This window comes from Lipotes vexillifer, unplaced genomic scaffold (assembly GCF_000442215.2).
Source record: "Lipotes vexillifer unplaced genomic scaffold, Lipotes_vexillifer_v1.1 scaffold178, whole genome shotgun sequence".
Lineage (NCBI taxonomy): Eukaryota > Metazoa > Chordata > Mammalia > Artiodactyla > Lipotidae > Lipotes > Lipotes vexillifer.
The window spans coordinates 4929378-4997340 of NW_006775603.1; the positions used below are offsets into that span (position 1 = coordinate 4929378).

Here is a 67963-nt window from a genome sequence, read left to right on the forward strand (position 1 = left end):
CTTCCGATGCGGTAAGAATGCTGAGAGAGAGGTGAGGGTTGGGAGGTAACAGGGAGATGACAGTTTTGATATTACCTGAGCTGAAAGGGTAGATGGGATAACAGGCAATTTAGGAGACTGAGAAATGTGAAATAGTTAAGCAAACAAGAAAGCAAGTTGCCTAGGAAAACACACTGGGATTTCAGGGCCATGCTGAGAGCCCAGCTGAAGCTGGTGATCATAAATTTCTGGTGGTACTGATATGTGCTGTCTTGTGAATTTTTCCCACAGTTGTTCTGCTGTACATATAAATATATGGAAAAAGTAAAGAGTTGGATTACACTGGCAGGGTTTTGGCCAGATAGAAAAGACAGAGCAACAAGGGTTTGTGGCATTGACAAAATTGTTCTTAAAATTATCGACCATGGAAAATAAACTGAATAGGAAGAAAATTAAACCTAGAGGGAAGGATATAGATATGGGGATTGGTCCTTTATTGGAGAGTCCAAAGAGGTCAAGGGATTACCAAGGTGGGAATAGTTGCAAAAGCAAGCCAGAAAGGTGAGAGATAGGGCTGCAATTGCTTAACGTCTAAGTCATTGATTTGGAATATCAGTGATTTTGTTGATTAAAAAATCCAGAGTGTGACCATGGGAAGAGGTAGCTGAGGTGGAGTAGAAAAGTCCATCGAGATGAGGGGGGTAAGGAAATGAAGAGCCAGAGTACTGAAAGAACACTGTGGATATTGAAGCCATCTACAGTGATGGCAGGAATTGGAACAGAGAGAAGACTTTGAGTCTGGTGCCACGGTGTTTGATGAGCAACGGAGAGTGGTCAAGTGATAGATGACACTGACAAAGAAAATGAGCTGGTCATAGAGGGCAAATGGCATAAAGCCTCAAAGGAGTAGGGTTTCTGTGAGACAGTGGGTGGATACAGTAATGATCTGGGAGATATAATGAGGAGCAGAAAGACTTCAAATCTGGCCTCTAGAGAGTAAAGTTTATAAGGTTTGGAAGAATCAAACCCACGGCTCTGCTGGGCTTCTAGGGAGCATCAGAGCTGCAATAAGTCAGGTGGAGACAATGCTTGAAGAAGAGTAGTTTGTGTCGATGATAGAGCAGCAGTTTCAGGGCTGCGTGATTGGAGAGGTGGAAGGTGGGGATGGAACGGAGGGCAAATAATTTACCACCAATAGTCTGTTTAGTGTCCTCATCTTTCCTGAAGGAGTCTCTCACATTGAAGAACTAAGTTGAAGCTATTTCTATTAAACATTTACTGTTGCTGAAATAAGAATGTATTGCTCTCTAAAAACTAGTTAGCTCATATGAAACATACAGCAAGTCCGGACTTCAGTTTCCTTATTATAAAATGAACATAATTATTATCCCACAGATTTGCAATGGAATTTAATTTTGTATATATGCACACACACATACAATATCATTAAAAATAACTGACACTTTGCAGAAATAATGCATACAATGGAATAGAAAATGAATAGAAAAAATCAGGGCAAGAAAAAGGATAGTAAGATGAGGGCAAGGATGAAGTTAATTACTGGAAATCTTAGGTTCTTACTCAAATGCTGGAGTTTAGCCACAAAATTCCTTGATTTCCTAGAACTAGATATGATGAATGCAAAATTCAGTGTCCATGAATGGTGCAGATGAGCTGCAAAAGTGTTAAATAGTGCCTGGCAGGCTCCATTCCACTTACATTATTACTACCAGAGAAGCCGGGTCCACCACCTAGCCCAGATCAGTCTATACTGTACTTTAGTGCTATTTGTTTTGTGAGAGTTGTATATTAAAGGTGTGTTGATGGCCATTAAAAAAAAAAATTCCGTGTCCATGAGATTTAAATATTCTGGTCGATTAGTTCAAGTACATCTTTTCCTAGCACTGGGGATTAAAATATCTCTCACAGGATCTCATTAAGCAGAATCCTCATGTAGTTAGAATTTTAAACAATATCCCAACAATCAATGCCATAACAGTAAAACTTTTGTATATTGTGTTACCATTATATGAGAATTTATGCCTAGAAATCAAGTTGCTGCCACCAGATAAAGAGACATACCTTGGGGCTTCCCTGGTGGCGCAGTGGTTGAGAGTCCGCCTGATGATGCAGGGGACGCGGCTTTGTGCCCCGGTCCGGGAGGATCCCAACTGCCGCGGAGCGGCTGGGCCTGTGAGCCATGGCCGCTGGGCCTGCGCGTCCGGAGCCTGTGCTTTGCAACGGGAGAGGCCGCAGCGGTGAGAGGCCCGTGTACCGCAAAATGGAAAATAAAAAAAAGAGAGAGAAATACCTTGTTTATGGAACTCAAGCCTTTGGAGTAGCTTTCTTCAATTGTGAGCAAATGATTTTTAGCTTTTTTATAAAAATAACTCTTTAACTTTGAGAAGAAAAATACATGTAAAAGAATTAGTGGGTGTGGATTCAGGGAGAAAGAAGCCCACAGCACAGAAGTTAAACAATTCCTCATATGGGATTTAAATTTTTTAAAAAACTCGTTGTTATTTAAAACTAGGTTGTATCCTTCCCAAATCCCATTACATATATAATCTCATTTAGTCCTCTAGTGAATGCCTGCAGGGATCACATGAATATTGCCTACAGCTGATTCTCTATCTCTCTGCTCTCCTGCACACCTATCACTTCAACCTGAATTGTCTGCTGTTGTTGACTGTTTGCCAGAGCAGAAAATTATACCATGCCAGGAGAGCAGACTGGCTTATGATATTAGATCTCCTTTTCCAGTACCTTTTTTTTTTTTTTTTCGGTACGTAGGCCTCTCACTGTTGTGGCTTCTCCCGTTGCGGAGCACAGGCTCCGGACGCGCAGGCTCAGCGGCCATGGCTCATGGGCCCAGCCGCTCCGCGGCATGTGGGATCTTCCCGAACCGGGTCACGAACCCGCGTCCCCTGCATCAGCAGGCGGACTCTCAACCACTGCACCACCAGGGAAGCCCGCCAGTACCATTTTCTTGATCAGGTTCCTTTGACGCTCAGTTCAGCACCCACCCATCTGCCTCTTTCTGATGTGGTAACAGACCAGCTTCTGAAGTAAGAGAGCAGGGAAACTGTATGATACACTGGTGTGTCTGTGTGTGTGCTTGCTCATTGTTGTGTGTGTACATTGTAGCACGCTGTCTAGCACAGAGGAAGGAGGAGCTCAATATAGTAAATAAGTGAATTTTAATTTTTAAAGAAGTAGAAGTGGTTGCGGGTTCAGCTCTTCCGCGAGCCCGGGGCGTGGGCTTCAGGCATGGGGTTAGCAGGCCTGGCTTGGCTGCATAGGCTCTTCGCCGCCTACAAGCCCCCGGGGCTAAAGTGGAAGCAGCTGCGTGATACTGTGGAGCTGCAGCTTTTGAAAGGTCTCAGTGCTGGGAAGCGTCCTGCCTCTGAACATCGTGTTCGCTTCCTGCTGGGCCCCATGGAAGGCAGTGAAGAGAAGCTGACCCTCACAGCCACCAGTGTGTCCACCCTCATCGACCATCCGCAGGTACGTGGACCAACATTCACCAGCCTGAAGATTGGCATGGGGCACCGACTGGATGCCCAGGCACCTGGGGTGCTTGTGCTCGGCGTGGGACGTGGACGAAGGCTCCTCACCGACATGTACAATGCTCACCTCACCAAGGATTACACAGTACACGGCCTCCTGGGCAAAGCCACAGACGACTTCTGTGAGGACGGGCAGCTGGTGGAGAAAACGACGTATGTGGTTAAGAATCCGCCTGCCAATGCAGGGAACACGGGTTCAAGCCCTGGTCCGGGAAAATCCCACATGCCGCGGAGCAACTAAGCCCGTGCGCCACAACTACTGAGCCTGTGCTCTAGAGTCCACGAGCCACAACTACTGCAGGCCGCGTGCCTAGAGCCCGTGCTCCGCAACAAAGAGAAGCCACCGCAATGAGAAGCCCATGCACCACAACGAAGAGTAGCCCCTGCTCACCGCACCTAGAGGAAGCCCACGCACAGCAACGAAGACCCAACGCAGCCAAAAATTAATTAATTAATTAATTTTAAAAAAGAAATCAAAATGGTTAAAGATATTTTATTCCTGGTTTAAGAAAAGGCCTGCATAAATATCTTTTCTGCTTTCTAATTACACATAAAATTATTGTATATAAAAATCTACTGGTTTTCATCCAAATTATGCTCTCTTATGGCTACCTAGGAAATCTTAAAGGCATATATATTGGGTTGGCCAAAAAAGTTCATTCAGGTTTTTCTGTAAGATGTTATAAAAACCCGAACAAACTTTTTGGCTGACCCAATAGAAGCATCACCAAAATTGAATTTATAGAAATGCTGACCTAGATTTTTATTAGGAAAAAACTTGTCTGAGAATCAGAAGATTTTGGTTCTAATGAAAATTTATCTCACTTAATATTTCTGAATCTGTCTCCTTATCTATAAAATGGAACTTACAATATATTGCTTACTTTTATCAATAGAGTTGTTAAAATCAAAGCACAAAAAATAATTTGCAAGCTCTGATATGAAACATAAATAAAAGATATTAGGAGGAAAAGCAGTGCTAATAATGCATTTTCAAAAGCACTTGTCTTTAGGATGTTAAAAGTTACTTCACTAGCAGAAAAAGATGAAACATAAATTCATTGTAATGAACAACATAAAATGGAATGAAGAAATCAAGAAAATATAAACAGACCTAAAATACTAGAAATTGTTTCAATTATATCTATCTACCTACCTACTTAGGACTTACATTCATGCAACAAATATCTATGCAGCTATTATCTGAAACTCCAGTGATTTGTAGTTTGTAGTTTGCCTGTCATACCTACAAACAAAAGTTTTATATAGACATTGTTAAAGAAACATATTACAACAGTGTGGCTGCCTGGGGTCCAAATCTTAATCTTCGTAAAACCATAAAATGCCTTTGTTCAATGCATTGCATTAGTTATTCGGTCCCGTAGTTTGTGGTTAGTAACAAGATAAATATAAATCATTCTTAGACTCCTGCACTTACAGCTTTTGGATCACATTGTGATGCTTAGAGTTAGCATCATATAACATTTCTTCAGTGTTATGAGTTCCCAGTTATACTTCATTATGAAGGTTTAGACATTAAAACCTTCCATTCTTAAACTTAGGTTTTAAAAAATTCCTTTATGATATCTAAATATCAAAATGCTATCTGTATGTTAACTAAGATTTAGTCTGGAAAATATATTAAACAGCTTCCATATATATGGAAGCTAAAAAAGGGTGCACATGAACTTATCTACAAACCAGAAATAGAGTTACAGATGTAGAAAACAAACTTATGACTACCAGAGGGCAAGGGAGGGAGGGATAAATTGGGAGATTGGGATTGACATATACACACTACTATATATAAAATAGATGAGTAATAAAGACCTACTGTATAGCACAGGGAACTCTACAATACTCTGTTATGGCCTATAGGGAAAAAGAATCTAAAAAACAGTGGATGTATGTATATGTATAACTGATTCACTTTGCTGTACACCTGAAACTAATACAACATTTTAAATCAACTATACTCCAACAGAAATTAAATTAGAAAAAGAAAAAAATAAAATAAAAATCATATATAGTTAAGCTGTACAACAGGATGATTTGATGTACAAATACATAGTGAAATGATTACTACAGTCAAGTTAATTAACATATCATCTCCTTACATAGTTACCATTTTTGTGTGAGATGAGTTCACCTAAAATCTACTCTCTTAGCATATTTCCAGTGTTCAATACAGTATTATTAAATTTAGTCATCATGCCTGTACATTAATGTCTAGACTTATTCATCCAACATAACTGCAACTTTGTACCCTTTGACCAACATCTTCCCACTTCCCCCACCTCTTCCCCTCCCTGCTAGACCCTGGCAACCACCATTTGACTCTCTGCTTCTATGAGTTCAACATTTTTTTTTTTTACATTCCATATATAAGTGAGATTATACAGTATTTGCTTTTCTCTGTCTGGCTTATTTCACTTAGCATAATGTCCTCCAGGTTTATACATGTTTTCACAAAAGGCAGGATTTCCTTCTTTCTCATAGCTGAATAATATGCCATTGTATTTATATACCACATCTTCTTTATCCATTCACCCATCAATGGACACTTGGGTTTTTTCTATATCTTGCCTAGTGTGAATAATGCTGCAATGAACATAGGAATACAGATATCTCTTCAAGATCATGATTTCATTTCCTTTGGTTATATACCCAGAAGCGAGATCGCTGGGTCATGTGGCAGTTCTTGTTTTAATTTTTTGAGCAGTCTCTATACTGTTTTCCATAATGATTGTACCAATTTACATTTCCACCGACAGTATACAAGGATTCCCTTTTCTTTACATCCTTGCCAGCATTTGCTATCTCTTGTCTTTTTGATACTAGACATCCTAACAGAAGTGAGGTGATATCTCATTGTAGTTTTGAATTGCATTTCCTGATGATTAGAGATGTTGAGCACCTTTTCATATATCTCTTGGCCATTTGTGTGTTTTCCTTTGAGAAGTGTCTATCTAGGTCTGTTGCTCATTTTTTAATCAAGTTATTTGTCTTCTTGCTATTGAGTTGTTTGAGTTCTTTACATATTTTGGATATTGACCCCTTAACAAATGTATGGTTTGCAGATATTTTCTCACAATCCATACGTTGTTTCTTCACTCTGTTGTTTCCTTGGTTGTGAGGAAGCTTTTAAATTTGATGCAATCCCGTTTGTCTATTATTGTTGCCTGTAGTTTTGAGGTCATATATACAAAAAATAAAAACATTGCCCAGATGAATGTCAAGAAGTTTTTTCCGGGCTTCCCTGGTGGCGCAGTGGTTGGGAGTCCGCCTGCCAATGCGGGGGACGCGGGTTCGTGCCCCGGTCCGGGAGGATCCCACGTGCCGCGGAGCGGCTGGGCCCGTGAGCCATGGACGCTGAGCCTGCGCGTCCGGAGCCTGTGCTCCGCAACGGGAGAGGGCACAGCAGTGAGAGGCCCGCGTAGCGCAAGGAAAAAAAAAAAAAAGAAGTTTTTTCCCTGTGTTTTCTTCTAATAGTTTTATAGTTTCAGGTCTTACATTTAAGTTTCTAACTACATATGGAGTGAGACAAGGGTCCAGTTTCAATCTTCTGCATGTGGAAAACTAGTTCTCTCACAGCACTTATTGCAAAGTCTGTCCTTTCCCCATTGTAAGTTCTTGACACCTTTGTTGAAAATCAGTTGACCATAAGTGAGTAGATTTCTTTCTGGGCTCTCTATTCTGTTTCACTGGTCTATATGTCTGATTTTATGCCAGTATCATGCTGTTTTTATTACTATAGCTTTGTAGAATATTTTGAAACCAGGAAGTGTGATGCCTTCAACTTTGTTCTTCTTGCTCAAGATTACTTTGGCTAGTTGTGGTCTTTGTGGTTCATAAGAATTTTAGAATTTTTTTCTATTTCTGTGGAAAACATCATTGGAATTTTAATAGGATTTGAATTGAATCTAGATTGCTTTGGGTAGTATGGATATTTTCACAATATTAATTCTTTCAATACATGAACACAAGATATCTTTCCATTTATTTGTATCTTCAATTTCTTTCATCAGTATTTTATAGTTTTCAGTGTACAAATATTTCCTATCCTTGATTAAATTTATTCCTAGGTAATTTTTTTAATGCTATTATAAGTGCGATTATTTTCTTAATTTCTCTTTCTGATATTAGTGTATAGAAATGCAACTGATTTATATATGCTGATTTTGTATCCTGCAACTTTACTGAATTTTTTACTAGTTCTAACAGTTTTTATGGATGCTTTAGAGTTTTCTAATATAATATCATGTCATCTGCAAATAGTGACATTTTTACTTTTTCCTTTCTAATTTGAATGCCTTTTATTTCTTGTTCTTGCCTAATTGTTCTAAGACTTCCACCACTATATTGAATAGAAAAAGTGGCAAGACTGCGCATCCTTGTTTTATTCCTGATCTTAGAGGAAAAGCTTTTAGCTTTTCACCATTGAGTATGATGTTAGCGTTGGGCTTGTCATACATGACCTTTATTATGTTGATGTACATTCCTTTTATACCTAATTTGTTGAGTTTTTTTTTTTAACCATCTTTATTGGAGTATAATTGCTTTACCTTTTAGTGTTAGCTTCTGCTGTATAACAATCAGCTGCATGTATACATATATCCCCATATCCCCTCTGTCTTGTGTCTCCTTCCCACCCTCCCTGTCCCACCCCTCTAGGTGGTCACAAAGCACCGAGCTGATCTCCCTGCGCTATGCACCTGCTTCCCACTAGCTATCTATTCTACATTTGGTAGTATATATGTCCATGCCACTCTCTCACTTCATCCCAGATTACCCTTCCCCCTCCCTGTGCCCTCAAGTTCATTCTCGACATCTGCATATTTATTCCTGTCCTGCCCCTAGGTTCATCAGAACCTTTTTTTTTGTTTTGATTCCATATATATGTGTTAGCATGCGGTATTTGTTTTTCTCTTTCTGACTTACTTCAATCTGTATGACAGACTCTAGGTCCATCCACCTCACTACTAATAACTCAATTTCATTTCTTTTTATGGCTGAGTAATATTCCATTGTATATATGTGCCACATCTTCTTTATCCATTCATCTGTTGGTGGACACTTAGGTTGCTTCCATGTCCTGGCTATTGTAAATAGTGCTGCAATGAACATTGTGGTACATGACTCTTTGTGAATTATGGTTTTCTCAGGGTATATGTCCAGTAGTGGGATTGCTGGGTCATATGGTAATTCTATTTTTAGTTTTTTAAGGAACTTCCATACTGTTCTCCATAGTGGCTGTATCAGTTTACATTCACATCAAGAGTGCAAGGGTTCCCTTTTCTCCACACCCTCTCTGGCATTTATTCTTTGTAGACTTTTCGATGATGGCCATTCTGACTGGTGTGAGGTGATACCTCACTGTAGTTTTGACTTGCATTTCTCTAATGATTAGTGATGTTGAGGATCCTTTCACATGTTTGTTGGCCATCTGTATATCTTCTTTGCAGAGATGTCTATTTAGATTCCTGCCATTATTTGGATTGGGTTGTTTGTTTTTTTGATATTGAGCTACATGAGCTACTTGTATATTTTGGAGATTAATCCTTTGTCAGTTGATTCATTTGCAAATATTTTTTCCCATTTTGAGTATTGTCTTTTCAACTTGTTTATAGTTTCCTTTGCTATGCAAAAGCTTTTAAGTTTCATTAAGTCCCATTTGTTTACTTTTGTTTTTATTTCCATTTCCCTAGGAGGTAGGTCAAAAAGGATCTTGCTGTGATTTATGTCATAGAGTGTTCTGCCTATGTCTTCCTCTAAGAGTATTATGGTGTCTGGCCTTACATTTAGGTCTTTAATCCATTGTGACTTTATTTTTGTGTACGGTGTTAGGAAGTGTTCTAATGTCATTCTTTTACATGTAGCTGTCCAGTTTTCCCAGCACCACATATTGAAGAGCCTGTCTTTTCTCCATTGTATATTCTTGCCTTCTTTATCAAAAATAAGGTGACCATATGTGTGTGGGTTTATCTCTGGGCTTTCTATTTTGTTCCATTGATCTATATTTCTGTTTTTGTGCCAGTACCATACTGTCTTGATTACTGTAGCTTTGTAGTATAGTCTAAAGTTCAGGTGCTTGATTCCTCCATCTCCATTTTTCTTTTTGAAGATTACTTTGGCTATTTGGGGTCTTTTGTGTTTCCATACAAATTGTGAAATTTTTTGTTCTAGTTCTGTGATAAATGCCATTGGTAGTTTGACAGGGATTGCATTGAATCTGTAGATTGCTTTGGGTAGTATAGTCATTTTCACAGTGTTGATTCTTCCAATCCAAGAACATGGTGTATCTCTCCATCTACTTGTATCATCTTTAATTTCTCTCATCAGTGCCTTATAGTTTTCTGCATACAGGTCTTTTGTCTCCTTAGGTAGGTTTATTCCTAGATATTTTATTATTTTTGTTGCAGTGGTAAATGGGAGTGTTTCCTTAATTTCTCTTTCAGATTTTTCATCATTAGTGTATAAAAATGCAAGAGATTTCTGTGCATTAATTTTGTATCCTGCTACTTTACCAAATTCATTGATTAGTTCTAGTAGTTTTCTGGTACCATCTTTAGGATTCTCTATGTATAGTATCATGTCACCTGCAAACAGTGACAGTTTTACTTCTTCTTTGCCAATTTGAATTCTTTTTATTTCTTTTTCTTCTCTGATTGCTGTGGCTGAAACTTCCAAAACTATGTTAAATAATAGTGGTGAGAGTGGGCAACCTTGTCTTGTTCCTGATCTTAGAGGAAATGCTTTCACGTTTTCCACCATTGAGAATGATGTTGGCTGTGGGTTTGTCATATATGGCCTTTATTATGTTCAGGTAAGTTCCCTCTGTGTCTACTTTCTGGAGAGTTTTTATCATAAATAAAAATTTTGTTGTTGAATTTTGTCAAAAGCTTTCTCTGCATCTATTGCAATGTTCATATGGTTTTTATTCTTCAATTTGTTAATATGGTGTATCACATTGATTGATTTGCATAAATTGAAGAATCCTTGCATTCTGGGATAAACCGCACTTGATCATGGTGTATGATCCTTTTAATGTGCTGTTGGATTCTGTTTCCTAGTATTTTTATTTATTTATTTTTTGGCTGTGTGGGTCTTCGTTTCTGTGCATGGGCTTTCTCTAGTTGCGGTGAGCGGGGGCCACTCTTCATTGCGGTGCGGGGCCTCTCACTGTTGCAGCCTCTCTTGTTGAGGAGCAAAAGCTCCAGATGAGCAGGCTCAGTAGTTGTGGCTCACAGGCCTAGTTGCTCCACAGCATGTGGGATCTTCCCAGACCAGGGTTCGAATCCATGTCCCCTGTATTTGCAGGCAGACTCTCAACCACTGCGCCACCAGGGAAGCTCTGTTTCCTAGTATTTTGTTGAGGATCTTTGCATCTATATTCATCAGTGATATTGGTATGTAGTTTTCTTTTTTTATGACATCTTTTTCTGGTTTTGGTATCAGGGTGACAGTGGCCTCATAGAATGAGTTTGGGAGTGTTCCTCCTTCTGCTATATACTGAAAGACTGTGAGAAGTATAGGTGTTAGCTCTTCTCTAAGTGTTTGAGAGAATTTGCCTGTGAAGCCATCGGTCCTGGTTTTTTGTTTGTTGGAAGATTTTAAATCACAGTTTCAATTTCAGTGCTTGTGATTGGTCTGGTTATATTTTCTATTTCTTCCTGGTTCTGTCTCGGAAGGTTGTGCTTTTCTAAGAATTTGTGCATTTCTTCCAGTTTGTCCATTTTATTGGCATATAGTTGCTTGTAGTAATCTCTCATGATCCTTTTTATTTCTGCAGGGTCAGTTGATACTTCTCCTTTTTCATTTCTAATTCTATTAACTTGAGTCTTCTCCCTTTTTTCCTTGATGAGTCTGGCAAATGGTTTATCAATTTTGTTTATCTTCTCAAAGAACCAGCTTTTAGTTTTCTTGATCTTTGCTATTGTTTCCTTCAATTTTTTTTCATTTATTTCTGTTCTGATCTTTATGATTTCTTTCCTTCTGCTAACTTTGGGGAGTCTTTTGTTCTTTCTCAGATTGCTTTAGGTGTAAGGTTAGGTTGTTTATTTGTGATTTTTCTTGTTTCTTGAGGTAGGATTTTATTGTTATAAACTTCCCTCTTAGTACAGCTTTTGTTGTATCCCATAGGTTTTGGGCCATCGTCTTTTCATTGTCATTTGTTTCTAGATGTTTTTTGATTTCCTTTTTGATTTCTTCAGTGATCTCTGGTTATTTAATAGAATATTGTTTAGCCTCCATGTTTTTGTGTTTTTTACAGTTTTTTTTCCTCTAACTGATATATCTAGTCTCATAGCATTGTGGTCGGAAAAGATACTTGATATGATTTCAGTTTTCTTAAATTTACCAACACTTGATTTGTGACCCAAGATATGATCTATCCTGGAGAATGTTCCATAAGCACTTGAGAAGAAAGTGTATTCTGTTGTTTTTGGATGGAATGTCCTATAAATATCAATTAAGTCCATCTTGTTTAATGTATCATTTAAAGCTTGTGTTTCCTTATTTATTATCATTTTGGATGATCTGTCCATTGGTGAAAGTGGGTTGTTAAAGTCCCCTACTATGATTATGTTACTGTCGATTTCCCCTTTTATGGCTGTTAGTATTTGCCTTATGTATTGAGGTGCTCCTATGTTGGGTGTATAAATATTTTCAATTGTTATATCTTCTTCTTGGATTGATCCCTTGATCATTATGTAGTGTCCTTCTTTGTCTCTTGTAATAATCTTTATTTTAAAGTCTATTTTGTCTGATATGATAATTGCTACTCCAGCTTTCTTTTGATTTCCATTTGCCTTGAGTATCTTTTTCTATCCCCTCACTTACAGTCTGTATATGTCTCTAGGTCTGAAGTGGGTTTCTTGTAGACAGCATATATATGGGTCTCGTTTTTGTATCCATTCAGCCAGTCTATGTCTTTTGGTTGGAGCATTTAAACCATTTACATATAAGGTAATTATCGATATATATGTTCCTATTACCATTTTCTTAATTGTTTTGGGGGGTTTTTTGTTTCTTTTTTTTCAGTACGTGGGCCTCTTACTATTGTGGCCTCTCCTGTTGTGGAGCACAGGCTCCGGACGCGCAGGCTTAGTGGCCACGGCTCATGGGCCCAGCCGGTCCGCAGCATGTGGGATCTTCCTGGACCGGGGCACAAACCCATGTCCCCTGCATCTGCAGGCAGACTCTCAACCACTGCACCACCAGGGAAGCCCTGGGTTTGTTTTTGTAGGTCTTTTCCTTCTCTTGTGTTTCCTGCCTAGAGAAGTTCCTTTAGAATTTGTTGTAAAGCTGGTTTGGTGGTGCTGAATTCTCTTAGCTTTGGCCTGTCTGTAAAGGTTTTAATTTCTCTGTGAAATCTAAATGAGATCCTTGTTGGGTAGAGTAGTCTTTGTTGTAGGTTTTCCCTTTGATCACTTTAAATATGTTCTGCCACTCCCTTCTGGCTTGCAGAGTTTCTGCTGAAAGATCAGCTGTTAATCTTATGGGGATTCCCTAGTATATTATGTGTTGCTTTTCCCTTGCTGCTTTTAATATTTTTCTTTGTATTTAATTTTTGATAGTTTGATTAATATGTTTCTTGGGGTGTTTCTCCTTGGATTTATCCTGTATTTGACTCTTTGTGCTTTCTGGACTTGATTGACTATTTCCTTACTCATATTAGGGAAGTTTTCAACTATAATCTCTTCAAATATTTTCTCAGTCCCTTTCTTTTTCTCTTCTTCTTCTGGGACCCCTGTAATTCGAATGTTGGTGCGTTTGATGTTGTCCTAGAGGTCTCTGAGACTGTCCTGAATTCTTTTCATTCTTTTTTCTTTATTCTGTTCTGTGGCAGTGAATTCTACCATTCTGTCTTCCAGGTCACTTAACCATTCTTCTGCCTCAGTTATTCTGCTATTGATTCCTTCTAGAGAATTTTTAATTTCATTTATTTTGTTGTTCATCATTGTTTGTTTGCTCTTTAGGTCCTCTTGGTCTCTGTTAATCATTTCTTGTATTTTCTCCATTCTATTTCCAAGATTTTGGATCATCTTTACTATCGTTACTCTGAATTCTTTTTCAGGCAGACTGTCTATTTCCTCTTCATTTGTTTGGTCTGGTGGGTTTTTACCTTGCTCCTTCATCTGCTGTGTATTTCTCTGTCTTCTCATTTTGCCTAACTTACTGTGTTTGGGGTCTCCTTTTCACAGGCTGCCGGTTCGTAGTTCCCGTTGTTTTTGATGTCTTCCTCCAGTAGGTAAGGTTGCTTCAGTGGGTGTGTAGGCTTCCTGGTGGAGGAGACTGGTGCCTTTGTTCTGATGGATGAGGCTGGATCTTTCTGGTGGACAGGACCATGGCTGGTGGTGTGTTTTGGGGTGTCTGTGAACTTAGTATGATTTTAGGCAGACTCTCTGCTAATGTGTGGGGTTGTGTTCCTCTCTTTTAGTTGTTTGGCATGGGGTGTCCAGCAGTGGAGTTTGCTGGTCATTCATTGGAGCTGGGTCTTAGTGTTGAGATGGAGATCTCTGGGAGAGCTCTTGCAGATTGATATTACATGGGGCTGGGAGGTCTCTGGTGGTCCAGTGTCCTGAACACGGCTCTCCCACCTCAGAGGCTCAGGACTGACACCCGGCCAGAGTACCAAGCCCTGCCAGCCACACGGCCAGGTACGTGGGGAGTTTCTTTCTGTTTGGGAAGTCTGGGGTCTTCTGCCAGAATTCAGTAGGTGTTCTGTAGGAGTTTTTCCACATGTAGATGTATTTTTTCATGCATTTTTGGGGAGGAAGGTGATCTCTACTTCTTACTTCTCAGCCATCTTGAAGGTCCTCTGTCTTGCTAAGAGTTTTTTATCATGAAAGGCTGTTGAATTTTGTCAAATGATTTTCCTGTATCTATTGAGATGATCATATGATTTTTAATCCTTCATTCTTTTAATGTGGTACAGTACATTTATTGATTTCTGTATGTTGATCCATCCTTGCATTCCTGGAGCAAATCCCATTTGATCATGGTGTATAATTCTTTTACTGTGCTGTTAGTTTGCTAGTACATTATTGAAGACTTTTGCATCTATGCTCATGAGGGATATTGGCCTGTAATTTCGTTTTCTTGTAGTGGCCTTGTCTGGTTTTGGTATCAGACTAAGTCTGGTCTTGTAAAATGATATTGGAAGTGCTCTCTTCAGTTTTTTGGATGAGTTTGAGAAGGGTTGGTATTAATTTTTCTTTAAATGTTTGGTAGAATTCACCAGTGATGCCATCAGGTCCTGGGATTTTATTTTTGGTGAGATTTTTGAATACTGATTCAAACTCCTTACTCATCATTGGTCTATTTAGATCTATTTCTTCATGATTCAGTCTTTGTAGGTCTTATGTTTCTAGGAATTTATCCATTTCTTCTATTTGTTGGCATATAATTATTCATAATAGTCTCTTATGATCCTCTGTATTTCTGTGGTGTTGGCTGTAATGTCTCCTCTTTCATTTATAATTTTATTTGTTTGAGTCTTTTTCTTTCTCTGTTAGTCCAACTGAATTTTGTCAACTTTGTTTATCTTTTCAAAAAACCAACTCTTAGTTTCATTAATCTTTTCTATTGTTTTTCTAGGCTCATTTTATTTCTTTCTACTCTGATCTTTATTATTTCCTTCCTTCTGTTAACTTTGGGTTTAGTTTATTCTTCTTCTAGTTTGATGAGGTGTAAAGTTAGTTTGTTTATTTAAGATCGTCTTTTTTCTTAAGGTAGGCACTTATTGCTATGAACTTCCCTCTTAGACCTGCTTTTGGTGCATCCCATGAATTTTGGTATATTGTATTTCCATTTTCATTTGTCTCAAGATATTTTTGATTTCCCTTTTGATTTCTTTTTTGACCTATTGGTTGTTTAGAGTGGGTTTTTAATTTCCATATATCTATGAATTTTCCAATTTTCTTCCTATTACTGATGTCTAGTTTCATACCATTGTGCTCAGAAAAGATGCTTGATATGACTTCGGTCTTCCTAAGTTTGTTAAGACTTGTTTTGCCGCCTGACATGTTCTATCCTGGTGAATGTTCCATGTGCACTTGAAAAGAATGTGTACTCTGCTGCTGTTGGACTGTTCTGAATATGTTTGTTAGGTCCTTTGATTTATATTGCTGTCTATGGCCATACCACACTGAACACGCCCAATCATATCTGATCTATATTTTGTACAAGTCTCCTGTTTCCTCACTGATTTTCATACAAATGTTTTTGTAATTTTTATGAAACACAAGCACCAGAGTAAAAATCACCAGAGTATTTGATATTTAGCTCAATCAGTTATAATCTGTTAATAAGGCCAATGATGTTACTAAGAAATAACTATTTAATTAATGTATTAATCATGTTACATAAATTATCACATTTAGTGTTTACCAAAACACTTAAAGATACATACTGTTATTATCTCCAATTTTCAGGTGAGGAAACTGAGGCTGGAGAACTTAAGATGTTTATCCAGTGTCACTTAACTACTAAATGTGTAGCAATATATTCAAACCCACCTCTCTTTGAGTCCAAAATCTGAGTTCTAAATAATTAGCCTAATAACTCTATTGCTCCACACAAGGATTTTCCCCTCTGTTTCATAACCAAATTAACTCCTAACTAACAATTTAATATATTATGCACCCCTGATTACAACTTTAGATCTGGAAAGGGAAGGAAAATATGTTGCTGAAATTAAAATGATTACTACTATTTTTAAAATTAATTTTTATTGGAGTAGAGTTGCTTTACAATGTTGTGTTAGTTTCTGCTGTACAGCAAAGTGAATTAGTTATATGTATACATATATATACTCTTTTTTAGATTTCCTTCCCATTTAGGTGACCACAGACCATTGAGTAGCGTTCCCTATACTAAATAGTAGTTTCTCATTAGTTATCTATTTTATACATAGTAGTGTATTTATGTCAATCCCAATCTCCCAATTCATCCCACTACCCCTCCCCCCCTTGGTATCCATATGTTTGTGCTCAACGTCTGTGTCTGTATTTCTGCTTTGCAAATAAGTTCATCTGTATCATTTTTATAGATTCCACATATAAGCGATATTATATGATATTTGTTTTTCTCTTTCTGACTTACTTCACTATGTATGACAGTCTCTAGGTCCATCCACATTTCTGCAAATGGCACAATTTCTTTCCTTTTTATGGCTGAGTAATATTCCATTGTATATATGTACCACATCTTTATCCATTCCTCTGTTGATAGATGTTTAGGTTGCTTCCATGTCCTGGCTATTGTAAATAGTGCTGCAATGAACATCAGGGCATCCTTTCAAATTATGCTTTTATCTGGATGTATGCCTAGGAGTGGGATTGCTGGGTCATATGGTAGCTTTATTTTTAGTACTACAATTTTTTTAAACTAACAATACACATATTACAGTGACATCATTAATATACTCACTAATAGAATACGTAGTTTTTAGCTTCCAATATTTCTTTTAAGATGTGGCCAAGTAGGTAGTCAAAGGGAAGGGCTGGGAAAGCAATATCTTCAAGGTATGGGCCATTAATAAGCATAAAGATAATCTTTGGTGTTCAAATGACTTAATCCCATATGATATTGGCATTGGTGACACTGGCTTCTTTTGATTTCCTTGACACCATAGACCTAGATTTTCCTCATGTCTCTTTGGGTTATCCATCTCAGTTTGTTTTGCAGGTTTATCTCACTCAACTGATTCCTTTAATGTTGGTCTCCTTCATGGTTATGTTTCAGGCCTCCTCTTCTTTTCACCTACACATACCCCACATGGTTATATGCATAGCTCATGGTTTTAATTGTAGTCTATATGCTGATGACTTCCAAATCTTAATCTGGAGGGTGAATTTCTCTCCTGTGCTCCATATCACATTTATAACTATTAATATCTCTACCATCCATCAGTTGCCCTGGCAAGAATTGTGCATATTATTTTTTAATTCTCTCTGTCTTTCTCTCTCCCTGTCTCTCACCAGTTAATTACCAAGTCTTTTAAAGTCCACTTTCTGAATCTCCCCCAAATCTATCAACTTCTCTCCATCCCTTGATTTAAATCTCCATCATTCTTGCTGAGATCATTGCAACATCTTCCTAATCATATTTGTAACAGTATTTCCCAGCTCTGATCCATTTCCAACTGCAGGCAGTGTGATTTTTTTTTTTTTTTTTTTTTTTTTTTTTTGCTGTACATGGGCCTCTCACTGTTGTGGCCTCTCCCGTTGCGGAGCACAGGCTCCGCACGCGCAGGCTCAGCGGCCATGGCTCATGGGCCCAGCCGCTCCACGGCATGTGGGATCCTCCCGGACCGGGGCGCGAACCCACGTCCCCTGCATCGGCAGGCGGACTCTCAACCACTGCGCCACCCGGGAAGCCCGACAGTGTGATTTTTATATTGTCTGTTTCCTACTTTAAAAGTCGACAATGGCTGCTCATTGCTTTCATGGCAAAGCTTGAAATCCTAACAAGGATGGAAATTATCTTCAATATTTGACATCACCAACCTCATCTCTTCTCATTCCATCCCAGTGTCTAGGCTCACATCATGCTATCTCTAACCTTTGGGGCCTTGCTCATGCTGGTACCTCTCATTGAAATGCTTTTCCATCTTTCTATTGCCCCTCCCCTCTTTCACATTTGGTCTTCAGATCCTTACTCCTACTTGTCTTTCAGTTTTTATTTCAGGTATTACTTTCTCTGGGAAATGTCCTGGTGTCAAATGTTGAGTTGTATTGCTTTTCTATATGCTTTCATAGCACCTTGTAACTTAACCTCATCCTAGAACTTATACTTCTTTATAGTGCTATATCATAATTGTCTACACACTTGGTTTTATCCCACATAAGATATCAAACCCATAGGAGTGAGGAATGTGTATTCTTTACTATGTATTCTTTGCTGTGCTAGTAAATGCCTGGCATGTGGCACATACTCAAGAAATATCTGTTGTATAAATGAATGAATAGCATAATCCAGAGACCAGCTTGACCTTTTTAAGATTTATAATCAATTGAGATGAATAGAACCCATATTCTTTCATTTAAAGGATGGTATTCTAAGCCCAGTAGGATATGAACAAATTTAAAGAGGATAATAGGTCACCATTTCTTCTTAAGTAAATATAAAATATTAAAACTGAACAATTGGGATTTCCCTGGTGGCGCAGTGGTTAAGAATCTGCCTGCCAATGCAGGGGATGCAGGTTCGAGCCCTGGTCCGGGAAGATCCCACATGCCACTGAGCACCTAAGCCCATGCACCACAACTACTGAGCCTGCACTCTACAGCCCTCAAGCCACAACTACTGAAGCCCACGTGCACAACTACTGAAGCCTGCGCACCTAGAGAGTGCTCCACAAGAAGAGAAGCCACCACAATGAGAAGCCCGCACACCACAATGAAGAGTAGCCCCCACTCGCCACAACTAGAAAAAGCCCACGTGCAGCAACGAAGACCCAATGCAGCCATAAATAAATATATAATTTTTTTTAAAAGTGAACAATTAATGATTCAGGCTGCATGGAGGAAAAAAGCTCCTGAATAACAGATACAAGGATGTGCTAAGCTTCATTTATTTAGAGGTTTACAATTATTTAGAAGTTCTTATTTAGTAAGTAAGAGAAGATAATTTACCTTTGCCAGTTCCTAAGTATATATATGGTTGATTAATCAAAATTGATAAGCAAAGGAGAAGTGAAGTTAGTGAAGAACCCACTCCTCATTCTTTAGGTTCACACACAAGCCTAGAGCGTAAGACTTTCACTTAAGCCCTAACTAACATAAGCCACATCTGTCATTTCAGGTCATTGCCTCTGCTCTATAAATAGGAAGAAACCAGGGCATACCTCATCACTTCCAACCAGTGACAAGATGGAGTGCTAAGGAATGGAGTTGAACCAGGGATCGTTAAGTATGTGGAATCTGGGCTCAGTTAGAAAAGGTAAAATGTATTTTAAAATAAGCATTATGGCCCAGTTATCTCATTTATGCAAGGGGAAAAATATCACAAAACCATATAAGAAATTGGATTTTTGAGCATTTCAAGAGAAATATTTTTTTTGCCTCTACCCCAGTTCAAGTTATAGGGTAAATATTTTTACAATCTAAGTGGGAAACTTTATTTTTTTCTTAAGGGAGCTTTACTCTTTGTACACTAATTCTTTGTTATTCTTACTAGAGCTATGTATTTTGGACTTGTCCAAATGTTAAACGGGTTCTCATGCCAGTATGTCTTGATCATGATTTTGTTAATGGATGCTAAGTGATGATTCCAGCACTTTTAGGGCCATTTGCCTTTGAACTTAGCACACTGTGTAGATGATAACGAACAGGGAGATTTTATCTTGGCTGTGAACTTATTTTCCATCAGTAATGAAAAGCACAGCATGCTTTTAAAGAAAGTTCTATTTTAACCACAGTCTTCTCTCTTTGATCCTTACTTAACCCATACTTTGGCTACTGGCCTATGTATTTATCTCTTATTCCCAAATAGTGTCAATTGCAGCAAAGCTTAACATTCCTTTGTTTTTTAATATTTATTTATTTTTTTGACTGCATCAGGTCTTCATTGCAGCATGCAGGATCTTTTGTTGTGGTGCTTGTTGCGGTGCTTGTTGCAGTGCACGGGCTCTTCATTGCAGCTTCTTTCTAGTTATGGCGTGCGGGTTTTCTCTCTCTAGTTGTGGCGCGGGCTCCAGAGGGCATGGGCTCTGTAGTTTGTGGCAGCGGCCTCTCTAGTTGAGGTGTGTGAGCTCAGTAGTTGTGGTGTGTGGGCTGAGTTGCACCATGGCATGTGGGATATTAGTTCCCCGACCAGGGATCGAACCCTCATCCCCTGCATTGGGAGGCAGATTCTTTACCACTGGACCACCAGGGAAGTCCCAACATCCCTTTGTTTTAATTCAATGCTTTTATCTGAGAATATCTAGGAAAAAGGCCACTATTTTTAATTGAGTCCAATCTAACATAAACGTAAAATTAGTTCAGCTTTTTTTTTTTTTGCGATATGCGGGCCTCTCACTGTTGTGGCCTCTCCCGTTGCGGAGCACAGGCTCCGGACGCGTAGGCTCAGCGGCCATGGCTCATGGACCCAGCCGCTCTGCGGCATGTGGGATCTTCCTGGACCAGGGCACGAACCTGTGTCCCCTGCATCGGCAGGCGGACTCTCAACCACTGCACCACCAGGGAAGCCCTAGTTCAGCTTTTTAAAATATAGTTCTTACTAAAATCAATACTTTGCAAAAGATGTTTAAATCAATGCCTAAAATGCCTAAAGGAAATATTCACCTTCTTACAGCATTTGGAATTAAACATTTGGAGTTTAATTTCAGACTGTTTTGCTTGTTTTCATTGTGTATTTCAATAAAACAGTATCTATAACATCTTGTAATTACAGATTAAAGTTCCTATTGTAAAATTTTTCCTGAAATAGTAAACATATCAAATTAGTCGGTAGCATTCCAGAGTTTTTCCAGCAAATGAAGGTTTTTATTATTTATACATATATACAATAGTAAAGAAGTCAAGGAATTTCAGATAAACTTTAACAGGGGTCATTGTATTAAATTCCTGATGATCCCATACCTCAGTCTACAGAGAAAAGGACTCTGAACATTTAGGGAATCATTAAATGGTTAAAGTTTCAATTCTGTATCTCCTACCCAAAGGAAAAAAAATTGTAGTGTAATCTCTCTCCTCTTTTACCATTTATTAATTGCAAAGTAAGCAGCTCTTCACTGCAGTGGGACATGCTTAGAGTAGAATAGTAGGTCAGTGCTACACTATTTCTAGGAATAATGTTGGAAAGCATTTGTTTTTAGAATCTACTGGTAACTTTTGCATGTATTACAAGATCTGGTAAGCCTGAAGATCCCCAAGCTTATTTCTAGCCACTCAATCTACAGCATTCATTGCACGCGGTCTGCTGTTCCTTCTCCAATCCTTCATCACGGACTAGAGAACAAATTCCTTAGGATAATGAGTGATGACAGTGGAGTTGATGGAGTAACTGTCAGCTTATTCTTAGTGTCCAACAGACTTTCCATTTTAAACAGCAGTGACCTATACCTTTTATAAGTTAAAATGTTTAAATTAGTTGGTGAGCAGTGGCTCTTACCTCTTTTTTTGAATAAAAATTCCAAATATATCGAAAAGATACAAGAATAGTATAATGAATCCCATCGTACCTTTCACCTAAGACTCACCAGATTCTTGGCATGTTGCCAAACGGTTTTCTCCGTCTCTCTTTCTCACCCCCTTCTTGTCCCTCTCTCCATATATACTTATTTAGTAATAGTAAATTTTGTACTACTATTTTTACTGAATCATTCTCTTATATAACCATAATGTAATTATAAAATCGAGGAAATTTTACACTGATAAACTACTATTATCTAATATACAGTCCATATTCAGATTTTGCTAATTGTCTCAGTATCATTCTTTATAGAAATTTTTTAAAAATCTAAGGTCTAATCCAGGGTTAGACCTTATACTTATCATGAATTTTATATTTTAAAACAATTTTATCCTACCTAAAATTAGAAAAGGCAGGTGATGTCATTGTGTGTAAAGATTGGTAATTTCATCCTTATGATGCAAAAAAAATTAAAATTATTAGAGGAAAATTTTAATCAAATTGTCTATACATTGTCAATTAGCTAAAATCCTGAAGATTTCAGAAAAGATTTCATGGTTCTTGCTCTCAGATAACTCACAGTATAGGTGCTGAGGCAGATCTAGAACCCAAGTAAAAATTGACTGATAAAGAACAATTATTATATATTCAGCAGCTTTTGCTGCAAAGCAAGCCACCCTTAAAAGTAGTGGCTTAGGACAACAATCTTTTTTTTCTTTACCTAGCAATTCTATGAGTTGGCAATGCCTATTGGCCAGTTCTTCTGTTGGTCTTGCTTGGGCTCAGTCACGCAGCTGCAATATGTTGGTTGGGTTGGTTGGGGGCTAGTGGCTCTAGGGCAGCCACACTCCTATGTCTGGCAGTTGATACTGGTGTTTAGTTGGTACTGACCCTGGATTAGGGAGCAAGGATGACCGGGCCACATGTCTCCATCAAGGTAGCCTAAGTTCTTTCACATGGTTGGTCTCAGGGTGCCAAAGAGCAGTAAGAGAAGGCAAGCTCCAGTGCACAACATTTTTCAAGTCTCTTTTTACATTGCACTTGCTTATTGCCTCTTTGGCCAAATGTCAAATGGCCAAATCCATTTGGAGTCTCTCCAAGGCCACAGGTACAAGGAGGCATGGATGAATCAGGGTCATCAATGAAAAAATCTATCTCGACAGTATAAAATTTGACTAGAGTGAGATGATGAGCAATATCATGGAATAAGTATTATTTTGTAACTATGCCTTATTTTAAAAGTATTAAATGTCAGTCAAAATACACTATGGGAGTTATGATGTAAAATTATTATGGTTAGAATAGTTTAAGAAGACCTCAAGAAAAGAATGACATGTAATGGCTCTCAAAGAATAGATAAGGGGGGCTTCCCTGGTGGCGCAGTGGTTGGAAGTCTGCCTGCCGATGCAGGGGACGTGGGTTCGTGCCCTGATCCGGGAGGATCCCACATGCTGCGGAGCGGCTGGGCCCGTGAGCCATGGCCGCTGAGCCTACGCGTCCGGAGCCTGTGTTCCGTAATGGGAGAGGCCACAAAAGTGAGAGGCCCACGTACCGCAAAAAAAAAAAAATAAAAAAGAATAGATAAGAATTGGATGCATAGGGAGAAATTTATGGACAGAGGGTTTGGAGTGGGTAAATGAAAGATATAACTTTGTCAGTTATTGAACTGACAAAGAACATGACATATATGTGGGATAGTGGAGGAACAAACTTAAGTTGAGTAGATGGCCCATCAGAAATAATAGAAAATAAGATCAGGGTGAAATCAGCATAAACTATGAATGGGGTCGTTTAAAGGTCAGCCATAGTTTAGAATTGTAGTTCCATGACACTAACAATATTTTAAGAAAAATCATTTAGTAACAGCATTAAGATGGATGAGGTCAGGGGTGAGCTGTAAAAACCAGATACACATTTATTACAATAATCCAAATTAAAGTACTGACATTGAGAATAAAGAGACTGGGCCAAATCTAGGAGACATATTAAGTGAGAAGAAAGAAAGGTATGAATTTGATACATATTTTATATAGAAAACAGTGGAATTTTTAAACTATAGGTTTAGACTCAATATCTGTTTCCTCTTTCATTTTCTTTCCTTCTATATCATAGTCTTACATATATATATATATATATATTTTTTTTTTTTTTTTTTTTTTTTTTTTTTTTTTTTTTTTGCGGTACGTGAGCCTCTCACTGTCGTGGCCTCTCCCATTGCTGAGCACACGCTCCGGACACGCAGGCTCAGCGGCCATGGCTCACGGGCCCAGCCGCTCTGCGGCATGTGGGATCTTCCCAGACCCAGGCACGAGCCCGTGTCCCCTGCATCGGCAGGAGGACTCTCAACCACTGCGCCACCAGGGAAGCCCAGTCTTACATATATTTAAAATGAGCTAAAATATCATCTTTAGTGTTTTGCCCCAGTTTGTTTAGCCGTTCTCCATACAACTTCCAAAATTTCCTGCTTCTGAAAACTCTGTGATTAGTTGACATCATTAAACTCTGATACCCAGAATAGAGCACAGTATCTCACATGTACCTTCCCAGGACAGAGAACAGTACTGATCTGAATATCATACTTATATTAATGCAATTGATGTCTTCATTAGATATTTTTCCTGTGATATCATATGATCTGTTCATATTTATACTATAAAATCAACTAAGTTCCTCAGAAATCTTACATGAGGGCATTCCAAGTCAGGTTATCTTCTAAATCAATTTTTTTCAAATATTTTTAAATGTATGCCCCCCAAATAGTCTTAGTTTTAAAAAGAAAACTTTTTAAGCCTATTAAAATTTAAAAGAGACTCATTCTACACATGGGCAAACTTTTAAAACTCTTTAGGAATAATTTTAAATCTTTAAGAATACCTTTTATTAGTACTATCTGACTGCCATTACATAGTCCTATAATGTGTGGGTCCACAATCAAATGCAATGTTTAGTACAAATTATATTCTTTTACTTGCATGATAAGAATTTACTGAACATACTTACAGAAACATTTATAAGACCTCCATTTCTGTTCCTAACATACAACTTTATCCCTAGAGAGCAAGGAATCTGAAATCATGAGGTATAAATGCACTGGGAGGCTAGACATTTTCTGGATACTCATGCACAAGACAATGTGCTCACATCTAAGTACGGCATTAGGGTGACAATTAGTCTTATAATATCCTTTACTGACGTGGAAAAGGAATGAAAATTATCGGCGATGTCTTACCAGTCTTTCGTCTTCTTACAAGCAAGGCAACGAGTAAATATGACAGTTTAAGAAGAGGTGTAAATAAGGGACACAGCTAGGACTGTGTCCTCATCCTCCCCCATCACACACACCTATGCCAATTTTTGTAACATGTGCATCCTCTAGCACTATAATTTTCTTTTTTAAATTTTGCTAAACCCTGAAAATCATCTTATCTCAATGACCAGTGAATCAAGCATATAAAACCAAAGAATTGTTTTTCTAGTAAATAAAACTCTTTGGCCTTCATGGTAAAAAAAAATTTCATGTTTGTTCATATCCTCTCCTATATTAAAAGTTTCTTCAGGGTAAGAATTATCTCATATTTTTTCTGTGAATAGTTGCATACAGGTAGTTTCATAGTAGATATTCAACAAATATTTTTGGTTAAATGTAAAAATCCATGATAGCAACAAGCAAAACCCACATACACACACACACACACACACACACACACACACACACACACACACACATATGAATATATGAGTGTGCCTTTAAGCCAGGGGGATAAAATCTCTTGGGATTTGAAGATGAGAGTGGCAATAGACTGCAAACTTTCTTGTTTCTTTCCTTTTTTTTTTTTTTATTTTTTTTTATGGTGCTTTGATTGAATAAGAGGAAACAGGAAACTTCTCAGGGAAATGTCTAGGGCACTTGAGGTGAGAGAGAGACATCGGGAAAGAGAGGGAGAGAGAGAACCACTAACCACTAGAGGGCGGCAGCGATCTCACTTGCCATAACTAGCGTCACTCAAGCATAACCCCTATACCTATAGCAGTTTAATATTTCTTCTAACTAATACTTTATCATTTTATTCCTCTTAGAGCAAATATCTGTTATGTAGTTGAACTAACTTTAAAATACCAGTGATTTAGAGGTATAATACCTGGGATCATGAGATCGAATAAAACATTTAGAATCTGTTGTTTTTATTGTTATTTTGGTCCCATAACTTAGAAATAAGGTGACACCTTGGATTTGGGAGAGAAATCACTTCTCACATTAAGCGTTATTCTTACAAGTAAACTTTAGTCTGTGGCCTGTAGAATACTAGTTAAAGTTGTTTCTTCTCAAGACATGTTTTGCCCTTTATCCTAGCATACAGGCAGCTACAGCCAGAGAGCCCCTTTGCCAAAAATACCTCTCCATCAGCCTGTCACTCTACCTGAAATCCATTAAGACAGTGGATCCCAACCTTTTCAAAGTGAGGGCCCTTTACAAGCAAAATATCATAGACCCCCATGTGATAACTCTTGAACTCTTAAGATCAGTAGATTAAATAAATATATATATGCACATACGCATATAAACATAAAAACAATACTGTAAAAAGATACAATTCAATAATACTTTTTAATGAATTAATATTGTATTAGCCACAGTAGTGTTCATAGCAGTACAAATACACAAAATACATTATTTAATCAACAACAGTTAAGGCTCTTTGCCTAAGCAAGTTCATGAATCCCTTGAAGTAAACACACAGTGTACTCCTTATCTGTAGCATTAGGTCTGGGGTCTGAAAGAAGAGAATCATTGAATGTATGAGTTATCCCACTAACCCTCCACTTTTAAGATGGAAACATCATATTTTTTGGTTAGATTTTTTTTTTAACCTCACCAATTCTTGGAAATGGAAAATGTGTATCTTTCTACATACAATTAAGAAATGCCACAATTCCTGGCAGTCATCAATTAAGACACCCGACATAAGTGTGTCTGTAGCTCCCGACATGTGTTCTCCCTGTGAGGACTTGTTAAGCTTAAAGTTTTAAAAATATCAGTGGAAGTTTGATCTCTCAAAGACGTCAATTCCAGATACAGTTTGTCTGTATGACGCAAGCAACTTTCTTTGGTGTCCTGCTGAGTACATAGCCTACATTCTGAGCTCAACTATCCTGTGAGTTTTGACATCATAGATATCTCCTGGCGCTGTGAAAAGAGTATCTGGCACCATGTGGCTAGCTCTGCAGAGAGCCAAGTTTCCATAGCTCATGTTAGCTGACAGTGAGACTCCACCAGTCAATTCTGGCAAAAGTCAAATTGCATCTTTTATGAAAATAACTCATTGCATACTCTGCTTCTGCTTCTCATTGGAATCTATCACCCAGAGGAGATTTTAATTAAATCAAGTACGTAATCACAAATCCATGCTTGTTTAATTATTATCAGAGAAAGGAACCAAATATAATAAAGATCATATGTGGTACTTAGCTGAGGAAAACAAACATACTCAAAATACAGCATTCAATTCCTACATCAATGAAAAAACCATCATATAATATGGGAGAACTTAATTGATTATACTTTTCTATGCCTCAAGGTTATTTTACTATAAAATAGAAGTGATTATTCTTATCCTTGTCAAATATAGAGGAGGGGTCCATGAGTTAAAAGCTAAGAGAGAGAGAGAGAAGCTTGTTCATAACCTATGGCGGTGTTTTCCACCCTTTTCAAAAGTCTTCTTTGGAGACAGTAACTCCACAACCTTTCACATGTGGTAGCGGTACTCAGTCAGACAATTCTGGGCTGCATAATTATTTGCAGGCCCTTGTCAATAGATAGGACATTCTGGAACTTGAGGCCCATCAGTTGGGAAATGCTGATCTGGGCTAACGTTCATTTCTGAGGTCCAAAGAGATTAACCAGTTTGTACAAAATTACACAATTAACTAGAGCTAGAACTCTATAGCTAAAATACAAGTCTTTTCAAACTTTGTCACATACAATTTCCACCATCCCAGAACTACAGAGGAAAGTAAAACCATGAAAAGAAGATTCTTATGCTAAATCAGAGAACTGTATTTTCAGGCAAATCTATCAGCTAAGTGCCAAGAACACTGCTATAATTTATATCTGGAAACTCAGAAGGGTGCTCAGGAAACTTATAAATAGAATGGTTACAAATGGTTTGATGTGGTCTTAAGACATAAATAATGTTTAGCAGGTGTCAAACCAAGGCCAGGCTCTATTTGACATTTTCATCAGTGACCTAGGTAAGACATTGGCAACCCAGAGAACCAAAATCTCTCAAAAATATTTTACATTTTAGGAAGACTTCTGATGTCTCCTGCCCACAAATTATCACTCCTTCTCTTCTCCCATAATCAAGTTCCATTTCATTCCCACAGCTCAACTGACCTCACCTAGGGGTTAGATTTTTTAATTAATTACCACTAAGCTATGAGTAACTAATATAACAGCTCTTCCAAATGCCTTGGAGATCTTTAATTTTTTTAAATTAGTTTATTCATCCAGAAGAATACTAGTAGTATTCTAGTAGTAGTAGTGGGTGGAGGTAAGCATCTCTGTGCTGCTTACTGACAAGAACATTTCTTCTTGCCAAAAATAACCATAATTCCTCTAAACTCATTAACATTTTTGAAAAAATTCTTGAAGATTTCAAAATCACATCACTTTCTCTTGCTGAGCCTGAACTAAACTTCTAAACCCTTCTCCATATGATTCTCCAAGCAGCAACTAGCAAGTGATCAATGACAACTGATTGGCACATGCAAGGAAACTTAGTTGCCATTTCTGATCTATATGATGTGAGTATATTCCTGGCTGGAGGTAAAGAATCGTATTTTACAACCTCTCAGAAACACCCCCTCCCTATAGCTCATTTTATAAAAAATGTATTTCTTTTTTTGCTCCCTACTTCTTGTTACTTATAAACCGTGTGGAAGCTTAAAGAAAAATAACATAGCAGCAGCTTTGGTTTGTATTAAAGAGAAAGCAGATCCTTCTTTAGGGTCACCTAGATCTAAAAATTATTTCTGGAAGTAACCAAAATACCTGCAGTGATGTGAAATTATATAAAATGAAGTTGTAGCTGTATGTAGTGAATGCTTAATGAATACATTACTACATTTTTTTTTTTTTTGGAAAAAATGACACCAATTTGGGACCCAAAAAAATCCACAAACAAGGGTTTCCAAATGAGGCTACTTAGAAGCAGCCACAAGAATCTGACAGGTCATGAAAGTAAATTGTCTCATACAGGCTTTGCTGTTAAAAATACTACAGTGATGTATTTTTACAGGCAGGCGAGGGAAAATTGTCTATAAACAGCTCTAGGAAGTTTAGCCAAGAACTTAAGTTGCCAGTAAAAATATTAAATTGACCATCATTAGAAATATTTCAAATATAGTTAATACTTAAAAGGCAAACATAGTAAGAAACTGAATTATTGCAGTTTTTAAGTTTTTAGCATTACCTTGTCTCTTATATTGTATTTTTCTAATTTTTTCCTCCATTTTCACATCATATGGTTTTCTTCATCCCCAATTTTATTTATTTATTTATAAATTTTTATTTATTTATTTTTGGCTGCATTGGGTCTTCATTGCTGTGTGCAGGCTTTCTCTAGTTGCGGTGAGTGGGGGTTACTCTTCGTTGCGGTATGCGGGCTTCTCATTGCGGTGGCTTCTCTTGTTGTAGAGCACGGGCTCTAAGCACGTAGGCTTCAGTAGTTGCAGCACTTGGGCTCAGTAGCTGTGGCTCGCAGGCTCTAGAGCACAGGCTCAGTAGTTGTGGCGCATGGGCTTAGTTGCTCCGCTGCATGTGGTATCTTCCCGGACCAGGGATCGAACCTGGGTCCCCTGCATTGGCAGGCGGATTCTTAACCACTGCACCACCAGGGAAGCCCCCCAACTTTATTTTTATTCACCACTGATTTAACTGTTTTATTTCTTTTCTGTTCCAAAGTGTGGATGTTTTTTTTAAACCTTATCCCAGCAACTTTCTCTTCTGCATTTCAAATCTTCAGTGCCAATCAATTTCTTTTTAAATAGGTGTGGTGAGTTGGGAGGGAGAACTTCTGTTTTCTTACACTGGCAATCCATATCAATAAGATGCCCTCCATCCTGACTTCCTTGAGTGTCAGCTGTCGGCACTCGACCATGAACTATGACTTGGCTGCTATGATCTCTAATTCTAACTCAGGTTTGTGAAGTTTCACAACTTTTTCCCTTGAGAACAGCCAGTGCTGCGCTGGCACGACACAAGCAAGCACAGATCTTTGAAGAGCACGCTGCTCAAGTCCATGTAAGGAATACGGTCCTTAGTCAAGGCAGCTCCTCCTCATTCAGTAGCAGCCCTGAGAGTGAGGGGAAGACTTTGGAACCTCCCTCTGATAGCCTTCTCCCATGTCAGTTTGAGAAAAAGCGAAAAGGAAACATGTTAAACATTTCCGACAACATTTCAGAAAGACAGTCTGATTCATGGTGACTTCTAACTTATTAAAAATGATAAATATTTATATATATGAAAAACAATTAATTGGACAGTTACCTAACTGGTTATAAGTTTAAAAATTAGAAAGTTTCTTAAATCAAAGTCTTAGGTGTTTCAACTCCCTCCTGTGAAGAATTTAGAAGAATCACTTTAACCCTTCATTTATGCCTTGGCTTGGGAATGAAACAAGGAACAGAAAGAGGGCTGGAGCTCAGAATCAGAATCAGGGCTTAATGTGAACAAGCTCCCTAGTCTTTTGATTTTTAAAAGCTACCTCATGTAGATTTTCTTTAGACACAGACAGTATTTTCCCATGTCTAAAAGTGTACCTTCTTGTCCTCACTAACATAATTTTTAACTTATTAAACTTGCCGATTCTCTCTTACTTTCCAGTGTCTATGCCCCCCACTCTCACAGCTTTTTACTAGTTACTACAACAGAGGTCCTCTTAGCTAGCAATTTTAGAGAATATGTTAAATTTTAATATAAAAACATCCTTCCCCAAATTCTTCCAACAGATGACCCATGTCATTTCTTCTGATACTCTACCACTGAAAGCTACAACTGAGGTTAAGTGTTGACCAAAGGCCCCTTTTCCTGTTTTCCTCAGAGTTACTGAAGTTTCAAATTCTTCCTGGGAATTTCAACGTAAACAAGAAAGAGTTTGCAGTGATTTTCATAACATGTTCCTTGAAACCCCGGAGCCTCTTAAACACCACTAGGGTTATGTAGAGGTATTCAGAATGATCACAGCTGGATTTAATTTATTTCCCACATTTTTTTTTTCTTCTGTAGCCTAACTTAAAAAGATTGAGGTTTAGGGACATGGAAAACTAGCCTTATTATTTGGCAACACTGCCCAAATGACCCTTACCCCATTGAGGAAGACCATTTCACAACTCACTGCCAGTTATTTTGGGACACATTCACTGTCTTAGAGTGAGCTGTGCTAGTCTTCAAAACAGAGTAAGGACAACTTTGCCTTTGGCAAAGCTTATTCATTTTATACAATGACAGGAGCGAAGCTAGTGAGGCTCCTCAGTGTTGCTTCTGTTCTTTATGTTTGCCTTTGGCAAGTGTATCAAAGGTTAACTTTACTTAATCCTTTGGAATTTTAATTTCCCAAACACTGTCACTTATAAACTTAAATTCACTACCAGTTGATTAGAAAGTGGTACTATCGGGTGTGAACGCTGCTTGTTTCACAGGCAAAATGTGTCTGGCAAACAATACTGGGAACTGAGCCAAGAAATGTCATTTCTCTCACTTTATACTTCCATGATAAGCCTCCATCCCCAAATACTTTCCCCAGTTCCATCCCCTGACTAATCTACCCACTCCAAATATTTCCTGTTTACACTGTGAAAGAATGGTATTTAAAAAAACACCCCTTAGCAAAAGTACCCAACAAAGTGTTGCACATAGGGACATGTAATAAAGGTCATTTTGAAAATCTTTTAAAATGGATATTCTTTTATGAATGTCACAGATCATGAAAAGAACTCAAAGCTAAACCCAGCAACAGACTCTCCATTATAAAACTGCTCATAATTGAAAGGAACCAAGGAGCCACCCCTGCTGCTGCCGCAGGGAAATGGGGTGGGGGAGTGAGTGGAAGTTACTGCCATGCCACCGAGTCCTGACCAGAGACTTTGGGGTCCAACTAGCTGTGTGGCTGACAGGGTCTTGGTGCTCTGGCTGGGTGTCAGGCCTGTGCCTCTAAGGTGGGAGAGCCAAGTTCAGGACATTGGTCCACCAGAGACTTCCCAGCTGCATGTAGTATCAAATGGCGAAAGCTCTCCCAGAGATCTCTGTCTCAACACTAAAACCCAGCTCTACTAAACGACCAGCAAGCTCCAGTGCTGGACACCCTATGCCAAACAACTAGTAAGACAGGAACACAACCCCACCCATTAGCAGAGAGGCTGCTGAAAATCATAATAAGTTCAAAGACGCACAAAACACACTACTGGATGCAGTCCTGCCCACCAGAAAGACAAGGCCCAGCCTCATCCTCCAGAACACAGGCACCAGTCCCCTCCAACGGAAAGCCTACACAAGCCACTGAAGCAACCTTAGCCACTGGGGGCAGACACCAAAAACAATGGGAACTATGAACATGCAGCCTGCAAAATGGAGACCCCAAACACAGGAACTTAAGGAAAATGAGAAGACAGGGAAACATACAACAGATGAAGGAGCAAGGTAAAACCCACCAGGCCAAACAAATGAAGAGGAAATAGGCAGTCTACCTGAAAAAGAATTCAGAGTAATGATAGTAAAGATGATCCAAAATCTTGGAAATAGAATGGAGAAAATATAAGAAACATTTAACAAGGACCTAGAAGAACTAAAGAGCAAACAATGATAAACAACACAATACATGAAATTAAAAATTCTCTAGAAGGAATCAATAGCAGAATAACTGAGATAGAAGAACACATAAGTGACCTGGAAGATAAAATATTGGAAATAACTACCACAGAGCAGAATAAAGAAAAAAGAATGAAAAGACTTGAGGACAGTCTCAGAGACCTCTGGGACAACATTAAACACCCCAACATTCGAATTAGCGGGGTCCCAGACAAAGAAGAGGAAAAGAAAGGAACTGAGAAAATATTTGAAGAGATTATAGTTGAAAACTTCCTTAATATGGGAAAGGAAATAATCAATCAAGCTCAGGAAGCACAGAGAGTCCCATATAGGATAAATCCAAGGAAAAACATGCCAAGACACATATGAATCAAAGTATCAAAAATCAAATACAAAGAAAAAATATTAAAAGCAGCAAGGGAAAAACAACAAATAACATACAAGGGAATTTCCAAGGTTAACAGTTGATCTTTTAGCAGAAACTCTGCAAGCCAGAAGGGAGTGGCAAAACATATTTAAAGTGATGAAAGGGAAAAACCTACAACCAAGATTACTCTAGCCAGCAAGGATCTCATTCACATTCGATGGAGAAATTAAAACCTTTACAGAAAAGCAAAAGTTAACAGAATTCAGCACCACAAAACCCACTTTACAACAAATTCTAAAGGAACTTCTCTAGGCAGGAAACACAAGAGAAGGAAAAGACTTACAAAAACAAACCCAAAACAATTAAGAAAATGGGAATAGGAACATACATGTCGATAATTACCTTAAATGTAAGTGGACTAAATACTCCAACCAAAAGACATAGACTGGCTGAATGGATGCAAAAACAAGGCCTGTATATATGCAGTCTACAAGAGACCCACTTCAGACCTAGGGACACGTACAGACTGAAAGTGAGGGGATGGAAAAAGATATTCCATGCAAATGGAAATCAAAAGAAAGATGGAGTAGCAATTCTCATTTCAGGCAAAATACTTTATTTTTTAATTTTTTATTTTTTTTAAAGATTAGCAAAGGATTTATACAAGTACAAGTATAGAAGCTTACACAAACTGTCCGGACAGGGTCCCACTCGGAGAGAAGTGAGTGAGACTAACAGCCGGGCGAGGCTTTTATACCCTTCACAGGGCGGGACGTCCCCAAGGCGGGAGGGAGCTGTTTAATTTCGAATCAGCCAATCAGGAACCCGGTTCTTCCCGCCCCAAGCAAGCAAGCAAGACTCCTACAGAAGCCAAAATGTGCTGTTAGCCCTGAAGCTGTTCTTCCGTTTCTTTCGTCACATTCCCCCCTTTTTTTAGGAACTAATCAAATCCTTGATTCCTGGTCTTCCGTATTTAGGAGGTATGTTTCGTTTTGGGCTAAACTTTGCCCAGTCAATCCGTCTGTTAGTGTCCACGTCCTCTGTGGTGTAGTCACTCTTTATTCTGCTATGATGAATCCAAGTCCGGACACTGTCAACTTTAACAGCAGTCAGGGTACTCAACACAATCAGATGAGGTCCAGTCCACCTAGTCTCCAATGTCTGGGGGTTATGTTTCTTTACCCAGACTAAGTCTCCAGGTGGCAATGTGGGTTCCGGAAATTTTATTTTCAGTTTTTGTACAAAAGGTTTCCAGTGCCGAGGTTCAACAGGGCAGCGGCTGCAACTTGTCTGACGCATGAGGGCCACCCGGAGGCCACTGGGTCCAGCCGTCTAGAGAGACAGGCTATCGGCCTTCGCCAGGGCCCAAGCCTCTGAGTTAGTACTCCCCTTGCCACCCCGGCTTGCCCACATCAGGGTTGGGGAGTGCCAGAGCAGAAGGCGAGGCAAGAGCCCTTCCAATGTCCTGGAAGGCCCTCCCTTGTGTCTCAGCCCAGCCAATCTTGGTGGCCTCGGGGCCACTCCGGCCAACGCCCCCCAGGGCATCGTATAGAGGCTTGGCCAGCTCTGCAAATCTGGGTATCCAGAGCCGGCAATAGCCCGCCATTCCCAAGAATTCTCTCAATTCCCCCCCTTGTGGCAGGGGCTGGCAAGGCCAGGATGGCCTGAGTGCTCTGTCCTCCTTCTAGGATATACCCCAAATAGTCCACTTGTTCTTGACAAATCCGAGCCCCTTCAATTGAGAGTTTATAGCCCAAGTCCTGTAGTAACCTTACTAGGCCTTTTCTTCCTATTAGACAATCCCGCACAGTTTTTCCAGCCACAAGTAAATCATCCACATATTGTAATAAGGTTACTTCGGGAAACTGGTTATGGAATTTGAAAACGAGTTTTTAACAGTTCATGTAACCCTGTAGATCCCAGATGCGTTCCCTCATGCAAGCGTCGAATCAACATCAGGCCTAGGTTCTCAGGAATAAAAACTCGGTGATCCCCGTCCTGCCCCCACAGGGGCAGTCAGGCATGACCAGGAAGGAGTGGGTGACTGCCTGCTTGCCCAAGTCGACCTTCCTGTCCGTGGTCCAAAAACAGCGTTGAGTCCCAGTGGCCCCCTGTAATCTATATCTTTCCTTCCTTCTCGTTATCTAATACCCCCCCTTTTTCTTTTGTATCCAGTCCAAATCCTTGGAATCAATAAAGAAACTTGGTTACAATAACCAGAATTATGAATGATTACGTTTAACATACCAAGTCATCTTAGTTAAATATTTTTCTTTAAGATACCTCAGGGGACCTCTGAAGTATCACAAAGTTAACTGGAAATCAAAAGAAACAATTAAGATTTGATATTTGGGAAGTTTGTCAAAAAGTTTTAAAACAGTTGGTCAAATAAGATCATAGGTCACTGTGAGACAGTACTTATTCCTTAACCAAAGTTACAAAAGATCTCAAAAGCAAATACAGATCACTTAAATGCAAAGAAACTCACACAGTCTGTTGTCAAAAGCAGCATTTTAAGAATACTTTGGGGGAAGAAACCAAATCCAGTCTTGTTCTAGCCCATTCCTAATAAAATCCATTTACCCAACTAAATTCAGTCCAATCTTAGAAAATCCTGATCATGTATTACTGTTTTCAGTATTTTTTTATTCTCATTCGTCCCACCTTCTTTTACTGAAAACATACATCTTACCTTCCTTAAAAGTTTTTTTTTTTTACATTGAGTTACTTTTCTTGTTGACAGATTTATAACAGATGGAATAAGGTTTTATTTGACCGTTAGGAAACCTAGGTACAACAGAAGTATTATACTCAACATTGATGACTCTAAAGACATGTCTATATTAAACCAACAAGTTTAAGCCACCTTCAATTCCAGATATCAGTTGAGTACTGAATAATTTTCAGATGACATGAACCCGAAATTCATTCTGGCCAGATTATTTTTTTACTTCTGAGTATTTATGTAAGTGTTTGATTTTTTTTTAGAAGCCAATTAAGTAGAGCTCTTCTATGAATTAATTTTTGGCAATACCATACATCTACAACACACATATAGATACGTATGAAAATACAAACACAGAGGTCTCATTGTTCCCATTCCAAAATTTCAGTCCTGAGTCAGGTACAACATAAAATCTATCAGTTACAAGGGGCTGGATTCAAATTGGGCTTCTGGCAGATGGAACAAATCAAGGTCACCAATCTAGATGGCTAAATCCTTTTTACTAGTGCTTATAGAAAAGACACTTGGGATTTCTATTTATCCTTGACAAGTCAAGTGTTAAGTTACTTTACCTTCTTTTTTTTACATTTGCATTTAAAAAGATGGCAGAGATAAGGGTTTCTTAGAAGACCAGATAAGACATTTGTATCTCAAAGGTTTCCCCTTTGTTTAATACTTAGTTTAGGGGAGAAGACCTCTTTTAAAATTCCTTTCAGGCTAAAGTCCATTTCCCAAAAGCCGCCTGCCTCGTTGCCTCGATACTGATGCAGTTCCTGGTGTTGTGAGTTGGCCCCTTGGTTTACTTGTGCACAAGTCACACATTGCCTAGTGACTGAGAATACTTTTTCTTTTAATACCTGCCTTAACTGTCTCTTCTCAGTTTATAAGTTCTTTCCTTCAAAACCATCTAATTTTTGTAATTTCTTTTGGATATGTGGGGCCGACTGTGTCACAAAGGCCAAATTAATTGCCCGCCTGCCTGTTTTCTGGTTCCTCAGGGTCTATGGGGGTCCATAGCCTATAAGTCTCCATCAGCCTTTCCAGGAAGGCGGCTGGAGACTCTGTGGCTCCCTGGGTCACCTCTGTAACCTTGGACATATTAATTGGCCTTTGTGCTGCCGCCCAAAGTCCTGTTAACAGAGCCTGGCGAAAACGGGCCAAAGTCCCTCATCCCTCCTCCGTGTTAGGATTCCATTCCGGTCGGGTACTAGGGAGCACGGTTTCAATTAGGTTGGGGTTATCAGTGGGCCGTCCATCTGGACCAAGTACCTGTTTACGGGCCCCCCACATGATTTTTTTTCTTTCTTCCGTAGTAAACAAAACCTGTAACAATTGCTGACAATCATCCCAGGTCGGCTGATGAGTTACAAATATAGTTTCTAACAGTAATATTAATATAAATCAGTCGTGGAGAATGGGGCATAAGTAAGAAAAGGCTGTGCCTCCCCTGGACTAGGTGCTTGTTGCCGCAGAGGCAGAGCAGTGGGTCGCGGTTCAGTCAAGTGATCTCTAGACCCGGCATGCGGTCTCCTGGGCCGACCTGGGAGGATGTCGTCATCGCGGCCGGTATCCGCCTCGGGAGGGACATAGGGAGGGGGAGGTGCAGACGCCTCGGGAGGAGGGGTTTCTCCTTCCTCTCCCTCGCCTACAAGAGGAGGGGGCGGGGACTTAGAGCTTTTAACATTAGGTTTTTTCCCGTCCCCCATCTTGGCGGCACATATGTTATCTTTAGATCTTATTTCCTTTCTGTTGGTAGCTCCCGGCGGGGGCAACCAGGGCCTCAGCCAGTCAGGTGGTGTCTCCACGAGACCCCGCCAACACTCAATATAAAGAATCTGATCATCATGTGCCTTAAAGACAATATCTTCCACCGCATCTATAACCGGAATAAAGAACGTACCTTCGGATGGCCATCCCACCTCAAATGTCGGCCATTCCAATTCACAAAAGGTGCGGAGGGTTTCCGGGGATACAGAGGCCCCGAATTCCCTGGCGATCTGGCGGAAGTCTCTGAAGTGGTCCAGAACTAGGCTCAGGGGGGTCTGCATCCGGGACATACCTTGTCCCATTGTTAAATTTCTGTTGAGCTAAAGGTTTTAGCACAAGCACAAAGCCAAAGTGTCCAAGCAAATGCAAGAGCACACACACGAGTGACAAAAGACAGAAGGGGAGAACAACAAGTTTTGACACAATCCCAGTTCAAAGTCGGGACCAAAGAATATCGAAACCGACTTTGAATTCCCAAGGAGGAATCGCGGCGTCCCGGGACTCCTCCTGACTCCAGGCTTAACGTCGCGTCCGACAAGCCTTAATGGAGTCTCCTAGTTTCTTGCCGGCAAGCCAGGGGTCGCAAACTTACCCGAAGAAGGTACAGGCGGTGGCTTCGGAGGAGGGACCCTGTTTCAGGTCTTTAACCTCCACTTCGGGTATTCCAAAGACAGGGAGGGACCCTGTTTCAGGTCTTTAACCTCCACTGTCCGATCCCAGACGAGCCCCCAAATGTTGCGGTCCGGGAGCCACACGCCTGGAGTCAAGTTCCCCGGTAAATGCGACCCGTGTCCCAACCAAGGACACCCGAGAATCACCAACACCAAGTAGAAAGATTAGCAAAGGATTTATACAAGTACAAGTATAGAAGCTTACACAAACTGTCCGGACAGGGTCCCACTCGAAGAGAAGTGAGTGAGACCAGGCAAAATACTTTAAAATAAAGACTACTACAAGACACAAAGAAGGATACTACATAGTGATCAAGGGATCAATCCAAGAAGAAGATATAACAATTGTAAATATTTATGCACCCAACATAGGAGCACCTCAATGCATAAGGCAAATGCTAACAGCCATAAAAGGGGAAATTGACAGTAACACAATAATAGTAGGGAACTTTAACACCCCACTTTCACCAATGGACAGATCATCCAAAATAAAAATAAATAAGGAAACACAGGCTTTAAATGAAACATTAAAAAAGATGAACTTAATTGATATCTATAGGACATTCCATCCAAAAACAACAGAATAAACTTTCTTCTCAAGTGCTCATGGAACATTCTCCAGGATAGATAATACCTTGGGTCACAAATCAAGCCTCGGTAAATTTAAGAAAATTGAAATTGTATCAGGTATCTTTTCTGACCACAACGCTATGAGACTAGATACCAATTACAGGAAGAAAATCTGTAAAAAATACAAACACATGGAAGCTAAACAATACAGTACTAAATAACCAAGAGATCACTGAAGAAATCAAAGATGACATCAAAAATTACCTAGAAACAAAAGACAATGAAAACACGATGACCCAAAACCTATGGAATGCAGCAAAAACAGTTCTAAGAGGGAAGTTTATAGCAATACAATCTTACCTCAAAAAACAAGAAACAAATCAAATTAAACAACCTAACCTTACAACTAAAGCAATTAGAGAAAGAACAAAAAAACCCCAAAGTTAGAAGAAGGAAAAATTCATAAAGATCAGATCAGACATAAATGAAAAAGAAATGAAGAAAACAATAGAAAAGATCGAGAAAACTAAAAGCTGGTTCTTTGAGAAGATAAACAAAATTCATAAACTATTTGCCAGACTCATCAAGAAAAAAAGGGAGAAGGCTCAAATCAATAGAATTAGAAATGAAAAAGGAGAAGTAACAACTGACACTGCAGAAATACAAAGGATCATGAGAGATGACTACAAGCAAATCTATGCCAATAAAATAGACAACCTGGAAGAAATGGACAAATTCTTAGAAAAGCACGATCTTCTGAGACTGAACCTGGAAGAAAGAGAAAATATGAACAGATTAATCACAAGCACTGAAATTGAGACTATGATTAAAATCTTCCAACAAACAAAAACCCAGGACCAGATGGCTTCACAGGTGAATTCTTTCAAACATTTAGAGAGGAGCTAACACCTATCCTTCTCAAACTCTTCCAAAATATAGCAGAGGGAGGAACACTCCCAAACTCAATCTTCGAGGCCACCATCACCCTGATACAAAAAACAGACAAACATGTCACAAAGAAAGAAAACTACAGGCCAATATCACTGATGAACATAGATGCAAAAATCCTCAACAAAATACTAGCAAACAGAATCCAACAGCACATTAAAAGGATTGTACACTGTGATCAAGTAGGGTTTCCCCCAGGAATGCAAGGATTCTTCAATATACGCAAATCAATCGATTCTAAACCTTGTCTCACTACTACCCACTCACCCAGAACACTCAGCCCAAAGAATTTTGTTTCTCCTCACTTTCTTTCTTTGTCCCTTTCCCTCCTCATTATTATGTTGATCTACCAACTTGTCTGCCTTTTTTTTTTAAGTTTTCTGTTTGCTTTACTCATTCTCCTTACTGTACATAAACAAAACCCAAAATTCAGTTTTGCAAACAGTTTTGCTCTTCTGAGATGGAGAGGAAGAGAGAAGGCTGGGAATCCTTGTTCCCCTCTAACACAATGGGAATTCTTGTACCCGTTGTACTATAGTAACATCTAGAATTGTTTTTTATCTTTTTTCAAGTCCCATTTATTAATTTATTTCAATTAGGCTAAAGATTCTTTGAGAAAAAGGAACATATTTTACTCTTCTTACTTTTCTTTGTGTTCTCTTGATGGCAGTTAATAACTATTCAATGCTGGTTAATCAATATACATATAAGATATACTTGTGTTATGATTGTGTCAAAATGTTTAGCAAAGTTTTATGATATGTGCTACTTAACACTTAACAGGAAAAACAGTTGGAGTAAGTGAAAATCATGGGTTTATGTATGAAACTGAAAAAGTAAAGTAGAAAAGGAAAAATACATGAAGGAATGATTTTTAAGAAGAATTTTATTTCAAGGAATTTTGTGTAATATATTATTGGCAAATTCCTACTGTGTTCTAGTTATTCTTCTAGGTGCTTTACATGTGATATCTCATTTCATTTAATCTTCACAGCAATAATAACAGTATGAAGTAAGGACAATTATTATCCCTAATTTGCTAACCAAAAATCAGAAGCACATAGCATTAGCTTGTTCAAGGTCACACAGGGAATAAGTTATGGAAACGGAATTCTAACACAGGCACTTTGACACTTAGCCCATGTTATAACTCCCCCATGCACTACCTCTTCAATACGGAGGACCCTTGAGTGGAGAAAGTGTGACCAATGACTCCAATCATCATAATTGTGATGATTTAATTTTATGTTTCTACTTGACTGGGCCACAGGGTGCCCAAATATTTGGTCAAATATTTTTCTGGGTGTTTCTATGAGGGTATTTTTGGATGAGATTAGCATTTAAATAGACTTAGTAAAGCAGACTGCCCCACCTGATATGGATGGGCCTAATAGAACAAAAAGGCTGCCCCTGCCCCTGAGAAAGAGAGAGTTCCTCCTGTCTCAACTGGGACGTTGGCTCTTCCTGAGCCTCCAGCCTGCTGGCTTCTGGACTGGAACTACACCATGGGTTCTCCCGGGTCTCCAGTTTGCTCACTCACCCTGCAGATCTTGGGACTTACTAGCCTCCATAACCATGTGAACCACTTCCTTATAATAAATACACACACACACACACACACACACACACACACACACACACACACATCCTATTAGTTTTGTCTCTCTGAAGAACCCTGATTAACACAAGCTGTATCTATGTGCTTCCATGAAGAAATGAGGTTCTTTTTTAAGATCCTTAGGTTTTTTCAAGAGGAAACTGTTTCATTATCATTCCCTTAAAATGTAAAGACATTATTTACATTACCTTATGATATAACTTACTGCTTGAGATGAAAGGTCTTAAATGTTCACAGGAACAATTGCTTTGAACTTTAGTTTTCAAGTGGTCAACTTAAATATAATACTGAGCAGCTGAGCAATGGATATTCGTATTTCAATTTAGTCACATAATGAACGCTCTAGAAACCCAATTTTAGTACTGATCTGTTGTGACCTAAGTCTACTAAAATGTAGAAATCATTTAGGATTTTTAGCTGTCAATGTATAACAGTCCATTATAAAAGGAAAAGTGCTTTTTTCACTCACTATGTCCTTCCTCTAAAAGAGTTAATCTATTTGTCTGTATTTTGACCTTGCTCTTTGTCCCAAATGGAAATATTGCACTCAGTTTTTTCTTCTTGAGCAAGTCTCAACTATTCCCACTCACTTTGCAGTTTTTATTTCCAGGTTTGATTGCCACATGAGCTTTTGTAGTTAATTTTTCAAATTAGATATCTTTTACTTGGGAGTTGTGCATTCATGCAGATAATTGATCAAATTACAATGTCAGGTTGAAACAGCATCTCCAATTTCAACAACCTATGATTTAGTTCCTTTTGTAGTTATTTCAAGGTACTCAGTTCTTCCTACTGATAAGCAAGTTTTGACATGGAACTTATTCTTTCATGGTGAGCATTCTGAAGTCCAAATTAGATAAAAGACCAGTTATTTCCTTTACTTTATGGCATATTAAAAATTGTTTGGAACATGAAGACTAGACAAATCCCAATCAAAACATTAAAAATGAAACTCTTCAAGAATATAAGATAATATACTTATGGTTTCCTAAAGTTTTTATTCCTCTAACACAATAATACTCATAAATTGGGAACCTCATTAGCTCTGTTTACTCTCATCTTTGTGTTTTTTTAAATGAAATCAAATTAAAGTTTTTTCTTAGATTTTGAAACATTTAGATTCTCTCCTCCCCTCCTAACAGGAGTTCAAAGCAAAGGGATTGCTTGACATTATAAAGTAGAGGTTAAAACAACTAGAATCAGTCATTAGAATTGTTTTAATTACTTTAATGTCTGAGAAGGTAGAAATAAAATCCTGTTTCTATGCTGCTAAACAGCAACATTCTACACAGTTGGTTGGGCCCACCCTGGATTGGTGAGTTTTCTTAATCTTATACTCACGTGTCTGAACTACTTTATAAAATTTTAAACATATACAACTGTTTAATTGATAGTTGAAAATAGATGAGATCAGTCTGATAAAAATGTAATATTAAAATTTTAAAATCTACTTAACTGCTGATTTATCTGAATGATTCCCCAATTATTTGGGGGTAGGGATATCTTATTCGGCCTTGCTAATTATTGTGTACTACAGAGGTATCCAAATTACATAATTTTCCATTGTTACTAGTTGATGTCACTCACTCCATACGGGAGTTATAGGAAATTTGTGTTCAGTATTAAGGATGCAATCTTCAGTGTGCTCTTATTTTCTTTCAGTAACATATTTTTATGATGTGATTCCTTTATAATTCATTCACAGTCTCTCTTATTTTCTCCCTCCAACCTCTTTCTTCCCACACCCCCAAAAGAAAAAGACACATCCTCAATTTAACCTTCAGAGCATATCCTTTCAAAACTGCATTTTCCTTCTGGTGCGATTTGTTTAGTTTATAACCTATGTAACTAAGTCGTTTTTCACTTGCAAGTCCCAAGGAATAGTTAAATAAAAACTTTATAGCAGGGTTTCCCTGGTGGCGCAGTGGTTAAGAGTCTGCCTGCCGATGCAGGGGACGCGGGTTCGTGCCCCGGCCCGGGAGGATCCTACATGCTGCGGAGCAGCTGGGCCCGTGAGCCATGGCCACTGGGCCTGTGCGTCCGGAGCCTGTGCTCTGCAGCGGGAGAGACCACAGCAGTGAGAGGCGCACGTACCGCAAAGAAAAAAACAAACAAAAAAACTTTATAGCAGCATTTAAAAGCACTTATGTGCATGTATGTGCGTGCCAAGGACAAGGCTGTAATTTTCCTTCTAAGCTGTTTTGTGTGGTGTTCAGCATAAGTAAGAAAGTGGCTTAAATAATTACTCTAGTTCATTAGCTTAGAATTTGACGCCTTCTCCAATCACTGAGGAATGGGTCCAGGATTGAAATGAAACGAGCCTTTTACTATGTGATTAATAGGAACAGAGTGATATGCTTGATAATAAAAAACATTTTTTTAAATGTGGGACTGGAGGCCTAGACACAAAGCTCAGTTGGAGAGACAGTTTAGAAAAATATTAGGACCATTTAACTCTAATCTGGAGTTTTCAAACATCCCATAGGACTTTAATCTTAAATACTAGGCACTTTAGCAGACCATCTGTAAGACAAGACACATTAGTAGCAGTATAACTTAAAGGTGAAGGTACAGAAAAAAAAAACCACTTCTTCACTCTGGTTATATCTTCTCTGACAAGATTAGGTGGGCTTTCGGGGGCTTAAGTCATCCTCTGCCTTGAACCACAAGTCAGATTGCAAACCACAGGATTATGAATACTTCTGAAGTTTCCTCTTTATCTTAAAATTGATAATACCTAGGGGTTTCTATGGAAAGGAGATTTTATTTCTTTACGTTACTAATGATTCATCTAAAATTTAACCCTGTTACAATCTGTGTAGAAAATATTCTGGTATATCTTCAGGAAGAAATGATTAATAAAAAAATTTTAAACTACAGGTACTCTTTAGTGATGGCATATCTGAGGTATAATAGAACACTTTTTAAGCCAGATAAATTCCCCCAAATCAGTGTCTTTAATACGATGTGTTTTGTTTTAATTTTCTTGCTCACATAAAGTCAAAATAAGGATTTCTGATAAGTGGACAACTTTACAGCTTTTACTGCAAGTGGTAATTTGGTTCCATCCTTCTTGTGCCTTTGCCATCTTCCATATGTGACTTTCAGGGACACCCCAACAAATGGAAAGACACAGTGGGTTGTGTATGGGAGGTTTGCCTGGCCTGGGCCTGGTAGTGGCACTTATCTCTTCTCATTTTTCACTGGCAAATGTTCAGTCACATCGTTACATGTAACTCCAAGGGAGGCTGAGAAATAGTCTAGACATGTGATCAGAAAAAAAGAAAAGAGACCAAGTTTGGTGCTATGGCTTGGTGTTCTGGAAGTACATCAGCTATTTGCTAAAGAAAAACTATTAACCACTTGCACAGTTAAGCCACCATTATCTCTTTTTTTTGTTTGCTCTTAACATCTTTATTGGAGTATAATTGCTTTACAATGGTGTGTTAGTTTCTGCTGTATAACGAAGTGAAGCCACCATTATCTTTAATTCTCTTTTCTTTACTTATTCTTGTTAATGTTCCCCTCTTTTGCAGCATTTAATTTTTGCTTTTTAGATACTGTGAGGGAGCCACAAACCAATTTCAAAATAATGAAATGCACAAGGGCCGTGTATATGTGCACAGGCTTGTATATTTGAGTTTGTCAGTTTCAGAAAGAGTATAAAGACCTGTTTTGTAGCAATGAAAGTTTGAATGGGATTTAGGCTTCTGGATATGATGGAGTAACAGGGACCAAGTTTACTTTCCATCTTAACTAACAAATGGACAATCTATATGAAACAATGCCTTTCAACACTGGACAACTGGCAGTGTAACACTGTCATCCCAGTAGAAGAAAACAAACAAGGAGAACCCTATAATTGCCCCAGCCTAAGGTCTGGAGGCATTTTCCACACCATAGCACAGGGAGTGAAACCAAAGGAGAGCCCAGAGTTCTCAATGCACTGAAGAAACAGAGATCAGAGTTCTGGGAGGTCAAGGCAGTTAAATTTACAAGACAGGAGTCAGCTGCACAGAGAAAGAGAGAGCTCCAGAGATGTGCAGAAGGCTCTCCTGAACTTTTGGCTGGCTACTGATCTGCACATGTGTGAGAAGAAACTCTTACTCATAGCTTGGGAAGGAACCATCAGAAAGCAGCAAACCAAATAATTCCTGGGATTCAGACAGAGCTGAGAATAGTTTGTGTTCCCACCAGCCAGAGCAGAAAAATCTATTAATATACAGATAGGATAGAGTGATTGGAAAGATATTGCCTTAGGAGTGAGAAAACTTGGAACTCAGACTAAAGGCTGCTCTGGACACATCCTAACAAAGCTTTAAAAGCAAGCTTGAAGGGATTAAACTAATTCCCTATAATTTAACTGTGTCTCAGAACAAATTCGTATACTACATAAAAGAATACAACAAAATATAGTGCCCATCAGTGTAAAATTCTCAAAATCAAAAAATTTCTAGGCATGCAAAAAGCAGGAAAATATGACCCATAACCAGGAGAAAATGCAATCAACAGAAACAGACCCAGAAATGACAGAGATGATGGAATTAGGAGATAAGAACATCAAAACATATTTTCTATATGTTCAAGGAGGTGAAAGAAAACACGAACATGATGCAGAGAGATATGGAAAATATTTTTAAAGATCCACATGAAATTTCTAGACATTAAATATATAGTATCTGAATAGAAATTATACTAGGTGTGATTAAAAGCAGGTTAGACACCACAGAAAAGATTTGTGAACTTGAAGACACAGCAATAGAAACTATCCAAAATGCCAAACATGGAGGAAAAGAAGTTCAAAAAATAATGAACAGAGAGAGCATCGTGACAGAAAGGACAGTATCAAGTGTTCTGACATACATGTATTTGTGTCTCAGAATGGGAAGAGAAGCACACAAAACTGTAAAAGCAATGGCTGAGAAATTTCCAAAGTTAATTAAAAATATAAACCTGTGGGTCAAAGAACATCAACAAAACCCAAGCAAAATAAACGAAGAAAACCAAAGCACATCATAAATGCATTGCTGACAAGTCCTGATGAAGACAAAAATCTTAAAGGCAGCCTGAGAGAGAGAAGAAAAGAAAATATAGGGGAACAAAAATAAAGACAACAGGAACTTGTTGTCAGAAACTGTGCAAACCAGAAGACATGGAACAATATCTTTACAGTACTGAAAGGGGAAACCCCCCCCCCAAAAAAAACCCTGCCATCCTGGAATTGAAATTCAGTGAAAATCTCTTTAAAATTGAAGATGAAATACAGGCAAATAAAAACTGAAAATTCATCAGCTACTACAAAAAAAAGTAACAGGGAAAACAAAAATAAAATGAGACCAGATGGAAATTTGGATTCACACAGAAAGTAAAGATGCCCAGACATGGGTAAAAGATGGAATATAAAAGGTATTTTTCTTTTATTTTAAATCCCTTTAAGAGACTATTGACTGTTTAAAGCAAAAATAACAATAGTGCATTGCAGAGTGTATAATATATGTACAAGTCAGGTATATGACAAAAAAAGCACAAAGAAAGATGGCAAATGGAAGAATACTGTTTTTAAGTTTCTTACGTGCGAAGTGGTATAATAGTATTTGAATGAACACCATGATAAGTTTAAAAACATATTGTAGGGCTTCCCTGGTGGTGCAGAGGTTGAGAGTCTGCCTGCCAACGCAGGGGACGCGGGTTCGTGCCCCGGTGCGGGAAGATCCCACGTGCCGCGGAGCGGCTGGACCCGGGAGTCATGGCCGCTGAGCCTGGGCGTCCGAAGCCTGTGCTCTGGCAACGGGAGAGGCCACAGCAGTGAGAGGCCCGCGTTCCGCAAAAAAAAACAAAAACAAAACCAAAACATATTGTAGATCCTTTGAGAAACCATGAGAAGATAAAACAAAAAGCTTAGGCTAATAAACCGATAGTGGAGACAAAATGGAATACTAAAAATAATTAATCCAAAAGAATTCAGGAAAGGGGCAGGGGACAGGGTGGGGTGAAAGAGCTGGAAACAAATGGGACAAATAGAAAACAAACAGTAAAGTAGTAGATTTAAATCCAACTCAGCAATCCTACCTCTTGGTATCCACCCAAATGAACAGAAACATATGTCCACACAAAAATTTGTAAGCACCTTTTTATAAGTTTATAAAAGCTAAACAACTCAAATACCCATTAACTGGTGAATGAATGAATAGAATATGGTATATGCATATGATGAAATACAGCACTAAAAAGGAAAAAACTACTTAAACATGCAAAGACAGGGATGAATCTCAACATATTATGCTAAGGGAAAGAAGCCATCCACGAAAAAACTACACACTATGTGATTCCATTTATATGAAGTTCTAGAAAAGGCAAAAATACAGCAACAGAAAGCAGATCAGTGGTTGCCAGAAGCTGGAGTGTCAGGAAGAAGATTCAGTACAAAGGGGCAGTGGAGGAACATTTAGGGGGTGATGGAATTGTTCTGTATCTTGATCGTGCTGGTGGTTTCACAACTGTGTATATTTGTCAAGACTTCTTGAATTGTACTTTTAAAGCTACCTCTCAATAAAGCTGGCATTAAAGTGAATTAATGATTTGACAATCACATTTTAAAAATAGCAAGTTGACATTATAAGTGAGCTAGTGAACGCCCTTGAAATAAGACCCCACTGTGGAGAGAAGGGTAACTCAATGGAAGAATGTGAGTGGAAAAGATTAGCAGAATAACCCATGTTCCAGGAATCCCGGGACTGAGTATATTAATAGAGGCCCTAATCCCTTCTCTATAGAAATCTGTTAAAATGTCCCTGAGAGCTTTGGCAACTTTCTTATCTTAACAGAAAGAGTGACTTCATGACAGCTACTATGCTAACTGATTTCATGTCAGAAGCATCAGGTAATATGGCAAGTTGGAATACCCTTGTATTTTCTACCTAGCTCCAAAGAGCAAACAAACAAGCCTCATTTGACTAATCGAGGCCAGCTGGTTTTGGTCTTAAGCAGGCACTGGATTAGGACAGATGACAAATGCTTTTGAGATAGATGTGTATAAACCATTTTAGAGCCTGAGGCAGGGCATATCATACTACAAGTGGAACAGCAGAAGGCATAGCTGGGGAAAGAAAGCAAACTTTAATCTAAGGAGCAATGTGACGTTAATGCCAAATGTCAAGTTAGAAGGGAGAGCCAAAGATGCACCTGTCTGCTTCTAAGGCTCATTAAAGGGTTTAGAGGTTGGATAGTTTAAAAATCTCTCTAAGCAGGTAAATGCAATTGAATTTTCATTCTGTTTACCATATAATCTCTCATTAACTACTTAATTCTTATTAATTTTTGACATATTAAAAATTTTTAAATAAAAATAATACATGAACAAGATTTTTTAAAAAGCCTTGAACATGCCCAGAAATGAAAGCATCTCTTCCCATTACCCATGTCTATTCCCTTCTAGAAACATAAGTAATGTTAAAGTGTCCCGATTTTTGTATAAATGTGATCTTTATTCTGTGGCACTTAAGATTTAGAGATTTCTTATTTCTCATGCTGCACATATTTATATCATCAAGCATCACTCTGATTTTCCTTAAGAACCTTTGTTCTCCTGTTTACCTTGACCCCCTCTGCATCTCAGTTAACAGCATCCTCACTCATATGCTTAAGGCAAAAATATTGGGATCATTCTTGACTCCTCTTTATCTTAAAAATTACTCTCCATATTTAAGCCACAAGCAAATACCTTCAGATCCACTCCTAAATTATTGCAGTATTCTACAACTTCCTACTGTATCTACCATTACCACACCTAGATTCAAGCCACCATCTTCTCCTAACTGGTTTCCCTGATTCTACTTTTACCTTTTAAAGTTTGGGTAACCCATATTAGAAACCTTCCAATGACTTTCTGGATACTGGAATGAAATCCAGACTTCTTTGTGGGCTACAGAGCCTGTCATCTTGCCTTTGCCTACTTCCCTGATCTCACATCAGACTTCTCTCTTTCTAGCTCATCTCACTCCAGTAAAACCTGCCTCCTTGCTGTTCTGAAAACAAATTCAATGCATTTCCGTCTCAAGATCTTTTTTGTTTGTTTTTCGCTTTTTATTCTACCTGAAATTCTCTTCCTCAGGTATTTGTGTGGCTCACTCTTTTGTATCACTCAGCAGTCTACTTAAATGTCACCTCCTCCAAAAGCTCTTACCCCATCCCATCATGTCATTGCTCACTTATCCTTACCTGCTTTATCAATCTCTATGGCATTTATCACCACTTGAAATACTGTATGTACCTGTTTTATTGCCCATCAGATACAATAAAACGTTAACTCCATGAGGAAACAGTTTACTTTTAACAGTAGTTACATCTCTACCTGGAACAGTGTCTGTCACAGAACAGACACTCAGTAAATGTTTTTTGAATGAATTAATGAACCTTCAGCATTTTAGCTATCTAGATTGTTTAATGAAATGCTTCCTACTTCATTAAAATATAATCATTACTGTGATAACCAAGCACAGATCAATTAGAAGTACCTGTTGTTTTTCTCTATCTGAGAGTCAAAAAAGCTAACCCAAAATAACTGAACTAAGTCCATTGCTGGTTTTTAATATATTATCAATAATCAAACACACTAGACTGGTGATTAATTATGTCTTAGGATCTTTGCCTCAAAGTAAAGAAAAAATTTTTTTAAATAGTGTTAATGTTTATGTATTTCAGAGGCTAGTTATTTGATCTATTCTTTTTAGACACACAATCTCATTCCTCAGGAAATCTTGACAGATGTCTCCCAGTGAAGGTTGGATTCATCAGCATTAATCACACATTCATTTGCTCCAGACACTATACTGGCTTTCACGAGTCTTCAGGGCTGCAGTGTTCTATATTAAGCTGGATCACTCTGATCCAGCTGGTTCTGGAATACTGCCAAAGCTAGGGACATCTTCAAAGGCCTTTTTAAAATTGCAGAGCAGAACTGTATTCTCTGAGATTTTGTGTTCTTCATGACTGAGATGATGATCTTTCTTAACTTTGGACAACATTGTTAATAGATGGTTTCTATCTATTTACATCTACAAAAATACACAACACAACTAAAAGGAAAATTTGAATCACTCTTTACATCCCCCAATTTAAACAAATGAGATCCAAAGCACACTCAGTTTGCTCCCCCAGCATATGTAACAATTTAATCCATTTCTCTGGTCCCATCATACATCTGGCAAAAGTGCATCTAGTAATTAAGTAAAACAGCCAATTAAAGGGGAAAATTTTACTCTGTTCATGGTTTCCAGTGAAATACAGATGAAGTTAAAATAAATTTAGGACGTTAGTCTAAAATATTGCTAAGGCTGCCTTAATGAAAAGATGTCTTGATTTGAAGGTTGCTTGTAGGTTTCACACACTTAAGTGGTCCTCATTTAATCAGGAAAATAATCAAGTCTCAAATAGGCTAGTAATTTAATCTAGTAATCAGGTATTGACATAAATCCATAATATTTGAAACCCTTAGATAGGAAGGGACTAGAACAGAAAGAATGGACTTACCAAAAACTGGATTATATACTTATCTTGAGTTTAAAATATAATGAAATCTGTCTAAAGTGGCGATTGTGATGGTACTGATGGGAAACAAGGTGACATGGTTAAAAATCCATGGGGATTACCCATAATCACCTTAAAAGTCAATAAAAAAATACCAGACTGCTTTCCAGATAGAGTTGTTATATTTGTGGAATTGTCAGTTGATCCATGTAATAATAGGCCTTATTAAAGCTAAGTTCTATTGTCTTTAGTCCTTCTTTAGTCCTCTCATTTGTAGTGAGGTCAGCTTGGATGTCTTCTTTAATCATCTTTCTCCTGGTAGTGACCTATGTAGACTGTTCTTTAAACGGGAAAACGTTCTAGGGTTTTGATGAAACTGTAACAAAATTAAGGGGTTCTCCCTGAGCTAAGCATGCAATAGGCATTTAATAAATTCGATTTTCTTTCATTTTTATGCCGTGTTGTCTAATTTCTGAAATGATGCTTGTATTCAGGTTTGGATTCTATATTGTGTTGTCTTATATTTGCTAGACAGGGCCATGAAATAAATAGAACATGTAGAAAAGCTTTTATCCTTGAGTATCTGTTACTGCATATATAGCTTTCATTAAGAACTTGTTTATAACTTTCAAAGGAAATAAAAGGAAAAATTACTCAGTGAGTAGTGGAGTGGTAGAGTTTAAGAGATTCTCGGCAATGTTATTTTGAAGAATAAAAATAATTCTAAACCAAAAATAAAAAGTAATTCCATACAGAAAAGCACTCACGTTTGGCCAAATAAATATCTACTTTCCACCATATAGCACGTTACCTCTCTTTCAACAAGGTTATACTGTTCTTCGTATCTCAAAGGATCTCACAGTTTATAGAGATCAAGTAGTGGGGATGACTTGGAATTCTTGGGCAGGCCTCAAAAAAAGGAATCAGTCTGAATGGTAAAGAAAAGTTTGGTTTCGTCTATTCATGACTGTATTTATTGTTGTTTATTTAGGCACCTATGGGCAAATATGAAAATGCTTCTTCTTCCGTGTGAGTAAAAGTAATTACACTATAAACTAAGTTTATAAACCAATCACCATTGTCATACTTTGGTATATTACTGTTAAAAGATATGCAACACTTTCCTTGGTGCCTAACCGCCTCCTTGGCTCTCCCTATAACCTCATTCACTATTATTAATTCCTTCCCTATTTTTCTTTGTACTCTTAGGAAAAAACAAACAGCAACAAAAGTATTTATCTCTTTGTAGAAATTCAGATAGCATTTTATTTGTTTGTTTGTTTTGAGTAGTTTTAACTTTATCTTTGTATCAAAGAAATGGGTGGAGGGTAGACTGGAATGGCAGTGCTCTAAATCTGAGGGAGTTAAGAGCATCATTTATGGAATCACACGTACCCAAACTGGAATTCCACCTCTACTATTTACAAGCATTGTTACAACAGAAAAGTGACTTAACCTCTCTGAGCCTCGAATTTATTGTCTATAAGATGGAGGAAATAATAGCACCAGAAAGTAGTAATATGGGGCTGAGAAAATTAAGTGAGATAATGAATATAAAAGTGCGTGGCACAGGTCCTCACACACATAATACATGATAAATGCTAGCTAGTGGTTTTTCTATTATTCACAGTGGTTCCTATTCTTTTCTCCCTTACCAATATTCTATTGTAAAAATTTTCAAATATACAGAAAAATTGAAAAAATTGTACAGTGAACACCCATGCATGTTCCACCTAGATGCTACAATTAATATTTTACTATACTTGCTTTATCACATATCTGATCATTTCTCCAGGCCTCAATCCATCTAGCAATCCATCTGTTTTAGTTATTGTTGTGTAACAAGCTCTTCAAAGCTTAGTGACTTACCATAGAGCTATTTTGTAATGCTCATAGATTCTGTGAGTTATGAATTCAGACAGGGCACAGTGGGGTTGGCTTGTCATTTCTCTCCAATGTCTGTGGCCTCAGCTGGGAAAGCTTGTTGGCTGTGCACTGGAATCATCTGGAAGCCCCTTCACTCCCATGTCTGGGGGTTGATAGATTTAGATATAGATATAAATATAGATATATAATTTTTCATATTCTTTTCCATTATGGTTTATTACAGGATTTTGAATGTAGATCCCTATGCTCTGCAGTAGGACCTTGTTCTTTATCCATCCTATATATAATAGTTTGCATCTGTTCATCCCAAACTTCCAATCCCTCCCTCCCGCACCCCCTGGGGCAACCACAAATCTGTCCTCTATGTCTGTGAGTCTCTTTCTGTTTCATAAACAAGTTTATTTGTGTCATATTTTAGATTCCACATATACGTGATATCATACGGTATTTGTCTTTCTCTTTCTGACTTACTTCACTTAGTATAATAATCTCTAGGTCCGTCCATGTTGCTGCAAATGGCATTATTTCATTCTTCTTTATGGTTGAGTAGTATTCCATTGTATATATGTACCACATCTCCTTTCAGATACCATTTCTTTTTTTTTTTTTTGGCCGCCCTGAGTGGCCTGTGGGATCTTAGTTCCCCGACCAGGGATTGAACCCTGGCCATGACAGTGAAAGTGCTGAGTCCTAACCACTGGACTTCCAGGGAATTCCCTCAGATACCATTTTGAATAGTTATATAGGTAATACATGGAGGTAGGAATGACAAATTTGGAATCTGTTAAACAGGAAGCAAAGGGCAAAAATCTGACATTGAATGATTATTAATGGAAGTAGGCATTTCCCTTTCCCACCACCTCCCCAGTGTTGGTATAACGTTAATGAAAAAACAGGAGAGAAATCAAGTATACTTCAATAAAAACAAAACAAAACAAAAACAGAAGAAGAGTTTACTCTTTAAAAAAAAAAAGGCATAATGTTTTCTTTGCATTTTTATTTCCTAAGTTCGTATATCAGCCAAACTTCAACCACTAGCTAGGTAACCTTGGACAAGTTATTTAATCTTTCTAAACATCTGTGGCCTCATCAGAAGTATGATTTAAAATTGTTGCTACCTCTTAGGGTTGTTGTGAGAATATGCATACAAAACATCTAACCTAGTGCATTGTAAACAGTAGGCACAGAAGAAAGCGGACTATTATTATTTGTTATTCTTCTTAAACTAGGTAAGCAAAAACTTCTTGCAGTTATACCGAGAAACACACTTATCCCTTTTCTATTGCTCCATCCCACAAGAGAAATTCACTTATTACGTAAATATTTATTGAACACCTACTATGTGTCAATCACTGTGATAGGTGCTAGGGATATATTGGTGAACAAGACAAATTCTGCCCTCATGGTGCTTATGGTCTGAAAGGCAAGGGTGACATTGAACAATAATTACTCATATTATTGTGTAACTACTATCATAACAAGGGCTGTGAATGGAAAGTGCAGATGCTTTAAAAGTAATAAATGCAGTAACTTACTCTGAAGAGTCGGAGAATGCTGCCCCAGGAAAGTGCGATTTAAAATGAGATCTAGAGTCAACAAGACAGATTTGGAGGGGTGGCACTGACAGAATATAGTTAAGTCATTCAAATGTATAAATAAAGCCACAAAAAAGAGCTCATTTCAGCTGAAGAGATTTTTATTTAAAAGTGATAGAAGAAAATTTCCTCAGGGTCCTTACAGTTGGAAACTATTATTATAGGGTATTACTAGATTATTAGACTAAACACGAATATTAAGAACATTTTATTTAGGAAAATACATTTAAATGGATTGATTTGTTACAAAGTCAGGTGTCTTATATTTAAAAAGCTAGAATTTTAAAAATCAATCTTACTAAACTTCAGGCTTCTAAGCTGCAACTTCCAAGTGGATAAGATTTTGTTTGCCAGGCTTCTAAGGTGCAACTTGCAAGTGGATAATGTTTTATTTGCTTTGGGGAGTTTTTTATTTGTTTGTATTTTTAGGCATTGTGAAGTGGAAAGAACATTGAATCTGACGTCAGGAGGTCTGGGTTCTATTTCTGACTTATTTGCTCACTGGGGAGCCATAGGCAAGGCATTTAAACTACTGCTTCCTTGGAGATATTACTTACGAAAGCCTTGCATGACAGAAGCCTAGCAGAGCAGTACTGTTAGCTTAGGAGATGACCTGATGGTCCGGATTAGGGTCAGAAGGTTCCTGAAACCTCGTTCTTCTTTCACCTAAACATCTGTTTGCTCCTCTTTTCTGGCTTTATGACAGTAAAGGATCAGGTGTCTCATTGTCTTAAGACTGAAAGGAAAGTGAGAGAAAAGAAAAGACCAGCAGCTTTTGGTAGCAGCAATGGAAAAAATTAATACGAGCAAAAGTTAACAAGTGTAAAGAGGACATGATGGGAATTGAAAATTTATCACTGCAGCTACATGGCAGCCTTTTATCTTCTGAGCGTGCTTGGGGTCCTGTTGCCAGAAATAATCTTACTACCATGAGAACCAGCCAAACTACTCCTATTCTCTCAGAATGTTTTTTTCTCCACCTTGCTCTTTTTCCTAAGCAAATTTCTGCTTTCCCCCATTCTACACTGTCTTTTTCAGTTTCCTTGTCTCTTCTCCTTTGTTTTCTTTGCTTTCCCTCTCGTACTCCTTTCCCTGTTCATTCTACTTTCCGCTTTCTATTGCTTCATCCCACAAAAACACAATCGTTAATTAAAATTCCCTGCAGCAAAAATGCATTTCAATGAAAACCTTAACAGTTATAATCAGTTGTTATGACTACATAGAACAACAGCAAACTTGTCAAACAAATAACATAGAAAGGTCATTCCTCATGTTGTCCAGTACTACTTGCAAGGTTTCATTTGCAAGATGGTATCCTCCCACTCACATGGTGGCACTTAACGTTTTTTAAGGGGAAAAAAATGTGAAGAGTAAGCACTACATTTATGCTCAATGTGTAGGCCAGTCTGAGCTAAACATATTATGCTCTGGTATTGTCCGATAATGTTATTGTTATTTTGCAGGTGGGCTCTTCAAAGAAATTATTTGTCAATCCAATCCAAATAGTGGTTATAGTTATACAGATAAGACAATAAACACAGGTAAATAAACCTGAAGTGAAAAAAAGAATAGATTGCCTTAGATTTTGTGGAACTCACCAGGGTATTTTTTTATCTTCAAAACTAAGAAGTGAATTATTTTTGGTGAAATTATTTACATCCAACATTATATTTGCATAAATATAACCAAATGTCATTATTTTGGAGCTCTTACTGATACTGCTATAGCCCAAGAAATTGCTCAGCATCTCCACCGTTTGTTACTACATGGTCTACTAGCCAACCATCTTGGAACAGACTAGCAGAGAAGGAAACTGCTCTTTATAAATGCCTGAGTCAGAATGTGTTGGCAACACTTAAGGGTACAATGGAGTGCTCTCCAATCTTATTCTTTGGGTTGGAATTGATTTTTAAGGATTCATGTCAGGAACTTCCCTGGCGGTTCAGTGCTTCCAACGCAGGGGGCACAGGTTCACTCTCTGGTCGGGGAACTACAATCCCACATGCCGCGGGGCACAGCCAAAAAAAAACCCTGTCAGTGGACAGGCTGTTTGATCTAGTCAAGTTCTTATGGATTGTCTAGGGTTGGGGTAGAAAGGAAGCCACTTAGAACAAATGAAAGAAGTCCAAAACCTCTGGCTCTGTTAACTAAAGTGTCTCATTTGTTACTTACTGTGAGAGACAGAGGGCTAATGAAACAGAAATTCTAAACCTATTATCTGAGAGCTCTTTGAAATTGTTTAAATTCTCAACCCTTTGATAAGGAAAAGCTAAGATAGTAATAACAAATTGGTAGCAAGTGCATGCACAAAGGAGAAACAAAGAGTATGTTTTATTAATGTTATAGAGAAACAAATATTAATAGAATCAATAAGCTTGTAAAAAGATGAGAAAAAAATTTTTTTTGGTGTTCAAGTTGAAAATCTAAGCGAGAACTTTGATTCTTTGGGAAGCCATCCCATAGAGATGGAGTTGTAGGCTAGTCTTTCTTTAACAATCCCAGAAAACAACAAGAATCCTTTCTCTGAAAGCTGGAAAAACAGGAAAAATCTGTATTTGTGTTTTGCCTGTAGTCAAGTCTAAATGACCTGAGGGATGGTAGATGGCACACCCAGGAATCAATAGTTTCTAAGTAGATTGCTTCCTAAACGTCAGCAACGGGGCTAGGAGTTTCCTTCCACTGGAAGACATTCATTTAAAATGCTACTCAGGTAGGTAAGCTACAAGCTTAGAAATTGGTTATCTTCATAGTGAAGTGTTTTAGTAATGGGAAAAAAGCGGAAATTAGTAACTTTCCGCTTTAGGAAAAGTTTGAAAGAAAGCCCTTTTTAGTGCTCTCCCGCCCTGGACTGGGGAAGGTGTGTTCTGAGCATCATAAGTGACCTACTGTAGTAGTCCCCAGCAAGGGAAAAGTCCATCTGATTACCCCAATAGGGTGAGGCTCTCCTTAACTTCATTCACCTCATTTTACTCTGATTCTATTCTTGTTGAGCAAACTTCTAACCTAAATTTTATTTTTCAATTAGACTTTCCTAGAAGTGAAATGACCAGAACCTTCCAGATTGCTTCACAAGTATCCTTTATTATAAATTAATAAACTGAACTTCTGGGTTTTTCATCAGCTTCTAGTGAGATTACTTTTAGCACTAATGTGTCCCTGAAAGTCTGTCCGTTCCATTGGTGGACTAATAAAAGTGAATTCTGAACATGCTCAGTTTCATCGTTGGCCACCTCACGAAGATTTATTTACCCTGAGAGTTCCGATCTGAAAAAACCTGCCAATTGTTTTCTTTTTTCTTTTTTTTTTTAACTAACTCTTTAAGAGTAACATGGATGAACTAAAATTCACATTCTTTCACTGAACCTGAAAAATAGTTTGGGAAATCTTGTCATGTATGAAACTTATTTTTGTTTAAAACTATATGTAAAACTTTAAAATTATATTATTGTTGGTAATCACTGAGGCCGGGTAATGGATACACTGGGAGTTTTTTATATTATTCTTTCTATTTTGTGCACGTTTGAATATTCTACAATAAAAAGTAAAACAAAAACAAACAAAAAGACATATCAGGAGATTTAAAATTCATCTTCAAAGAACTCTCTAAAATTGAGGTAACATGATTTGTTCACTGCCTGGATTTTCAGTGTATCTGTCTCCATAACAAGCAAAACTTGAGCTCAAGTTGCTGGGGCAGTGCTCTCAGGCGTCCACCAGCTTTGCCTCTGCTCTTTCTTTGCCCGGAGGTACTATATTTGGATTTGTGTGTAACAGGTGATATTTTGGCTCAAGGTGGAATGAACCAACTCATTTCTCTTCCAGGAGGGGTTCATACTTGTTTGCTCCTGTGGATCACATTGAGCTATCTATGAAATAGATAAACTATCTGTGAAATAGATAGGATTTTGATTTTCCTAGGGGTGTTTCTGCTTTCTCTTAAAATAACTAGACGTTCTCCTTGTACTCTAAGGTCTCTGTCCCCTTGTACACCAACAGGATCTCTTATTCAAAACTGAAATATGCTCTTGTCTTTAGGTTAGAAACGCTTAAGTGTTTCAGAGGCTAAGTTTGGAAATGATGACACTAATTTAATTATTATATGTACAATTCACATATTATACTATATAATATTGTATAAGTTCAGTATAAAATTCAAAATAGTATAAATTGAATAAATAGTATGAATAATTTACTTTATAAGAAATATAAAATTATATTAAATATAACAACGAGGCTCCAAGCAGTTTTCAAGAAATCTGACCAGATAGAAAACTAGAGATGCCCTGTTTTTTCCCCCTAAAGATTAAATCCTATGTAGAAAGACTTATCAGCCTAATAAATTTCATTAAAGGCGATGTTCAACTGATGTCAATTTGGAAAATGTGCCTCGTTTATCTCACTGTGGTATTCATTTTGCCTATGTTTTTCACAGTATTTTTTGTCATATTACTTTAATACTATGGTATGTTGAATGTGTTTGTTTAAAAAACTATCAACATTTTCTTTTAATGTTGTATGTAGCTTTGATTAAAATGGCTCTATTAAAATTGATTAAGGTGTACCTATATCAAGTGCCTTGGTTAAATTAAAAAATAAAATAAAATTAGATATTAAAAATATCTAAAAGTTTGGTTTTATCTAAACCAAATTTGGGAATATTTTATTCTTCAGATTTTTTTTTTTTTTTTTTTTTGCAGTACGGGGGCCTCTCACTGCTGTGGTCTCTCCCGCTGCAGGGCACAGGCTCCGGAAGCGCAGGCTCAGCAGCCATGGCTCACGGGCCCAGCTACTCCGTGGCATGTGGGATCTTCCCGGACCGGGGCACGAACCTGTGTCCCCTGCATCGTCAGGCGGACTCTCAACCACTGCGCCACCAGGGAAGCCCTATTCTTCAGATTTAATTTGGATGTTTGACTTTGTATTGATGGAACAACCATATACACATTCTCAAATTTTTCTTCCTATGTTACCGACCAGGGTTCTTGGCCTCCTTAATCAATAGAAATTAATCAGAAGCCAGACAAGGGACTTCCCTGGTGATCCAGTGGGTAAGACTCCACGCTCCCAATGCAGGGGGCCTGGGTTTGATCCCTGGTCAGGGAACTAGATCCTGCATGCATGCTGCAACTAAGAAGCCCGCGTGCCGCAACAAAAGAAGCCTGCATGCCACAACGTAGATCCCACGTGCTGCAACTAAGACCCAGCACAGCCAAAATAAATAAATAAATAAATATAAAAGAACAAAATTTGAAAGATTAAAAAAAAAAAGAAGCCAGATAGTGTGTCCATGGGTCGGCTGGAAGAATGGCTTAGGTGTTTTGCCCACCCCTTAGGTCATGTTGTGTGCAGGGGGCATGCGCAGTACCCTGCTTTGGTCCAGGCTCTTCCAAAGTGGCTGTTAGGTTTTTTGGCCTCTTTGTATCTTTTGTCCAGAATCTGCCCTAACCGCACATGCATGCAGTTATTTTTAGTTCCATATAGTTTCCTTATATTTGTAGCTCGAGGAGAGGTGTGTCCAGGTACAAGCACTGCAGCACTGCAGCAAAGGGTCCCGGGTCCCAGCCTGTCTCATCATCCTATAAGAGACTCTACACACTTATTCTTAAGGGGTAAGGGACCGAAGGTCTCTTCTGAAACTTCTTCCTACTGGACAGGGGCCGCAGACCCTAGCCAACCCTAGAGCTGTGGAAGTCCCTCGCTGACTGTTCCAAGGATCTGTAGGGACCTGGGCCACTTTCCACTGGAATGGGCTGAACTCCATGGGCCATGATGAGCCTTCAAACTGTTGGAGCTTAAAAGACACAAACTTAACCAAAAGGTTAAACAAACAAGGGCTAAGAAGGAGAACAACAATAGCCATTAAAGGGCCAGAAAGGGAAGGAACCAGGTTAACTTTGGGCTTCCTTAACTGTTGACCAGGCAGGGAAGGTGATATCGCCCCACAAAAATTGTGAAGCCACCCTGCCTGGGCATATATTTCCTTCATATTAACTTTTACCTGTCCTGTCCCATTGATCCAAGTGCAGCAGGAAGTATCAATTATCGCACAAACTCTACCTTGTTTTGCCGGAGGTACTCAAGGGCCAGACAGTTGTCAAGAACCACATCAGCCAAGGAAATAAGAGAAGTCCCAAGTCCCATTAGGGCTTCAAATAGGGACCAACCCACTACATCATTTAACTTATCTGTTGATGGTGCCTGTCTTTTGAATACGTATCTCAGATCTTCCACTGGGTCAGAGGTGTATTGTTCTTCTGTTGTGACCTGCAGGGTTTCTGGAGGTAAAAGCTTTAGTCTGGACAAATGTACCCAACTAGATACCCCTTGCACTTTGGTGGCAGTAGGGGTGGTTAAAATAACTTTATAGGGGCCCTTCCATTTTGGCAATAGTTGGTCTTGGGGGGAGGGGTGGCGCTCTTTCCAGGTTTTAAGAAGAACTTGGTCCCTGGGGTTTATTTGTGAAGGAACTACTCCTTCCTCTGTATTTTTAGTGGGAGCTGGCAGTGCCTTGTGGGCACAGTCCTGGATTGCCTTCTGAACTTGTCCTAGATTAATAATATATCTCAGGGCCTGGTTCACTTCCTCATCCAGGAGAATGTCAGTAGTAAGAAAAGGCCTCCCTTAGGTCATTTCAGATGGGCTAAGCCTCAGACCACTTCTGGGGCCTACACAGACCCTGAAGGGTGTGATAGGAAGCAAGTTGGTCCAGAGTTCATGAGTTTCTTGGCAGAGCTTTGCTAAGGTTTTCTTTAAAGTATGGTTCATTTTCTCTACCTTCCCTGAAAACTGGGGGTGCCAAGAGGTGTGTAGCTTGTAGTCTATCCCTAGGGCCACTGTGAACCCCTGTGTGATTTTGGCTATAACAGAGGGCCCGTTATTGCTCTGCAGGAACTTTGCAAGTCCAAACCAAGGAAGTATTTCTTTTAAGAGGTACTTACAGACTTCCATAGCCTTTTCAGATCAGGTCGGGTAGGCTTCAACCCATCCTGTGAAAGAATCAACGAACACCAGAAGATATTTATAACCTGATTGTGGGGGAATTTGGGTGAAATCTAACTGCCAGTCTTCCCCCAGATATGTCCCTCGGTGTTGAACTGGCCTGAGAAATGAAGGAGGGATTGGACGGGTCTGTGGATTATTAAGGGCACGTAAATCACTGGCAAGTGTTACTTGTTTTACTGTTCTTTTAATCCCTTTCCCTGAAAAAGCCTTTTGCATCAAGTCCCGCAGTGCATCCCATAGTGGGTGGCATCATGTAACTCATAGTGAGTTTCCATTGTTGGGCTTCAGGGATTAGAACTTTATCCTCCTTTTTATACCAGCCTGTGCTTCCCTTCTCATAGCCCCATTTCTCAGCATTTTCTTGTTCCTGTGGGGAATACTGGGAAAGGCTAAGGAATTCAGGGGGGCCAATCACTAGAGCCATAACTTGTTCAGGTTCCTGCAGTTGAACTGCCTGTTTTGCAATCTGATCAGCTTTGTTCCCTTGGCTCACTAAATATCCATCCCTCTGATGGGCCCTACAGTGGATTGCTGCCACCTGGGTCAGAAGCTGCATTGCTTCTAAAAGAGCCAGAATCAAATCTTCATGTTTTATGGGGGAATTTCTAGCGGTTAACATTCCTCTTTCTTTCCAAATGGCATCATGAGCATGTAGCACGTGGAACCCATATTGAGAGTCAGTAAAAATATTTAATTTCTCATCCTTTGCTAATTACAAAGCTCTTATTAATGCAACTAGTTCAGCCTCCTGGGCTGATGTCTGGGGTGGCAGGGCCTTTGCTTCTATGACTTCATCTAGACTAACTGTTGGCATACCCCGCCTTTTGGGTTCCCATTTCTACAAAACTGCTTCCATCAGTAAATCATTTGATCTCAGGGCTGTCCAGAGGCTCATCTAGATCAGTCCTGCTGGAGTAAGTTTGTTCTATGGTCTCTATACACTGATGCAGTAAGTCTCCACTCTCGAACGCCAGAAGCAGAGTCGCTGGGTTCAGGGTTTGGCATACCTTTAAGGTAATGTCTGGAGTGTCCATTAGGAGGGCCTGATATCTTGTTAACCTTCCCCCAGTCAACCAATGATGTCCTTTGACCTCCAGCACAGATTGTACCTGATGAGGGGTTAACACATCTAAGTGTCCCAGAATGAGCTTAAAAGACTCATTAACCAACAGGGCTGTGGCTGCTACTCTCCACAGGCAGCTTGGCCATCCCAGGGCCACTTAGTCCAGTTGTTTTGAAAAGTAAGCCACTGATCTCTGATTCGGTCCCAGCTTTTGGGTCAGGACCCCTTGTTCTATCCCTGACCTCTCATGAACGTAGAGTGTAAAGGGCTTGTCCCAATTTGGAAGCCCCAGCACTGGTGCTCTACTCAACTCAAGCTTTAGAGTCTCAAAGCCCTGCTGGCGGTCCTTATTCCATTGAAGGGGTTCCCTTTCTCCTCCCTTTAGAGCCTCATATAGGGATTTGCCCTAAGGCCATAATTTGGAATTCAGATACGACAGAACCCAGCCATCCCAAGAAAGCCTCGGAGTTGCCTCTTTGTGGTTAGAGATGGTAATGCACTAATTGCTGTTTTCCTATCTATGGCCAGGGCCTGTGCCCCTGGGGTCAAAACAAATCCTAAATATTGAACCCATTGTTGTGAGATCTGAGCCTTGGAAGTAGAGGCTTTATATCCCCTTTTAGCGAGAAAATTTAGGGCCCTAAAGTATTTTGATCTGAATCTTGTTTGGTCTCACTAATTATCAATAAATCATCAACATACTGTAGCAGAGTTCCCTTCTCAAGGCTCAGTTCCCTCAGTTCCCTTGCTAACGCACTTCCAAAAAGATGAGGGCTGTCCTGAAAACCCTGCGGAAGCACTGTCCATGCATATTGGGTAGCCTTCAGGGTGTCAGGGTCCCTCCATTCAAAGGCAAAAAGGTATTGAGAGTCTGGATGTAGGGAAATACAGAAAAATGCATCTCTGAGGGCCAAAACAGAGAAATACTGGGTGCCCCCTGGCACTCGGGCGAGGACGTGTGTGGGTTTGGCACCAGTGGGTGAATAGGGATGACTGTCTCATTCACTGCTCATAAGGCTTTTGCACAAACCGATACTCCCCATTAGGACTGGGGTGGTGCAAGGGGATTGGCAGGGCCTAATGAGCCGGTGTTTTAGGAATTTGCTGAGCAGCGGTTGGATTCCCCTTAGGGCCTCAGGCTTTAAAGGATATTGTCTCTTCCAGAGGTATTTTCCCCGGGCCTTAACCTTGTTTTTATTGGGGGAACACGTTTTGCCCTTCCTAGCACTGAGGTATCCCAAACTGCAGGATCTACTTGTTCTCTAATTTCTTGAGGGATGTCTTGGGGAATATTCTGATGCCCAACAGGTGGGTCATCTGGGGCTACTAAGAGATGCATTCTCTGTTTGAATTCTTTACCTCCTTAGACTTCACCCGGTCCTAAGAAGATACTAGCTCGTGACTTATTTAGCAAATCTCTCCTAAGGAGAGGAACAGAGCATTCTGGCATATACAAAAAGGAGTAATAATAATGGACCTGATTCTGCAGGCAAGGGGAGACGTAAATCTCCTTACCTTTGGCTGTCCATCAACTCCTGTCACAGTACAGTCACGGTTGGAGAGGGGGCCAGCTGGCCAAGTCAGAACAGAGCAGGTGGCTCCAGTGTCTATCAGAAATTCAGTTCTCTTACCTCTTACATTGAGGGTGCCCCAAGGCTCCGCTGGAGTAATGAGGATGGATCGAGTGGGATCTGGAGCCCAACAGGCGATCGGGCCCCATCAGTCAGTGTAGGGGAATCTCTCATCCGAGAGATTGTCAAGGAACTGGGGCCGGTTGGGGCTGCGCCTCGGGCATCCCACAGGAGGGCATCCCCCCTCCCAGCGGCCCTCCTTCCGACAAAAGGTTCCGGGCTGGTTCGGGCTCAGGCGGCTTCTTGGTGGTCTGTCCGGGCTTCTTGGCCCTCCAGGGTGCCCTCAAGATGGTGGGTGAATCCGAGCAGCCAAAAGCTGTTTTCTTTATTAGCCTCTTATCCTTATTGGCCTTCTCTGTTAAGTCCAGGTCGTTATCGACCTTGAAGGCCTCCTCTACCAACGTTGACAACAGAGTCTAGGGCCCAACCTCAAGCTTTTGTAATTTTCTCCTGATATCAGGAGTGGCCTGGGTGATAAAATTCAGAGCCAATTGTGCCCTCCCTTCTGTGGGCTCAGGGTCTGTATTGATGTAGTTCCTGAATGCCTCTGTCACCCGGAAGACTGCTGGGTTTTCATCTTTTTCCTGCGTAACCTCTCAGACCTTATCATAATTTACAGGCTTCACTATACACCTTTTCATTCCTTTTGATAGACAAGTAATCTAATGTCTCATCCTAGCCTGGCCTACATATCTTCACAGTCCCAGCATGGGTCATGTTCTGGGATAGCAACCCCACCCACCTGATAAATTTGCTGGTGTGGATTGGCAGCCAGTAGGTCATCTGGGTGTCCCCTGGCCTTTCTTAGTATGCACTCCTTGTCATCCGGGGTACAACAGTGGGCCACAATAACCGTGATGTCCTGCCAGGTTAAGAGATCACTAAAAGGCACAGAAACTCACACAATCTGTTATCAAAAGCAGCATTCCAGGACAACTTTGTTCTCTTATGAGAGAGAGAAACCAAATCCAGTCTTGTATCAGCCTACTTGTAATAAAATCCATTTACCTAATTAAATTTAATCCAACCCTAGAAAATCCTGACCACATACAAAATTCTTTTCTCAATGTTCCTCCTCCACACACCGTCTGCAACTTGCTGTAGCCATACTTTGTCCCTTATTCTTTTCCCATTCAGAAATAGCCAGCTCTAGGACAAAATCACCCTTTTTCTCTTAACAAAATGTATTTCCGTTCCTCATACCTTCCCTTTTGAAAACACACGTCCTACTTTCCTTAAGCAACCATGAACTGTCTTTTACATTAGCGTTCCGTAAACTGGTAGAGAACATCTCAAGGCAGCATCAAACGGTTTTAGTTTCTCTCTCACAAGAAGACAAAAGTAGGTAAATTTTGACCTGTTTAGCAATTAATGTTCCAACATTTTATCTTATTTGACATGGCCTGGATATTCAATTAATTCCTATCATTTGACTTAATTTAGCTTCAAGTTACCAAAATTTGGAGAGACTGGTTTAGATGGATGTTTCCAAAACATAGTTATTCCTATAGAGTTTACCAAAATGTTCTTATCCCAGCTACATTTACTTAAAAATGTAACCATATCAGATTTTTTTCCCTGTTGACAGATTTTATAACAGAAACAATATGCACTTATTGACTTCCAGGAACCCTAGGTACAATGAAAGTATTGTACTTTATGCTGACGACCCTAAAGACAGGTCTGTATTAATTAAATCCACAAGTTTAAGCTAGACAAGTTAATTTCTATACAACCAGAGATCTCATAGTTTCCCCGCTTGAATTTATTTATTTATTTAAAAATCTTTTTAAAATTAATTAATTTATTTTTGGCTGCGTTGGGTCTTCGTTACTGTGCGCGGGCTTTCTCTAGTTGTGGTGAGCAGGGTCTACTCTTTGCTGCGGTGTGCGGGCTTCTCATTGCGGTGGCTTCTCTTGTTGCGGAGCACAGGCTCTAGGCGCACGGGCTTCAGTAGCTGTGGCACACGGGCTCAGTAGTTACAGCTTGCAGGCTCTAGAGCTCAGGCTCAGTAGTTGTGGCACGTGGGCTCAGTAGTTGTGGTGCACGGGCTCTAGAGTGCAGGCTCAGTAGTTGTGGTGCACGAGCTTAGTTGCTCTGCGGCATGTGGGATCTTCCCAGACCAGGGCTCAAACCTGTGTCCCTTGCATTGGCAGGCGGATTCTTAACCACTGAGCCACCACGGAAGCCCTCCCCCTCCACACCCTCGCTTGAATTTAAAATGGTCCTCTTTTTTTTTTTTTCCCTCAGTCTGGGGACTGCAGATGAATCAGGTAGTTCCTGAGAGCCCAGGCAGAATAGTTACATTGCAAAGGTGGAGGAGAGAGATGCAAGCCCCTCCAGCTCAGGCAGAATAGTTATATTGCAAGAGCAGAGGCAGGAAGAATGCAAGCTCCTGTCTTTTCTTTTTGTTCTTTAAAATCCCACTAAGTAACCCAAGGCTGGAGTCTCAGGCAATGCGGGCTGCATTTGTATTTCAAGGCTGAAGTGCTCCACCGTGACCACAATGTCAGCAGAGGCTTGCATGAGCAGTGGGACAGACAGAACTAAACACAAACAAAGACATCAATCACAAAACTTAAAGACACACGCAAGAAGTTTTCAGGATAAAGGGAATGGGAGTGCAGGTGCAAGGACCAAGGGAGAGGTAAAGGGAGGGGGGACAGAAAAGACTGAAAAAGAGAAAGAGACAGAAAGAGAGAGATTGCCTTTTCAATCCCTCCCCTGCGGGTGTCTATTCAGGCACCAACCTGTGTGTTTCCAGAAAGGGCCAGTGAAGGATAAAGCACCCTGTCCACTGCTCACCAGGGTGATCAAGCCCAGAAACCAGCCAGTTGTACATTGTCTGTGGGTTCCCAAGCAACAGGTGGGACCCTCACCCACGGGTACACCAGTATACAGAAATCTGCCTTTTCAGCCCGTTCCCAACGGGACTTCTCTTGGTGGCAGGAAAATAAAGGTGAGAATATTGGGATGATTGGCCTTCCAGCTACTACATGACATGAGGTTTGAACCTCTATCACTCTCATAAATCTCTCAGGAAGAGCCCACTGGACCAAGGTCTGCACAGTGTGAGGCGAGCCTCTCCCGCCTCTGCTTGTCACCTGTCAAGGTGAGCCGCTGCCGGCCAGAGGGAGCAGGTCTCACAAGCTGAGAGGAGTGATGCTGTAGCTGCCCGACGTCCACTCTCTCAGAAGGACAGGACAGAAGTAAGAGAGGACAGAGAGAGGAAAGGACAGAGAGGTAGAGAGATTTCAGGAGAGGGAAAGGGACAAAGGGGAAAAGGAAAATGGTGAGGGAAAAAGGACAAAGGGGAGGCGGGAGGTGTTGCCTGAATAACACCTGAGGCCCCACAGGGGCCAGGAAGGTGGACTTAAAGAAAAGTGGTGATGCTGAAACAAGAGGTTCAGGCCGCTGCTTGTCACCCACAGGGAAGCTGCGTTCAGTGGTCCCGGAGGTGCCCAGATCCTCTCCCCAGAATGGGACAAGTGCCCCATGTTGGGCGCCACAAAGTATGTTACTGACCAGGGTTCTTGACCTCCTCAATCAATAGAAATTGATCAGAGGCCAGATAAGAAATTCAGGCAAGGCTTTACTGCGGCCCCTGCTGCAGCAGCGGGGAGTGAGAACAAACAACAGCTTTCCTTGCTTGCTCTCCCCCCGGGGAAGAGTGGCTTAGGTGTTTTGCCCACCCCTTAGGTCGTGTTGTGTGCAGGGGGCATGAGCAGTACCCTGCTTTGCTCCAGGCTCTTCCAAAGTGGCAGTTGGGTTTTTTGGCCTCTTTGTGTCTTTTGTCCAGAATTTATCCTAACTGTGCATGCATGCAGTTATTTTTACTCCCATATAGTTTCCTTGTATTTCGTAGCTCGAGAAGAGGTGTGTCCAGGTGCAAGCACTGCAGCAAAGGGTCCTGGGTCCCAGCCTGTCTCACCTAGAAGAAATTCATTTAGGTTCTGTGGAGATTTTAATTTGACATTTTTTAAACTCTTTTTCACATATTGAAAGATATGTTATTATTTCGAGGCCTTTTTCTGTAGG

At 39.3% G+C, this 67963-nt stretch overlaps 1 pseudogene; it reads left to right on the forward strand.

Annotated features, from left to right (window-relative positions):
• The first annotated feature begins 3249 nt into the window (after positions 1–3249).
• On the forward strand, positions 3250–34300 carry LOC103081556 (probable tRNA pseudouridine synthase 2 pseudogene; annotated as a pseudogene).
• The last annotated feature ends 33663 nt before the right edge of the window (positions 34301–67963 follow it).